The 72,089-nt window shown below is 38.8% G+C and overlaps 1 protein-coding gene and 1 long non-coding RNA gene across 2 annotated transcripts; one reads left to right on the top strand and one right to left on the bottom strand.

Annotated features, from left to right (window-relative positions):
* Positions 1–21,077: 21,077 nt before the first annotated feature.
* Positions 21,078–38,679, bottom strand: LOC143689920 (uncharacterized). Its single transcript, XR_013178971.1, has 5 exons — positions 38,436–38,679; positions 38,262–38,344; positions 33,587–33,690; positions 33,151–33,261; positions 21,078–21,239 (listed from the first exon to the last, which is right to left on the bottom strand). It is a non-coding gene; the product is annotated as an uncharacterized LOC143689920 (long non-coding RNA).
* A 14,681-nt stretch (positions 38,680–53,360) lies between these two features.
* Positions 53,361–67,609, top strand: SLC38A2 (solute carrier family 38 member 2). Its single transcript, XM_077170659.1, has 16 exons — positions 53,361–53,654; positions 54,837–55,033; positions 55,330–55,411; positions 55,563–55,678; positions 58,526–58,599; positions 58,703–58,795; positions 58,921–59,002; positions 60,404–60,486; positions 61,071–61,129; positions 61,219–61,386; positions 61,814–61,893; positions 62,010–62,110; positions 62,652–62,776; positions 63,267–63,411; positions 63,523–63,620; positions 64,633–67,609. The coding sequence occupies exons 2-16, from the start codon at positions 54,918–54,920 to the stop codon at positions 64,729–64,731; spliced, it is 1,521 nt and encodes a 506-aa protein (XP_077026774.1). The 5' UTR covers positions 53,361–53,654; positions 54,837–54,917; the 3' UTR covers positions 64,732–67,609.
* Positions 67,610–72,089: the final 4,480 nt, after the last annotated feature.

The raw sequence follows: 72,089 nt of genomic DNA, 5'->3' as shown, positions 1-72,089 counted from the left end.
TTGACACATAAACCTGACCATGACACCACCCCTTTGAATTCTACCAGGTTAGAGATTTAGGTTTACAGAAAAATCCTGTAGAAAAATACAGCATTCCCATATACCCACCAATTGTTACACTTTGCATTAGTATTACACCTTTGTTACAACTGATGAAAGAATATTAAAATGATACTATTAACTACAGTCCATAGTTTACATTAGGGTTATTTTTTCCCATGTACCACCCTATTATTAACCCATTGCATTTGTGTGGTACTTCTGTTACAATTCGTGATAGAATTTTTTATAATTAACTGTTAACTATAGTCCATTCTTCACACTAGGGTTCACTGAACTGTACAGTCCTTATATTATCCCTTAAATGCTATTCTAGAAACATTTATATGTTCTTAAACTTTTCCTTTTAACTACCTTCACATACATAATTCAGTGCTGTTAATTATGCTCACAATATTGTGCCACACTCACAACCATCCATCTTCAAAAATTTATAATCAACCTAAATAGAAATTCTGTACTAAGTAAGCATTAATTCCACATTCCCTACCCCCAACCCTGTCTCTGGTAACCTATATTCTAGTTTCTAACTCTATGAGTTTGTTTATTCTAATTATTTCTTATCAGTGAGATCATACAATATTTCTCCTTCTCTGTCTGGCTTATTTCATTCAACATAATGTCTGCAAGATCCAGATCCTTTTGTCCCAACCTTAGGAAGACTACGGTATACAACATCTCCTAAAGCTTTCTGTGCAAGACTGCTGATTCCCACTGTTTCAGTACCATTTTCTGTTGTTAGCCTTTTATGCTTGTCTGTGACTTCCCACACCCAGAACAGAGCTGGACTTGTGGTATACAGCATGTGGTAGATACCCCCAACCCCCAGGAATGCATCAGGCAGGATATGGCACAGACTGCAAATGGCAATCTGCTCACTCTGCACTGCACACAGCATCAGTTCACAGGGTTGTGGATGGTCACCATGCAGCAACTCAAATACCTGGCTAGTGGGGACAAGATGGAGATGACCCATAAGTTTTGACTCAGATATTTACTGATTTCCCTTGTAATTTCTTCTTTGACCCACTGATTAAGTGATTAAGACTGTGTTATTTGACTTCCATATATTTGTGAATTTTCCAGTTTTTTACCTGTTCCTGATTTCTACCTTCATTCCATGAGCAGAGGAGATACTCTGTATAATTTCAATCTTTTTTAAATTTGAGACTTGTTTTGTGACCCAACATGTGGTCTATTCTGGAGAATAATCCATGTGCACTTGAGAAGAATGTATACCATACTTTTTAGGGGTGCAATGTTCGGTATGTCTGTTAGGTCTAGTTCATTTATCATATTACTCAAGTTGTCTGTTTCTTTATTGACCTTTTGTCTAGATGTTCTATCTACTAATGGGAATAATGTATTAAAGTCTCTATTATTGTAAAGGTGTCTATTTCTCCTTTCAGTTTTGCCAGTGTTTGCCTCATGTATTTTTCTATTCTTTTCTCTATTTGTTCTGTCTATATGATTTCAATTGTCCTGCCTTCTAGTTCACTGATTCTTTCTTCTACCTATTCAAATATGCTGATGAATGTCTGTAGTATATTTTTAATCTCCATTACTGCTATTTTGCTTTTCCCTCCATAATTTATTATGTTTATTTTTATTATTTCAGATTCTTCTTTATGCTCACACATTATCTTCTTAATATCCTTTAGCTCTATATCCATTTTTCCTTTATCTTCTTGAATTGATTTAGGACATGTTTTTGAACTTCTTTGATTAGTTGTTCCAAATTCTGTATCCCCTCTGAGTTTTAATTTGTTCCCTTGACTGAGCCATATTTCTTGTTTCTTATTATGGCTTGTAATTTTTGCTGATGTCTGGGCATCTGATTATCTTGATAAGTTAACTCTGAAGATCAGTTTCTCCCTTTTGTTCAGGATTTTACAGTTGATTGTCTATGTGTTAAGGCTGTTCTTTGACTCTTGGTCCAACTTATTCTGGAACTTTAGAGTAGCCTTTGTTCAGATTTTCTCAGCTTTTCTTCATTTTATTCTTACCCTGGATATGCAGTATAATTTTTAAGATTGCACTTTTTGTGCAATTGTTTTTACATCCTAGAGAATGCTTCCTTTCTTCTGTTCCTTCTCTTGCAATCTTGATCTGCTCTGTTTATTTTTGTGCAGAATTTTCTCCCTCACTCAGTGTCCCCTTTTCCTTTACTTTTCAGTTCTGGGACCCATCCTGTCTTATAGCCATTCAGTTTCCCTCCATTGTTTTTCTTCTGTGAGACTTTTCTGTCTCCAGTTTCTTCCCCACTAAGGTGTCCCACCTCTTGACTCAGGAAGATGAGTCAATCCAGAAAACTCGTTTTGCATTTAAGTGGTCCAGGCAACAGAAACTTGATTGTGTGTGCACAGCTCTTGCCAACAATTCTGTCATGGTCTTTCTCTCTCTCTTTTCCACTGGGGGCCCTTTTATATACAACACACTTCATAAGCTTGTGTTCAACCGCGGAGCTTTGAAGACTTGGGCCCCTACGTCTGGATATGCACGGGGTTCTGACTAGATGCTGTGAATGGCCCTATAGTTTATATCCATGGAAGGAGGCACCTGGGCTGTGCTGCCTTTGTGCAACTCCCAAACTGTGTAAGACTGAATGAGGGGGAGAGGTCTGGACCAACAGGTCCAGGATGGAAATGTCCTGCCTGATCTTGGAGATTATTTTCTTTTCCTTTGATTCAGTATTTGTAGAGTCCTTTTCCAGTCTCTATCATCCTTCAGAGTTCTAATCAAGTGGGATTTGTCCTTTTACTTGTTGATTCTCAGGGGAGACTTTTCCCGGGGATGTCTTACACTGCCATGTTGATGACATCATCAAAGGGGTGTTTTTTAATTTGTGTATCACAAATCCTATACTTGATTCTTCAACTTTGATCAAAGTATAATGGTCTTATTTCTCATAATATCTTTAGACATAGTGGTTTATTAACCCAGTGAGAGAAATCCTGACAGAATATTCAGAAGAATAGAAGACAGAACATAAAAGAAGTTCCAGTAATAAGCAGGAAGGTACTACTAAGGAGTTTAAAAATTAAAACAACAATCTATCCATTCCATAGTTCTGAGTAAATTACAATAGAACCAAAGCTATAAAAATGAACCTAAAGCAAATGGTTTGAAACTGAGCTTTCTCAAAATTGATTAATTGCAAAATTAACAGCAATCACAAGGATAAGACATATAGTATAGTGTTTAAAATCATTTTTTTAATGAAAATGTTTGTAGTTGTAGTAATGTCAGAGAATAAAGTCTCAAGACAGTGATAAAAAATATGTTCCTGATCTTAGCCTCCTCTCTTTTATTCTCAGGTCCTTTCTTCTGTGGCCTTCTGCTCTCTCCTTTTCCATGTCTTTCACACATTCTACGGTGGCCATCAATGACAGACAGAGATAAGCTAGTTGTCAGAATTATTTCAGTCTCCTGAAGTCAAGACTAAGCACTCCTACTCCTTTTCATCCATTTGTCAGCTAGTGACCAGGAGGAAGATTTGGTCCCAAATAGTACACTGTAGCCCACTGGCTCTGTGTGCTCTGATGGTCACTGAGCAGTACTATTTGCTAGTGCAGTGGAGTAAAGAAGAGGACATCTTCATCTTTGCCTGCAAGAAGCCTATGCACCAGCAGAGAAAAACACACATGGAAACAACTAAATCTAATGCAAGAGATAATCCAGGAGATGGAAACACAGAGGGAAAGCAATTAAATAGCAATGACAATATACTTAGGTTGGATTATATGATGTATGAATAAAACTATTTAAAAATGAAAAGAGAAAAAGAAGATTAAAAAAAGAATGAAGAACGATAACTAAGTACTAGAGAAAATGCAAAGAAAGAGATGTCAGTAGGAAAACTGAGAGGTGCAACCCCTTTTGAGGGCAATTTGATGGTCCCATAGGAGGCTAGAAGTGGGGTGGCCATATGATCCTGAAACCCCATTGCTCAGTATATACCTGGAGGAACTGAGTGTGGGGACACAAATGGACATTTGCACACTGGTGTCTATGGCAGCAGCATTCAAAATCCACCATGGATGGAGGTGGCCCAAGGGTGCAAGGACTAAAGAATGAAAGGGGGCACTATGATATATACATACAATGGACTACTGAGTTGCCTCAAGAAGAAATTAAGTTATGAGGCATGAAACTTAAGGACTATATGTTGAATGAAATGTCAGAAACAAATAGACAAATATTATCATGCCTCACTCATATGGACAAACTATAATATAAAATTTGGTGAACTAAAGTCAAGAGCATGGGTTATCAAGTTGGGGCCTCCTGTAAAGTTTCCTAGATTGTAAGCTCTTAATAGCAGTCACATATATTCATGAGTTGTAACTGTTATTTCTAAATTCTGAGATGCTGAGTTGTTTGTTTTTAACGTGGTCATTCCCAGAAACTTTGGGTATTTATGTGACACCTGAGACTCAGAGCTAGAGCTCTGAAGCTATGAAAGTCAGAAATATCCCATACAGGAACTGTTTAAAACATTTGGAAAGGGATCTGACTTTGAGTAGAGATATGAATGAAGTTGATCTGGATAGGACTAAGGTAAATCAGAATACAGGGTAAAACATGATATCATCCATATTTTAAAACTTCAACTTTTGTGTGAGACCAAAGGGATAATTGTTTATTTGGTGCAAAATTTATATTTTGGGTAGCGTATTTCCTAATTTAACTTGTATGATAAGTTTAGTTGAACACCATAAGTACATGGAATCTTGAATGGGGCATGAGACTTTGTTGGTTTGTCCAGGTTAGTATGATGCCCCAATATATCACAGAGCAATTTGGGCAGTGAATAAAGAAGTATTTGCAAGGTCCCCTTGGGGCACTGGGGAGAAAGGACAACATATACAACTTACCCATTTGGAGAATTTCTGATATTCTCCCAAGCAGTGGAGACAACCAAATCAATAGGCCGAGCCCTCCATCTCTATGAAACTTAGTCCTGCAAAGGATAGGCTAAGCCAACTTAAAATTAGGCCTAAGAGACAGCCCCAAAGAACTTCTTTTGTTGTTCAGATGTGGCCTCTCTGTCTAAGCCAGCACAGCAAGTGAACTTACTGCCCTCCTCCACTACGTGGGACATGACTCTCTGAGGTATAAATCTCCCTGGTAATGTGGGACAAAAATCCTGGAATAAGCCAGGACCTGGTATCAAGGGATTGAGAAAGCCTTTTTGACCAAAAGGGGGACAAGAGAAATGAGACAAAATGAAGTTTCAGTAGCTAAGAGATTTCAAACAGAGCCAAGAGGTTATCCTGGAGGTTAGTCTTTCACATTATATAGATATCCCTTTTTAGTTTATGGTGTTTTGTAATCACTGGAGAGATATACCTGAAACTGTTGAGCTGTGTTCCAGTAGCCTTGAATCTTGAAGAAAATAGTATAATGATATAACTTTTACAATATGACTCTGTGATTGTGAAACCTTGTGTCTGGTGCTCCTTTCATCTACACTATGGACAGATGAGTAAAAAATATGGATAAAAATAAATAAATAATACAGAGGCCAAAGGTTAAAATAAATTGGGTAGATGTAAATATTGGTAGTCAATGAGGTAAGGAGTATAGTATGTACGAGTTTTTTCTCTTTTATTTTTATTTCTTTCTCTGGAGTGATGCAAATGCTCTAAAAAATGATCATGGTAATGAATACACAACTATGTGATGATATTGTGAACCAGTGATTGTATACCATGCGTGGATTGTTTATATGTTAAGACTTATCAATAAAAGTATTTTTAAAAATAGCAATGATGAGATGATCTCACCAATTCCTGCCAGGAGCTTAAACTTCAGAGAAATTTTTTCTAAGAACACTTAAAAAGACAAAAACTGTATTTATATTACTTTAACAAATACTTTTTTTAAATAGGGCTGTATAACACAATGAACCCTATTGTAAATAATATCCTATAGTTAATAGTACAATTATGAAAATCTTCTTTCATGAATTGTAACAAATGTATCACACTAATGCAAGGTGTGAATAATAAGATGGTACATGGGAACTTTGTATTTTATGCATGATTTTTCTGTAAACCCCCAACTTCTCCAAAATCAAGGTTTTTTACTGTCATCTCTTCCCAATGTTAGAGTTAGACTCTTAGCTTGAAGGCTAAACCTCATTTCCTTTCTGACAAAACAACATTCCATAAGACAATCCCAAAAATGGGATGTCAGTGACCAGTAGGTGTTTGGGAATCGGGAGATTTTGAGCCCTGCTTTCTACTTCCTAGCTTTTTGAATTTATGAATCCATGCTTCCTTCATCTAAAAAATGGTGATAAAAATGATGACAATAATAACTAATAATAATAAAACAAGCCTTAGGCTATGTGTTTTACATGCATATTTCATTTAATCCTCAGAAAATCCATTGAGCAAGACATTATTAAAAATTATATTTATAGTCCCTCCTTACAGATGAAGAAATTGAAATTCAGAGAAGGGTCATTTAAGTTAACCAAGATCTAGCCTCAATGCCTGAATTCTTGACCCCTTACACTGCCCCTAATACCTGCCCACAAGGAGTACTGGACAGGTTAACAATAATGTATATGGGGGCAGGCCACGGTGGCTCAGCAGACAAGAACCCTTGCCTGCCATGCCAGAGGACCCGGTTTCGATTCCCGGTGCCTGCCCATGTAAAAAAAACAAAACAAACAAAAAAATAATGTATATGGGCACCAATTAATTGTATTGTTGTTACCACTGATGCTGATGACATTGTTTTCATTGTTTTTCTCTCTCTCTCTAGGTACTGGGAGTTCTGAAGGCTAATAAGCAGAAAATCATCAGCCCAGATCCTACAGGAAAGGCCTTGGGTATGTATTTGAGCACCAAATAACAAAGCTGATATGCTTTTGAGATGTTTCAGCATGAAATACACCTATTGAGGATGAATGAGAGATATAAGAGGCAAGGAAATGAACTTATTTCAACTTACTATCTAAAGTAGCCCCAAATGCTTATATTTTTCAAAAGTACAGAACAACAAAATGTAAGGTATATTGTTCTTGCATGTTTCATTTAGATTTTCTAAATTAAAAGTATGTATCATAATGTTAACTTCTGACTATTCAAACTGCACTTGGGAATGAATATTAACTTTACATCCAATGTTACCCTTTAATTCACTTATTATAATGAAGTAACTATGATAAATAGTTAAATATCTTACATGTTAAGGTGCTAATCAGAGTAAACACATTAACAAGCATTTGGTTTGTTCACCTGGATGCTTTCCTAAATAAAATAAAACTATTATTGCATTTCATCACTTCCTTCCTTATCGCCAACTAACATACCCACATCTGAAAGGGTCGTTTTCAAGTGGCACATCTATTTATAACAGTGTTCACTGTGTTCCTTCCTCTGGCACATTGTCTATGACCTTGACCCATTTGGGACTGAAAAAATAGTGCCATCAACATATGTTTATAAACTTCTAAACGTCTTGTAAGAGATTTCTTAATTAGTCAATGCTATAAAGAGAGATAGTAATATTGTCTGTCAAAAGAAAAATGTCAACCTTACCATCAAGTACCCAGAGGCATAATTAGGAGGTAGAAAATGGAATGATTTCCCGGGCACAGTGAAGAGAGAGCTGGGGTAAAACATGGCAGCATTGGAAGGTGACTTCTCTCCAAAATGGTTGACAAGAACTTCAGTCCACACCAAAGTATCCAAGTAATAGTGATGACCCCATATAAAATGTGGAGTACCAAGGAATATCTGCCCAGGATAACAGCAGTCATGAAAAGGTGCTAGCAAGAATTTCTGTGAGGAAATGACACCCTCTGCATTTTCTGATTTTTTCTTAATAATATAATTATGAAATCTAAAATAATGAATCCTCCTAGGCACTTACTAAGGAATTTAAACTCCACAGTTTCTGAATGCTCCCTACCCCCAAACACAGATCCATAAGTCCCCACAGAGCTATAAATAAATCCATCCTGAAGGTCTCCTTCCTGTTCACATTTCTTGATCAAATCTGGTATTATCTCTTCCTATTTATCCTAACCTTTACCCTTGTGATTCCTGTCTGTCATGGATGGAGGTAAAGAAAGATACAAATAAATGGGGCATGCCTGCTCAGTTAACTGTCTTTCTGAAAAATCTGCTTTCCTGGGACAGAAACAGAAAAACACATGTCCTATAACTCAATGGCTGTGTGGTGCTTCCTGACCCTCTCTATAAAATGGGGGAGTTTATTGTATCCCTAGTCACACTTCCAACTCAGGCATGTTATAATTCTGGGAGGCATTTACTGTGGATGGAGATGATAAGAAACTCAGCAGTGGCTCCAGAGAGCCTCTATCCTGGTCCATGGCCCCCTCTCGTGAAGGTGAGGCAGAACCTGGGCAACTGCAAGGCCACAGAAGTAGGAAGTTTAAACATGATCCCCTCTCCTCAAGATTAGGGGTAGCTTCATAGGTGGAGCAGCTTTATCCTCAAGCGTTTTTTTTTACCTTTCAGAAAACTCATATCCTTCTCACCTTTACTATGATTCACCAATTCCTATCATAGCAACTCCACTTATTACTACATGTGTGATCTCTCTAAGCCTCAGTTTCCTCATCTGTAAAAGGGGGAGAGTAATGATATGTATGTCTGTTGAGAGGATGAAATTGGTTAATGTGTGAAAGGTGCTTAGAACAGTCCCTGGAACATTACATGTGCCAGGTAATTGCTAGCCATCATTTGTGTTCTTATTACTGTTAGTAGTAATAGTAGTAGTAGTAGTATGCTCTGTCACCAAAAGAATAGATACCAACTGTTCTCTTTTCCTCCCTTAGACTAAGCTTGGGGTGAAAAGTGCAGATCCCACTTAAGAATCTATGTCAGCATAAATTGGAACCTTGGGTAGGACATGAGATTTTGTTGGTTTGTCCAGAGTGATGCCCCAATGAATCCCAGAATGATTTGATCAGTGAGTGGAAAAGTATTTGCAAAGTCTCCTTCAGGGAATGGTGAGAACGGGGGAAAATTCAACTTCCCCAAGCTGAATTCTTGATATTCTCACAAGCAGTGTGGACAGCCAAAGCTATAGGCTGAGCCCCCAGTCTTGGGGTTTGTTCATATGAAACTTAACTCCATAAAGGATAGGTCAAGCCTACTCAAAATTTAGGCCTAAGAGTCACCCCAAAGAGAACCTCTTTTGTTGCTTGGATGTGGCCTCTCTCTCCAGCCAACACATCAAGAAAACTCACCACCCTACCCCTCTCTACGTGGGACATGACTCCCAGGGGTGTGGACCTTCCTGGCAACGTGGGACAGAAATCCTAGAATGAGCTGAGACTCAGCATCAAGGGATTGAGAAAACCTTCTCAACCAAAAGGGGGAAGAGTGAAATGAGACAAAGTGTCAATGGCTGAGAGATTCCAAACAGAGTTGAGAGGTTATCCTGGAGGTTATTCTTATGCATTAAATAGATATCACCTCGTTATTCAAGATGTAATGGAGAGGCTGGAGGGAACTGCCTGAAAATGTAGAGCTGTGTTCCAGTAGCCATGTTTCTTGATGATGATTGAATAATAATATAGCTTTCACAATGTGACTGTGTGATTGTGAAAACCTTGTGTCTGATGCTCCTTTTATCTACCTTGTCAACAGATGAGTAGAAAATATGGAATAAAAATAAATAATAGGGGGAACAAATGTTAAAATAAATTTAGTTTGAAATGCTAGTGATCAATGAAAGGGAGGGGTAAGGGATATGGTATGTATAATCTTTTTTTCTGTTTTCATTTATTTCTTTTTCTGTTGTTTTTTTATTTCTTATGAATTGATGCAAATGTTCTAAGAAATGATCATGATGATGAATATGCAACTATGTGATGATATTGTGAATTACTAATTATATATGTAGAACAGAATGATCATATGTTAAGAATGTTTTTGTATGTTTGTTGTTATTTTTTTAATTAATAAATAAATTAAATTTTAAAAAAAAAAAGCATCATGTTAGCATAAATCAGTACAGACTTAGGACAAAGCCTACTGCCAGGGCTCTAGAGACTTTCTTGGAAGGTTTTCGTCTTCTGTTGACAGGAGGCATACATATTGAAAGTGTCCTTGACCCCTCTGTAGTGATAATAACTACCAAATGTGACTAGAGAATCATAAACTTTCTAGTGATTTGATTCCATGGATTTACATCACAATTGAAGTAGTCAAAGTAATCAATAATGGGATAAAGGAAGATAGCCATTCCATGAAACCAAACCTCAATTTTCCCCAAATTTTCTATAATGTGTACATTTTACATAATTACAAAAATAAATGACATTCAAAATAGCATTTTAGAGTCCTATGTGGTGCCTGTGTTTGATGGATTAATTCTTCTGTGATAACATTTTGTGTCTTGAATAACATCCATTTTTGGACCAAATCAAGACAGAACAGTAAATGGCAGACAAAAAAAAAAATAGATGATTTAAACCCCTTTTTGCCCATCCAATATTTTACATTTTTTTAAAGCCAGAAACAAAATGTTCCAGTCATTGGAGGTTTTCTTTTATGGGCTACTATAATTTTAGCACAGGTCATAAACTAACCCATCCTCATTCACTTTCAAACTGGAGGGACATCCTGGCACCAGTCAAAGTAGATATGGTCAAAATCATGGGGGGAAAAGCTGATTTTATTTAATACCGTGTTCAGATATGAGTAAATGAAAAATAAGAATATTTTTCCCATTTTCTTAAAAATTTAATAGGCCTTTAACCTTGCAGATGGAGTAGGATGGTCAGAAAACAGTCTCCCTGGTGGTAGATTTGTCCAAAGGCAATCTATTCTCACCCATCATCCCCATTGGAGCTGGGGAGGGGGGCGGGGTGTGAGGATAGTGTCATACCACTTTCAAATTGACACATCCAAAACCCAAGAAACTGAACACTTAGTTCTTCACTCATGTTCAAGTATCATAATCCACCTCAAACATACAATGATGGAATTCATCCTGCACAGCATCCATAGTGTGGTGAAGAATTGGGAGTGGTATCCCTAGACTAATTAACTGATTTTTATGTACTAACTATGAGAGTGAGGTTCAGTCCTAGATTTTGGGAACCCCACATGGCAGTCCCATTAACAGGCAGTGAGCAACTCTCCCCACCTCCACACTCTCATGCATATATTCTTTGCCCCTCTCTCATACTTTCTCCCTGAAGTTCCCACCTCCTCTAGAGACCTGGCCACCAGAGTGGATTTTCAGTTATATTCAATATCTGCTCCACATGGTTCTACTGCTAGAACAGGAATATTCAGATGTCTGTGGGTGGAGATGGTAAAGGAAGAGTCCCCCACCATGATAAGGTTTCTGGGTGAAACCATCATAGATTGCAAAATTAATCTCTTGCCAGTATAGATTTGGATCTTATTAAGCCAAAACAGTATCAACCTCCTTTCCAGCTTGGAAGTATAATTCAAGAAGTGCCTTAAATTACCATGCCAAAAAGAAAAGTTGCCACATTCCATTAATTCAATTTAATTTATTCTTGGCACTTAATACTAGGTAAAATTTGTATTAAATTTTTAATACACTAATTGTCTCTGTCTTCCACCCACTTACCTCCACCCCCACTAGAATGTGCATTCCATAGAACAGTGGGCATTGCCTCCTTCTCTTATGATATAACTGCCTCATATCCAGTCCCTTTTGGCACATAAAAGGTAAGTTCCAGACCTGTTTACCTCAATTACAACTTGACCAAAACTGAATTCTGTGATGACATCTCTAGAAAACTCTCTTCTTCCTCTATTTTTTACCATAAAATATCCTCCTCAGGTAGAAAACTCTGTCATCTTTGAATTAACTTCTCCCCTCCTCCATTCTCCAATTTCCCCACCTTCCTATCCTTTTTCACCACTTCCTATTCCTTTCCCTATTCCCATCTCACTCCACACATCTAATTCATTTCCAACTCAATCCAATTCCACCTCAAGCATCCTTCCTCCCCATCCTTATAGCTACTTCTTTAGATTGGCCCTCATCGTTTCCAACACAGTTCTAATAACTATCTTGACTCTAGGTTTTCCTTGTTCCCTCCTATCCTCTATCTTGCTGACAATAGAACCCTTCTAAAACACAAGTATCTCATGCCACCATTTCTTGCTTAAATGTATTCAATAGTTTAGCTTTGTTTGCAAGACAAAGAACAAATCCTTGGCATAGTATCTAAGGCTATTTCAAATCTGGCTACTTTTCTTAAAAAAATAGTTTTATATCAAAGGACAGTTTTAGATTTATAGAAAAATTGAGAACATAATACACAGCGTTCCCATATGTACTCCCACACTCACAGTTTCCGCTACTATTAGCATTTTTATTAGTACCGTACATTTGTTACTATTAACATAGCCAGTATTGATACATCATTATTAACTGAAGTCCATACTTTGTTCAGATTCCCTTAGTTTTTTACCTATACCTTTTTCTGTTCCAAGATCTCATCCAGGATACCACATTACATTTAACCATCATGTCTTCCCTAGATCTTCTTATCTAAGACAGTCTCTCAAACTTTCCTTGTTTTTGATGACCTTGACAGTTTTAAGGAGTACTTACTGAGCATTTTGCAGAATACCCCTCTAATGAAATTTCTCTGATGTTTTTAATCATGATTAGACTAGGATTGTATTTGGAGAGGAAGAACACAGAGGTAAAGTGTCATCCAACAGGGGTAAATGCTATCAAAATGATTTATCACTGTTGGTGTTGAACTTGGTCACCTGGCTGAGGTACTGTTTATCAGGTATTTCCATTGCAAAGTTATTCTTTATTTTCTTTCCCATACTTCTTTTGGAAGGAATTGTTATATGCAGCCCACGATTAAGGAGTTGTATTCCCTCTCTTTGAGGGCAGAGCATCTACATAAATTATTTTGAATTCTTTTGTACAGATTTGTCTCTTCTTTTCAATTAATTTATTTACTCAGGCATTTATTTCTATCAGATTGGATTTGTGGACATTTATTTTATACTTTGAGTTGTAATCCAATACTACTTTATTTTGATTCTCAAATTGTTCCACCTTTGGTTGTTGGAAGTTAGTGTGTTCAATTGCTAATGGGACGTTGTTGTTTCTAGGCCCTCTCAGTCAACAGCAAATATATGTATGTATACTAGGCCACATATCTATAAATATTTCTATACACAACCATCAGTATTATATTAGGCTAAATATGAGTTAATATGAGTTTATACTAATGTCACCAACTCTAATCCAGCATTGCATGGATCATTCCAGCCTCCTCCCCTGGCTTATCTGTAAATTCCCAATCTAACAGTGAGGAATCTTTCTCCTGCCATCCATCATCCATTTACTTAATTATTCAATTCCAGTATATATGTATAGCACTTATCAAAATCGTTAACTTATATCCCTAAGGGAAATAACATTAACAACTGGAATACAGTGCTTATTGCAGTTCCATTTGCCTTTAGCCTTACAGACTCCACTTATTTCCAAAGTTTCTTAGTTCAGAACCTTTTCACTCCATTCCCTTGATGAGATTGTTTCTGATATTTGTAATACAGTGAGATTCTTTCATCACAGTTTGCATTCCATCCTGGGATCTCTAACCTCCTAAATGATTTTTTTTTAATTGCATACATTAAGGTTTACTCTTTGTGCTTTCAAGTTCTGTGGACCATAACAAATGCATAATGTAAAATATCCACCATTACAGTATCATACAGAATGGTTTCACCACCTAACAAAATCCTCTGTGCTTTATCTATTCAACTCTCCTGTGCTGGTTTGAAGCTTTAATGTACCCCAGAAAAGGTCATATTCTATTAATCCACTCCCGTGAGGCAGACCTATTATGGGGAGGACCTTTTAATTAGGTTGTTTCAATTGAGATGTGGCCCACCCACTTCAAGGTCTTAATCCTTTAATAAAGTCCTTTATGGGAATAAAAGACAGAAACACCCTAAAAGAATAGAGAGAAAAACATCCAGAAAGAGCTCAGAGAGAGAAATATACAGAGAGAGAGCTCACTGAGGGAGAATAGCCATGGAGTTGCTATGAGAGGACCCACAGATGCTCAGGGAGAAAGCCACTGAACCAGAAGTGGAAAGCATTGGAACCCAGAGCAAAGGACCAGCAGATGCCAGCCATGTGCCTCCCCATGTGACAGAGGTATCCCAGATGCCAGAGGCTTTTCTTCAGAGTCCAGGTATCATCATCCTGTTGATGCCTTAATTGGGATATTTTCATGGCCTAAGAACTGTAAATTGTAAGTTAATAAATCCCCCATTGTTAAAAGCCAACCCATTTCTGGTATATTGTATTCCAGCAGTCAACCAACCAAGAGACATGAGAGTAAGACCATTAGTCGCCAGTTGAACACAACCTCATGAGTGAGCCAGGCAGACACTGTGGAACAGAGACAAACCATCCCAGTTCAGCCTGACACAAACTGTTGATTCAGAATCATGAGTAAATGAACAGTTGTTGTTTAAACCACTAAATTATGGGGTGGTCTGTCACACATGAAAATTTAATTGCGTCAACCCTCAATAAACTTTTGTTAAATAAATGAATGAATTGTCCCATTTTGGTACCACTGTGTTATGTGTTATCATCATTTTCTGTAAAAGTAACTATTCCGATGGGGACTTCTACTCCTCACTACAGTTAGGTAGATTTGATCTCTGTGTTTCACACCACTCTGTCTCTTCATTCATTCATTGCTTCTTAGGTCCTTTTAGCGTCTCACATTTTTTGGAGAAACTGATAAAAGTCATGGGCCCAGGAACATCTATATGCTCTCAAACTTTTAAATAAAATGTCAGGACTCTGCATTTTAAGTCCTTTATTGTTAACATGTATCATGTTTATTGTGTTATACAATTATTTAAATACTTGTCTCCCTCTCTAGAATGTAATCATTTCTAGGAGAGAATTGTATCATGTTTTATCTTTTTTTGTTTAACCTCTTCATATGAAGCATTCTGCTTAGTACATAGAGATGACTAAAAATATATGAACTGATTAATTGGCTGACTACCTAGTGTGATTTTTAGGTGCTGGATTAATACAGCATCTTCCAAGCCTCAGTCCTTTGAGTAAGTGCTTCACAATTTTTGCCATATCTGTTACCACTTGTACTATTATTTATTTACCATTTATGGTACCTTCTATATAGCAAGTGCAAGCGTTAAAAGGAAGGAGTTTGGAAAAAAGATGGAATAAGATACAACCTTATTCAAGTACTTACATATTTGGAGGAAAAAAGGTATGCAAATAGTTATAACATATTAACCATGATAAATGTAACTACAAATTAAGGTTTAAAATATAAAGCCCATGGACTCAGACACCAAAGCCCTGATATATATTTTATTGTATGCTGTATGGTGGAGATCATATTTCATTCTTTTTCCATATGAGTATCCCATTATTGCAGCATAATTTGTTGAAAAATCTTTTGGGGGTGGGAGGAATGCATGGGCCAGGAATCGAACTCAGGTCTCCCATATGGCAGGCAAGAATTCTATCCCTGAACTACCTTTGCACTCCTAAGACACTGATTTTCTGTAAAAGTTTGAAGGTACATGGGTATTTCTGGGCCCACGACCTTCAACAGATTCTCAAAGAAGTCCAATGTTCATATCCCATAATTTGGAAAATATGGATTAGTTTAGCACATAGTTATTGTACTTGATTCGAAATTATTTCCATCTCGAGGCTTTTCCAGATTGCCTGGACATTCTTTTACAGTTTGTAATTTTTTAATTAAAAGTTTGACCTACTCTTTTCTCTTTATGGTTTTATATCTTTTTCACAAAGCTACACTAAAGTTCTGTTAAAGTTCTTGATGAACAAACTAACACAGAGTTTTTTAAGCACTTTGAAGCTAGAGACATGACATATAGCTTCCTGCCTCCTATTATCAATAAACATCTGTTAAATGAAGAATAAACCTCATAGAAGCCTGCAGGAAGTTTTTCCTGCTGTCTAGGACTGATTAAAAATGTGTTTTCTATTGCTCAGTCTACGAATACTGAATGTGCTTCAATCCAAAATATGTACATAACAAAATATTTGGAAAAGACACCAACTTATGGATTCCATGTATATATTCATATTTGTCTCTGGATTGGCATTTTTATGTCTATGCCTTTTAGGTCAATGTCAAATATTTTAAATGGTAGTGGGGGTGGTGTTTATTTATGGACTGCATAAAGCAGACACTGCAATACTGGGACATGTGGGGCCTCTGGGCCTCTCTTAGGCATGAAAATGCTGCTGTTGATATTGATGCTTTTCTCAGTGTTACTTCTCTTATCCTATTCCTCCAATATAGCAATTTTGTTTCTCTCTGGAATTTAAATTCAGTAAAAAAAAATTTATTACTTTCGTCAGAAAATTTTTAAAATTTTTTTAGCCATTTTGTAAACCGAATGAGCTGAGGTCTCCTCTGTTCAAAGTTCTTGAAGGTTTGACATTTAAATTTACTCTAAAATAGTTTTTGCATGAAAAACCAAGAAAGGGAGGATTGTGGTTTGTAACTTGGCATAGAATTTTATATGAGTGGGATAGAAACAGAGTAGTGGTGTTGAAGCTGTCTGGAGGATTTACTGGCACTGGTTGGGTGCAAGAGTGGCCCGGTGTCCAAACAAGCACATAATTCAGATGACTAATGCTAGCTTTTGCCTAATCCTCCACAGTCCCAACTCCCTCATATAGGACCAACATATACGGAAACGTTAATAAAGTCACCATCACATTCTTTCTGAAATGAGTGCTTCTCCTTCTACCCATGCCTGAGCATTTCCACAAAGAAAGGGGTCTTCAGGGTAAGAGGTTGCAAAGGGCAGCAAATCAAAGTGAGAACCCCTAAAAAATTTTCTGTGAGGGAATAGAATTTAGATTTATAATTTATACCCTTCATTCCAAGATGTTTTCTAATGGGTGTGCTTCCCCACCCCATAAGAGCATCAGTTATTTCTATGTACTTTTTAACCTAAGGCAAATTATTATAATTTGTAAGGCATGTTGAAGTGTCACCTAAACACATTCTTTGGTTATGATTAGGAGTTTGAACTGATCAGCCATGAGACGACACAATGGTCTATGGAAACTTGATATATACTTGCGTGTGTGTAATAGAAAACACCTGCCACTTGGAATGTACAGCTCACAGCTTTTGAAAGAAATGCATCATAAATAGGGTAATTAATTGCCAGATGCATTCCAAAACTCTACCTCCAGTGGCCCCATATAAAATTTGCAATGACAACCTCTGGAATAGCAGGTGGAGCTGTTTTAGGCTAAACCTTCACACATTTTCACTGAGAGTTGCTGCCGAAAGAAAAGCAAAGAACATTCTTTCTCTCTCTCTTTCTTCTTTCTCTCTCTCTCTCTCTCTCTCTCTCTCTCTCTCTCTCTGTATGTGCGTGTGTGTGTTTTCTCTGTGTGGAGAGCAGAGAGTTCAACTAGAAGTAGGTGTTAAGTGATGCCTGAGATGGCCAATATAGGCAGCCATAGAAGATGAAGTAGATAAGTAGAGGCTTAAACCAGAGGTCCTGGAATGGTTCCTATCGAGATAAAAAAAAATCCATTGTTTTCTGGCTCAGGGCAATTGAATAATCATATAAACTCTGATTCTTCCCAAGTCCAAAGAACAAAAAGATGAGCATTAACCTAAAGGTCAAAGAAGGATGGCCGGGCAGGAAAGTATAGTACAAGTGCAGTCCTTCAAAGGTTGTGGTGAGAGGAGGACAGAGTACTGGATGCTTTAAGCCTCTACACAGCAGATGGTGTAAAGAGACCACCTGCATATTGCACATATCTGGAGACACCCTCCTTTTGGTAAAAGCACCACTGTGCTCCTGAATGGATTCTACATTCATACAATTCTCCTTGTAGTAGGAGGGATTTTAATGCTAACAAAAGCAGGAAAAAGACATCAAATTCCAAAGTCTTTGGAAGTGAAGTATCCCTCCTAGGTTTCCTCAGTCCAAGCCAATGATAGTAGAAGAGCACAGAGACATTCAAAATGTCTGGGTTCAATTCCTTGCTCTATCGTTTATCAGCACGTAACCTATGTTACTGTTTAAACTCTCTGAGCCCAGGATTTTTTAAACCACAAAATGCAGATAAATGTAATGTTTTTTTTTATATAAAAACAGAGTGGTGAGGACAAGTACAGGCCCTAGGAATAGTGCATGTACATGTGTACTATGAGAAGAGTGGCAGAGGGTTGGCCTTTCGTGGAGTACATTCATGCAGACATTACAAAGAACCACAGATAACTGCTAGTGAGAACTAGGAAGCTCATCTGAATCCAGCTGAGCCACAGTGAGTGGATGCCTGTGCTCCCATCCACATATGAGCCTCTGTGCCCATATACTCAGCCTCTCATCCAGTAACCATGGCTGAACTGTTTATGTGGCTATGGCCAATTCTGTCACTTGTACAATAAAGTCCATTCCTGCCACTACTCAAAAACAGTGCTCCTGCAACTGTTCTCTTGCTCTTGCATCATCAAATTGTTATTCTCTACTGGATCATTCCCAGCATAGAAACTTGCTGTAACAATTTCTCCCATTAAAAACAAACTCTCATGGACCCACATCCTCCTCTACCTATCTCGTTTCTCTTCCTTTTTATAGTAAAATTCCTCTAGAGTAGTCTATATTCTGTATCCGGTCCAGTTCACCCCGTTCTTTCTGGAATCCATCCAAACAGCTTTCACCCTCATTTCTTCATCAAAACAGTTCTTGTCAAAGTCACCAGTGGCTGTATGATGCTACATTTGATGCTCAGTTCTCAGCTCTCCCCTCACTCACTTTATCAGCAATACCTCACACACTTGATTAATTCCTCTTTTTTTTAAATATGTGATTCAATTTGCCTCTGGGTTACCACTCTGCTTAGAACCCTGGAATGAATCCTCTCACTCAGGATAAAAAAGCTGAAAGCCTTAGAATGGCTTAAAAGGCCCTTTTTGATTCCTTTTCTAACCGTGCCCTTTCTCCAGATACCTGAAGAACTCAGTTCAATTCTACCAACTCAAATATTACCTTATCAGCTTGTGAGTCATTCCCTGGTACTCTATATAAAATAACTGCCTCTCTAACTTCCTAACTCCCTTACCTACAGCTTCACATATATAATCTACATTTATCAATTGCGTGTTTACTTGTTTTATGTAAGCTTGTTTTGTTCACTGTCATACCCCCACCATTTACACAGTACATGACACATGGTAAGAATTCAAATATTTATAGAGCGATTGAGTGAAGGAATTCTAATCCTGGCAACTGGACAACTGGACACATAAGCAGCCTTCAATGTCTTGTTCAGAGAGGGAGAAGTTGTCAGAATACAAGCAGAAAGTGCTGAGGATATTATGTGTACCTTATTTACTTTGGGATGGATTGATTTCTCCTTATCCAAGGTCAAGACAAGACAAACCAACGGGATGTCTTTGGAAAGATTCCATAGTACAAAAAAAAAGAGTAACAAAGAAAATATAGAATGAAATTTCTTTGGTATCCTAGACAGAACTGCATCTAAATATGCTCTCTATGAAATAAGTGGAAAGAAATTCATGAACCAACAGATCAAAATGAAAAAAAAAAAATAACATGAAGTCACTGCAATAAGAAAAAAAATAACAGTAACTCAAAATGCCATAACAGAATTAAAGTACTCCTTTGAAACAGTAAACATCATAATTGGTAATGAAGATAATCAGTTGTGATGTGGATAGATAACTTGAGAAATTCTTCACAAATATAGCATAAAGGTTTTAAAAATATATAAACAAGACTGAAAGAAATTTGCCAATATATTAACAATGTTAGTATTTTAAGTGATTTCTTTTCTTGCTTCTCTGTATTTTGTCCCTGTTTCTAAATTTTCCCATAAACACATGTAGTTCCATAATAATTGGGGGAGGGGAGGAAAAACTTGAAATATATATCTCAAACTGTCTGTTCATAGTCCTTTTTTGTTGAGAAGACAGGAAATTATTCCCTAGCCTGCAATCCAGCAACACTATTCTTCCTTTCCATTGCTCAACTGCCTGTTTCAGAAGTTCCCACAAAACTTTCTGTTGAAAGTTATCAAAGGATTTGTTTTTTGTTTTTTGTGTTTTAATATGACTAGGCCTCAGGAAGATGCCAATACTTTGGGGTAAAATTAGGAGCTGTGATGGCTTAAGTTTCTAGTATCAATTTGGCCAAGTGATGATGCCCAGTTGTCCAATCAGACAAGCACTAGCCTGACCATTGCTGCAAGGATATTTCGTGGCTGATTGATAATCTGAAGGCTGGTGTATTAAATCATCAGTCAACTGATTGCATTTGTGGCTGACTATGTCTGCGATCAACTAAAGTGTGTCTCCCACCAACAGATAATCCAATCAGTTGAAGACTTTTAAGGAAGAAAGACTTTTTCACTGCTACTTTAGCCAGTGAGCCTCTCTTGTGAAGTTTGTCCAGATCTTTCATCAGGGCTGCCAGTTTCACAGCCTGCCCTGCGGATTTTGAACTCTTCCATTCCCCACAGTTGCATGAGACATCTTTATAAATCCCATAACTACAGATCTCTCCTGTTGGTTCTGTTTCTCTAGAGAACCCTGGTTAATACAGGAGCATTGAGAAACAGCATGAAGGAGGTCACTGCTTTCTTCCTTCTCCTCTGTCTCTCATAGTGATAGGTACACAACTATTTTGTTTAAATTCCTGTTAAGAAGGAGAGTGCCAATTTACAATCTCCACTTTATACGGTTTGAGTAAGGAAAAATAAAATGTTCTTAAGCTGCTGGGCCCATGTGAACATCAGCTTTCTGATGGAGAATCGCCTAGCAATCCTATATCCCTAATGTGGTGGCCTTAGCTACTTCAGGCATGCTTCCAAGACTGCAGTTAGGGCTTTTAAATCTCAATTGGTTCGGCTGGTGTATAGTGCTATATCTTTCCCCTGTTCCCCAATTTGCAAGCTCGTTTCTTCTTAAATGCTCCATGAGATGATGCATGAACGCATTTTATTTCCTCAATGGAAATGTAGATGCTGCACAGCTGTTAGAATTGAAATTACCAGGTGGTACTTGGAAGCAGGAACTAAGATGCTGTTGCCAGGGTAACCACACATTCTTCCAGCTCTGAAAAGAGTGCCATGCTTCTTATGATCTAAGGGAATAGTTACAAAAAGGATTGGTTTAATGCATATTAAAATTTTCTATTTAAAAAGAATAAACATTTTTTCATAAACAAGTCATATACTTTTTTATTACTAATGTACCAAAAAAGAAATTTTACCTTTCCAGGGCATTGGTCTCATCTTTCTTTTACCAATGGAATTGTAAGGATCCAATAATAATTAATATTTTATACTATCTATAATATACCGGTGTCATGGTCAGGATCATGTGTCAGCTTGGCCAGGTGGTGGTCAAGTTGGGCAAGTGCTGGCCTGTCTTTTGCTATGAGGACATTTCATAGAATTAGATCATGATAACATTGGCTACATCCACAGCTGATTCCATTTGTAATCAGGCAGTTTTCTTTAATGAGTGATGCTTGATCTAATCACTGGAAGCCTTTTAAGAAGGATTCAGAGGAGACAGGCTCTCTTCCTGCTTCGGCCAGTGAGACTTTCCTGTGGAGTTCGTCCAGCCACCCCCATCAGAATCGTCAGCTTCACAGCCTGCCCTGCAGATTTTGGACTCTACATTCCCATGGTTACATGAGACACTTTTATAAATTTTATATTTACGAACATTTCCTGTTGATTCTGTTTCTCTAGAGAACTCTGATGAATACAACTTGGTACCAGGAGTGGTTCTTAAGAAACAGAATTTTAAAAATAGGTTTTTATAAATGGTTTCCTAAACTGACTTGACTCAAAGGCACTAAGGACTCTGATTCCCATAATCAGAATGACATGGCCAATCCATGGAGTGAGTTGGCAAAACAGATAGTCAAAATATTACCATTCAATTCTTCTAATGAGCCGCTTGTACGCAACCATGCTTGGGGATAATGTTTTGACACCTTTATGGAGTTTTGTGGAAATAGGAAGTATAGAGATGTTGGCTGGTTGTTGTTAGATACACTGTATACATTAATGAGTGGAAGGGGTGAGCGTAAGGCTTCAACGAGAAGCTTAAGCACCATCTGACAGATGTAGATGTTTCTGTGAGTGTCCAGAAGGAAAATCTTATTTCCTGTAGCCATAGACTTGAGATCTCTGAAAATCGGACTCAGAATCTTATTGTTAGAGTAGCAACTTTACAACGTAAACTGAAATCTCAATCTTGCATGGTGTCTGCCATTAAAGTGAAGGTATTGATTGGAAAGCAGTGGGGCCCTGAAAAATGGGATGGTGGCATATGGATTGATAATGATGTCAGTGGAGAGGTTGAAACTCTAGGTCATGCTGAATCTTCTCTAGATAACCCTGTAATAATTTGCCCTGAGGTAACAGTCACTCTACCTCCAGTCTGCCTTCAGGAGTTGGCACCCAACCTCCACCTGAAAGGATTAGCCATAGAGTGATTAATCCTGTTTCACCAGATGAAATTGCAAATGAATGCCCTGAAGCAAATGGCTTAGAAGATACTTCTGATTCTTTTTATGACCCACCACCACCACCGTTCATTTCTTCCAGACCTACAACTAGACTAAAGTCCCAACAGGCCCCTAAAGGTGAGGTGCAAAGTATAACACATGAGGAGGTACGTTATACTCCAAAAGAACTGCATGAGTTTTCCAATTTATAGACAGAAATCAGGGAATATGTGTGGCAATGGATTTGAAGGGTGTGGGATAATGGTGGGAGGAATATAAGGCTGGATCAGGCTGAATTTATGGATATGGGCCCACTAAACAGAGATTCTACATTCCATGTTATAGCTTGAGGGGTTAGAAAGGGTATTTACAGTTTGTTCGGATGGTTGGCTGAGACATGGGTTAAAAAGTGGCCAACATTACCTGAGGTTGAAACACCAGAACTGCCCTGGATAATGTAGATGAGGGGATCCAGAGGCTTAGAGAGATTGGAATGTTAGAGTGGATTTATCATGCAAAGCCTGCTCTTACACCCCAGGAATGTCCAGAGGATGCACCTTTTACCAGAACAGTAAGAAATAAATTCATGAGTCTAGAACCATCATCCCTGAAGAGCGCTGTAGTTGCACTACTCTGTAGGTAAGACACTACTGTGGGAACTGCTGTCACTGAGCTGGAATCCTTAAACACAATAGGGATGAGAGGATCCCGACTTGGCAGAAGCCAGGTGGCAGCTATTAAATGCCAAAGACAGGGTGGACGTGGCTATTATAATAGACAGCAAACGCAAAGCAGGAGTCAAAATAATCTGACTTGCAGAGATTTGTGGTGTTGACTAGTAAATCATGGGGTACCTAGAAATACAATAGATGGGCAGTCTACTAAATTCTTGTTTGAGCTGTATAAGCTAAAGAGTTCTAGGTCTGTTGAACAGAAGTCTAACTGGAAAGACAAAAAGACAGAGTCACAGCCCCTTAATCAATTTCCAGACTTGAGACAATTTACAGACCCAGAGCCTCTTGAATGAAAGGGAGGCCGGGTCCCTTTGGGGGAGAACCCTGTTACACTGCCACAAATCTATACTGTTAATCTTCCTCCAAGCCTTCCCCAAGGAGACCGATGGCCTTTTGCCAGGGTAACTGTGTATTGGGGAAAAGGAAATGATCAGATATTTCAGGGATTATTAGATACTGGTTCAGAAGTGACATTAATTCCAGGGGACCCAAAACATCACTCTGGTCCACCAGTCAGAGGGGGCTTATGGAGGTCAGGTGATCGATGGAGTTTTAGCTCAGGTCTGTCTCACAGTGAGTCCAGTGGGTCCTTGGACTCTTTCTATAGTTATTTCCCCAGTTCCAGAATGCATAATTCAAATAGACATACTGAGCAACTGGCAGAATCCCCACATTGGTTCTCATGCAGTGAGGGCTATTATGGTGGGAAAAGCCAAGTGGAAACCACTAGAACTTCCCCTACCTAGCAAAATAGTAAATCAGAAACAATACCAGATTCCTGAAGGGATTGCAGAGATTACTGCCACTCTTAAGGACTTGAAGGATGCAGGGATGGTGATTCCCACCACATCCCCATTCAACTCTCCCATTTGGCTTGTGCAGAAAACAGATGGGTCTTGGAGGATGACAATGGATTATCCTAAGCTCAATCAGGTGGTAACTTCAATTGCAGCTGCTGCTCCAGATGTGGTATCATTGCTTGAGCAAATCAGTATATCCCCTGGTACCTGTTATGCAGCTATTGATCTGGCAAATGCTTTTTTTTCAATAGCTGTTAGTAAGGACCACTGGAAACAGTTTGCTTTCAGCTGGCAAGGTCAGCAATATACTTCCACTGTCCTACCTCAGGGGTCTATCAACTCTCCAGCCCTATGTCATAATCTTGTCCAACAGGAACTTATTCGTTTCTCCTTCCCACAAGACATCACACTGGTCCATTATATTGATGATATCATGTTGGTTGGACCTAGTGAGCAAGAAGTAGCAACTACTCTAGACTTAATGGTAAGGCATTTGCATGTCAGAGGATGGAAGACAAATCCAACAAAAACACAGGGGCCTTCCACCTCAGTGAAATTTCTAGGTGTCCAGTGGTGTGGGGCATGTCAAGATATCCCTTCTAAGGTGAAGGACAAGTTGCTGCATCTGGCCCCTCCTACAACCAAAAAAGAGGCACAACACCTAGTTGGTTTCTTTGGATTTTGACTACAACATATTCCTCATTTGCGGGGTGCTACTCCAGCCCATTTATTGAGTGACCAGAAAAGCTGCTAATTCTGAGTGGGGACCTGAACAAGAGGAGGCTCTGCGACACATTCAGGCTGCTGTACAAGTTGCTCTGCCACTTGGACCATATGATTCAGCAGATAAAATGGTGCTGGAAGTGTCAGTGGCAAATAGAGATGCTATTTGCAGCCTTTGACAGGCCCCTATAGGAGAATCACAACGCAGAACCTTAGGATTTTAGAGCAAAGCCTTCCCATCTGCTGCAGATAACTACTCTCCTTTTGAGAAACAGCTTTTGGCCTGATACTGGGCCTTAGTAGAGACTGAATGCTTAACCATGGGCTACCAAGTTACCATGAGACCTGAGTTGCCTATCATGAGCTGGGTGTTGTCTGACCCACCAAGCCATAAATTGGGTGTATGCAGCAGCACTCCATCATAAAATGGGATGGTATATACAAGACAGGGCCAGAGCAGGTTCTGAAGGCACAAGTAAGTTACATGTGGAAGTGGCCCAAATGCCCATGGTCTCCACTCCTGCCACATTACCTTTTCTTTCCCAGACCACAGCTATGGCCTCTTGGGGAGTTCCTTACAGTGAGTGAATTGACTAAGGAAGAGAAAACTCAGGCCTGGTTTACAGATAGTTCAGCATGATATGCAGTACCACTTGAAACTGGACAGCTGCAGCATTACAACCCCTTTCTGGGGTGTCCTTGAAGGACAGTGGTGAGGAGAAATCCTCCCAGTGGGCAGAACTTCGAGCAGTGCACCTGGTTGTTCATTTTGCTTGGAAGGAGAACTGGCCAGAGGTGCGTTTGTATACTGATTCATGGGCTGTTGCTAATGGTTTGGCTGGATGGTCAGGGACTTGGAAAGACCATAATTGGAAAATTGGTGACAAAGAGGTCTGGGGAAGAGTTATGTGGATAGACCTTTCTGAGTGGGCTAAAAACATGAAGATATTTGTGTCCCATGTGACTGTGCACCGGAGGGTGACTTCAGCAGAGGAAGGTTTTAATAATTAAGTGGACAAGATGACCCGTTCTATGGTTACCAGTCATCCTCTTTCCCCAGCAACTCCTGTCATTGCCCAATGGGCTCATGAACAAAGTGGCCACAGTGGTAGGGATGGAGGTTATGCATGGGCTCAGCAACGTGGACTTCCACTCACCAAGGCGGACCTGGCTACAGCCACTGCTGCATGCTCGATATGCAGCAGCAAAGACCCACACTCAGCCCCTGATATCGCATCATTCCCCGAGGTGACCAGCCAGCTACATAGTGGCAGGTTGATTACATCAGACCACTCCCTTCATGGAAGGGGCAGTGATTTGTTCTAATTGGAATAGACACATACTCTGGATATGGGTTTGCTTTTCCTGAACACAATGCTTCTGCCAAAACTACCATCTGTGGGCTTACAGAATGCCTTATCTATCATGATGGTATTACACACAGCATTGATTCTGATCAGAGAACACACTTCACAGCAAATGAAGTGTGGGAATGGGCTCATGCTCATGGAATTCTCTGGTCTTACCATGTTTCCCATCATTCAGAAGCAGCTGGATTGATTGAACGCTGGAATGGCTTTTGAAAATTCAATTACAGTGCCAACTAGGTGGCAATACCTTGAAGGGCTGGGGTAATGTTCTCCAGGAAGCTGTGTATGCTCTGAATCAGCGTCCACTGTATGGTGCGGTTTCTCCCATAGCCAGGATCCATGGGTCCAGGAACCAAGGGGTGAAAACGGGAGTGGCACCACTCACTATTGATCCCCTAGTGATCCTCTAGGAAAGTTTTTGCTACCTGTCCCTGAGACCCTGATCTTTGCAGGTTTTAGTTCCAAAAGGGGGAGTGCTTCCACCAGGAAAAACAACAATGATTCCATTGAACTGGAATCTACAACTGCCACCTGGTCGCTTTGGGCTACTCACGCCCTTGGATCAACAAGCCAAAAAGGGGATTACATTACTGGCTGGGGTGACTGACCTTGACTATCGGGGGAAATAGGACTGCAACAGCACAATGGAGGTAAAGAATTTACCTGGAATATAGGCGGTCCCCTAGAGCGTCTTTTAGTACTACCATGCCCTGTGATTAAAATCAATGGAAAACTGCAATAACCCAATCCAGGCAGGGCTACCAATGGCTCTGAAACTTCAGGAATGAAGCTTTGGGTCACCCCACCAGGCAAAGAACCACAGCCAGCTGAAGTGCTTGCTGAGGTTAAAGAGAACATGGAATGAGTAGTGGAAGAAGGTAATGATAAATATGAACTACGGCCACGTGATCAGTTACAGAAATGAGGACTGTAATGCCATTTTGTTTGTGTTATACTATTTAAGTTGTAAGATAGCAAGTTTGAGAATGAATATTACCCAAGACTTGTACCCTATTCTGGAGAGATTTAATGTGATTCCAGTTATATGCAGGACAGTTAAGTATTGTTAGGTGAGAGAAAAAAAATGCGTCTTTTATTGTTTTCTATTTAGAAATGAGGTATGGTTAAAGGTGATGAGTATAGCTGCCAAGTTGACAAGGGGTGGACTGTCATGGCCAGGTTCATGTGTCAACTTGGCCAGGTGATGGTACCTGTTTGTCTGGTTGGGCAAGTGCTAGTCTGTCTTTTGCTATGAGGACATTTCATAGAATTAGATCATTATCATGTCGGGGAGTGTCTTCTTTAATGAGTGATGCTTGATCTAATCACTGGAAGCCTTTTAAGGAGGATTCAGAAGAGACAGGCTCTGTTCCTGCTTCGGCTGGTGAGTCTCTCCTGTGGAGTTCATGCAAGACCCTCCATCAGAATCGTCAGCTTCACAGCCTGCACTACAGATTTTAGACTCTACGTTCCCATGGTTTTGTGAGACACTCTTATAAATTTTATATTTATGAATATTTCCTGTTGATACTATTTCTCTAGAGAACCCCAACTAATACAACTGGTGTCATTCATTTTATAAACTAGATATATTTGTTTTAAATATGCAATGAGAGCTTAGCATTTAAAGAAACACCATTGTGAATTCTTCAAGGAAAAACATTTACAGGATGTATCCATTCATCTGATAAGTAAAACCAGTATTTCCATTTACAGTAGAATCTCAGAGACATAGAGGTTAATCTTTAAAACCCTCAGTACCCTAAGTGACACCTCACTGGTGAGATACAAGCAATTTGGGAATATTACCCAGAACACAGTAAAGAGAAGCCAATAATGCAATTGTTGTTTTTCTTTCTTTCCCTCTTTCTTTCTCACTTTTTTTTTCTCTTTTCCATTCACTCTCTTCCCCACACCTTCTCTCTCTTTTTCCATCCATCCCCCCCCCCCCAACTCCACTTTCCTTCCACCAAGAACTATTAACTGACCTCCTCCTTTGCACTAGGAACTGACGTAGGTGCTGAGAGAATTTATCCAGAACTCAAAGCCAACCATGGAGCTATAGGTAGTATGATATGGATCTTCAACTGTACTAGATTTTGTCTAATTGTTTTCCAAAGTGGTAGTACAAGTGAAATACTCCCATGAGAAATGCATGTGCTCTCTCCCTGCTGTTCATTCTCACAAATACTTGGTCTGTGGTGGATGTAAAACCCTACCTTCTCGCGGTTTTAATTTTATATTTCCCTTATCACAATGTCCACCTGATTACTGGCCATCCAGTTTTCTTTTCTGTGAACTGCCTTTTCATATCTTTTATCCATCTTCCCATTGTGTTTTTTTCTTATTGATTTATAGAAATTCTTGATAAATTCTGCATATGAATTTTTATATGTGCTAAATATCTTTTTCCCTCTTTCACTTGTAGTTTCATTTTTTATGGTGCATTTTAATTCAGAAGTTTCCAATTTTAATGTAGTCAAGTTTACAATCTTTTTCTTTATGGTTTGTGTTTCTTGTACATTGTTTAAGAAATACTTTCCTAGTGGTGAAAGCACGTTTATACACTTAGGTTGGATTGTATGATGTGTGAATAAAACTGTTTAAAATTAAAAAAAAAAAAAAGAAATACTTTCTTATATCAAGGTCATAAAGATACTTTCTTCTACAAATTTAAAAACTGTGCTTTTCACATTTGTGCAGTGTGAGTTAGAGATCTAATTTTTCCCTCCCTATAGATGACCAATTATACCAGAACCAGTTACAAATCATCAAACTTTTCCCCAATATGACCTGTCTTATATGTCATTTTTATACCTATTGAGGTTTCTAAATTGTCCATTCTGTTTCTTTAGTGACTATGCCTATCCCTTTGCCATTACAACAATGCCTTGATTACTACAGCTTTATAGTAAGCCTTGATATATTTTAAAGCAAAAGCCTTCACCTTGTTCTTCTTCAAAATTATCTTAACTAATTTTGGCCCTTGGCTTAGGTAAAATTTAGAATTGGTTGTTTAACTGCTATTATCATCGTGTACTTTATGGGTTATAAACTGAATTTTTACATGCAAATGTTAATCAGAAAATATATAATCCGTGAGTTGGGAGTTCCACTGCTAACTAAGTTATAGATTAAATAGAGTCTAAAGAAGGCATATCCCAAATCATATAAAAAATTATTGCTGTATGATTTTGGTTGATTATGAATATTAACAGACTTTGCCTTTCCACAGTAAGAAATTTAGCCAATTGACATTGATCAGGAGAGAAAAGAGAATTATTACGCACTGAGTATTGATGGTAGAAATATACAAAGCAGAATGAGATTGGCTAAGTTTCTTATTGTGGAAACGCAAAGTCTGTTAATTCTGCTTTGTATATTTCTAACATCAATACTCAGTGGGTAATAATTCTCTTTTCTCTCCTGATCAATGTCAGTGGCTGGCAGCAGCTTCCACAATTCCTGAAAACACAGGAGGAAGCAACCACTGACTGATGCCAGTGAAATGAGTAGGATTTTTAAATGTTTCCCTCCATCTACTCTGCTCCCCTAGCACTTCCAAGATTCCTGCTGTTAGCAGTCCTTATTATGAACCACACTTTGGAGGTAAGATTCTAAATAAGTCTTTCCACACCTTCAGAATCTTTAGGTTGAGGCTGCCTATGTATGGTAGCAAATGTATGCTCCTTAGAGAGTTAAGGTAATGTTATATATATCTTTCCATGCCTTTCACATGTTTACTATAGAAATATACTTTTTAAATCACAATAACTTAGTACCACAATAGCTATTTCTGTCTTATCAAATTCTGGGCATGAATACTGAGCACATTTTATGCCTTAAGCAATGTGCTAGGTACTCTACATCCTTATTTCAGATAATCCTTCCAGCAGTCTTATAAGGTAAATGATACAATTCTCAATATGCAGGTGAAGACTGGATATCATATAAGTTATATATATTCTTAATGTAAATGTAGTAAACAGCAATGAGTGGTAGGGTAAAGATCCAAACCCAAATTTTTTGGATTCCAAAGTCCATGTACCTTGTATACCAATTCAGACTGTGTCAAACCTTATAATTTAAAACAATAGACATATTGTAACTGTTTGCATTCAGGGATAGCTATTTACAAAATGCCATTTGCCCATATGATGAATCAATCAATCATTTATTTGAAACATATCAAATGTCTATCATAGGCCCTGGTTATTCTTAAAAGTGTCTCAAAACTAAGCTGATTGACAACATAACCTGTGCTGGTGTGAAAGGATGTATGTACCCTAGAAAAGCCATGTTTTAATCAAAAATCCCATTTCATAAAGGCAGAATAATCCCTATTCAATACTGTATGTTTGAAACTGTAATCAGATCATCTCCCTGGAGATGTGATTTAATCAAGATGTGATTTAAACTGGATTAGGTGACGACATGTCTGCACCCATTTGGGTGGGTCTTGATAAGTTGCTGGAGTCCTATAAAAGAGGAAACATTTTGGAGAATGAAAGAGATTCAGAGAGAGCAGTGCAGAATGACATAGCCATGAGAAGCAGAGTCCACCAGCCAGCGACTTTCGGAGATGAAGAAGGAAAATGTCTTCCGGGGAGCTTCATGAAACAGGAAGCCAGGAGAAGAAGCTAGCAGATGATGCCGTGTTTGCCGTGTGCCCTTCCAGATGAGAGAGGAACCTTGACTGTGTTCACCATGTGCCTTTCCAGATGAGGGAAAAACTGTGACTGTGTTTGCCATGTGCCTTCTCACTTGAGAGAGAAACCCTGAATTTCATTGGCCTTCTTGAACCAAGGTATCTTTCCCTGGATGCCTTTAATTGGACATTACTATAGACTCATTTTAATTGGGACATTTTCTCGGCCTTAGAACTGTCAACTACCAACTTATTAAATTTCCCCTTTTAAAAGCTGCTCTGTTTATGGTATATTGCATTCCAGCAGCTAGCAAACTAGAACATACCCTGAAAAAAAGGTTAGAAAGGGTGAAAATGTGAAATTAGGTGGGGCACATGATAAGCAAAACAAAACAGAAATTCAAAGTTCTCCCATTACTTTGAAAGGCTGCAGATATGCTAAATACTATAAGTTTTACTCAAGAGTTGTTTTTCTCCTTGTCTGATCAGAGCTAAAAATCCCAAGAATTTTAAATCATTCCAAAAGATTCTTCAAATATGTTAGGAAACATATACAGGCTAGCTATCCATGTAGATAGTTTCTAGTTTATGCCACCTCAAACATGTTATGCTACGCATATTTATGCAAGACAGGATGGTTTAATATTTTAGAAAATATGGGGGCAAATCTGTTTATTTAATCAATAAAAGGTAAAAAGTGTCATTCTCTTTCCATGTCCTTGGTGGATCTCTGAGAATCAGTTTTCTACTTTGTAAAAATGGGGAAAATTGTAATATCCAACTCAAAAGATCTTGATAATTAAATGCGATAATGCACTTGAAAAGTGCTTTAGGAACTGTAATGTATTGACTACACGTAACTTATTATTAGATAAAAGTTTGATCATCTTTTTCTAAGGCTGTGCTTATAACATGAGTGAGTCAAAAAAGCAAAAAGTTCTTACCAATTTCAGAATGGTAAAGACTCAGGTAAGGAGATGGGAATAGAAATAGAAAGTTTCTAAATGAAAAGAGAAAAGAACAGAAAGTTGGAAATTATTTCAAGTTTCCTAATAATGGAAGTAAATATATTTGAAACAATAAAACCCCTCAATGCCTTTTTTGAAACTGTAATAGAAGAATATAGGGAGGCAATGTCAAAGAATCAAGATTTTCTGCTATCATTGCTTGAAGTCCAAACTTTAATGTGATTTTAATCTACTGCATGTCCAATGAGGAATTTAACTGTGATGAAACTAAAAAAAAAAATACTCAATGAGAAACATGAGACCAAAACCTTCAAATCTTATGACACCACCCTTGACATGATTTTATGTCAATAGACTGACTGGTTTTAGCTTTTCAGAACACTCAGTCTTTCGGTTATAGATTATGAACCAATGGAAGACAATAAAATGCATCATTTTAAATCTTAACAGCATATAGAAAAAAAGCAGCAATATCATTACAGAAGTATGACTCACTGCTAAAAGAGATGATTATTATGGTGCCTTTCTCCTTATTTCCAGAATCAAATAAGTTCAGCAGGAACTTAACCCTAAATTAAGTGGTTTCATAAAATCTCTAATAGAAAACAGTTTGGACAGTCAATTAGGGGTTTGTGGATCATCTTAAGTAGTAATGAGCAATCATCCATTGGATCCAATGGCAAAAATCATTGATCCACATCTTTTCCAAACTCCACCTATTACGTTGACCAAAACTCAACACAACACAGTGAACAACATATCGCTTAAACTGAAGCACAGGAAGTAAAATACAAAACCTGTTTTAGGGTTATCACATCCAATGTGCAATTTGGTCATGAGTAGGTGAATGGGGCTGAAATCCAGCCTACACTCCACTTGTCAAGCCCTTTACCCTCAGATGGGCCTGCCCCAGCCAGGAGGAAGGGGGATTTCTCCTAGCAAAAGGCCCTGGGAGTCTGAAGGGCACAACAGCAATTCTAACAGCAATTCTTCTAATTCCAAGGGTTGCATAGACTGGCAGGCCCTACTTTTCTTCTAAACACTGGCTCAGTAATGACTCCTTAAAAGATTTAGGGAAAGTCACAACTTCTCCATTTCCTGGAATTAATCTCTTCAATACTGCTAAACTTCAAATGTGTGACAATTTGCAGTCCATCTTCTGCTGATGGGTAACATCAAAAGTCTTTATCCAGTTGAAAATACTACAAACAAATCATTATCTTAATAGATAATAGGCCTTACCCTTAGGTTTTAAACAATAATATTTATACTTAGCTGTTTTCTTCACCTTCCTGTTATCGAGCTTTAACCCCAACTGGATGGAAGCACCTAGATCTTCAGGACAGTTTAGTCACCAAGATCATTTTTCTTTTAACTTTAGTGACATGTTGCTCAAGCTCTGAAATGGCAAAGACAAAATATGAAATTTTTTCTTTAAGCTACTTCTTCCATAGAGTTAATATGTGCCAGGCATGTTCTAAGTGCTTTCTTTACAAATGTAGACTCATTCAATCCTTACAGCCTGGTACTATTTATTGTTACTTCTTTGCATTTAAGAAAACTGAAGCACATTGCTAGTAAAAAGCAGAACCAGGAATCATGCTAGGTAGTGTGGGTCCAGAGCCCATGATCATATCTAGATTGGCTCACTGTAGTTGCACTTGGTATGGAGTGAATTGTGTGTCCCCCACGACAAGATAGACTGAAGCCCTAACTCCTCATACCTGTGATGTATTCTTATCTGGAAAGAAGATCTTTGAAGATTCATTCAAGTTAAGATGAACTTATACTGAATCAAGGCAGGCGCTAATCCAATATGACAGGTATCCTTTTAAGAAAAGAAGAAACACAGGGAGAGAAGGTCATGTAAAGACAGAGACAGATTGGAGTGATCCATCTACAAACCAAGGAATGCCAAGGATTGCCAGCAAACATCAGAGGTTAGAAAAGGTAAGGGTGGATTCTCCCCTGCAGTTTTCTGGGGGCGCATAGCCTTGTGAACACCCCGATTCCATAGCCTTCAGAACTGTAAGGCAAATTTCTTGTTTTAAGCCACCTAATTGTGCCTCTTGTCACAGCAGCACTAGAAACTAAGATACCACTTTAGTTGCAACAAAACAATACTTCTGACAAATATGTTTTACAATATTCTTTTCCAGTGAATAATGACCAAGGTTAAAGTCTTTGACAAACAAATGTTGTGGTTCTCGAAGCCAGATATATAGCTCCTAATTTTTTAAAAGCACATTTAATATCATATCAAAAGAGCCTAAAAGGTAATATTCTCAACTAAAGTAAGCAAGGGCCAACTAAGAAAGTTTCCATGCATTTAACAGAAAATATAAATGTCGTAGATATCTGAAATATTTTAATGCAAAATGAAATGCTTACACTCAGTTTCCCTCTTCCAAGACCAAGTGATGCAAAAATCCTATGCTCTTAATAATAATGTGAATTTTCCCGAGAAATCATTCACCACTTTTTCTTTTCAACGCTTTTGTATAAAATCAGATTACAAAGCTTATGAAATAACTCTATAGAATCACAATGGCAATTGTTGCAGCTTGATCTGTTAGAGAATTAGAATACTACCTCTTAGAAACATTTTCTCCTTATTTTTATTTAATGAAATTTCCAAGACAAAGGAACTTGATGAATATTAACCCATTACTTCAAACAAACTTCTAATCCTTGTCAACAATATGTGCATGTGAATACATGTAGGTATGTATAAATAGATATGTTATATATTGTTATAATCAGTATCTCCTAATTCAAAACATACTGTACATTATAATTAACTTAGAATCAACCCAAGGAAGTAACATAGGAATGACAAGTTGTGCTGGTTTGAAGCTATTATTTACCCCAGAAAAGCCATGTCGTGTAATCTGTATTCAGTATTGCTGGGTGGAATCTTTTTGATTGTTCCCATGGAGATGTGGCCCACCCAATTGCGGGTGGTAACTTTTGATTAGATTGTTTCCATGGAGGTATGTGTTCACCCATTCAAGGTGGGGTTGCTTACTAGAGTACTTTAAGAAGGAACCATTTTGGAAAAATCTTCAGGGCCATGAGAGCCCACATAGCCAGACACCTTTGGAGATAAAGAAGGAAAATGCCCCCGGGGGAGTTTCATGAAACAAGAAGCTGGGAAAGAAAGCTATCCATGTGAGAGAAAAACCCTGGTTCATTGGCCTTTCTTCAGTAAAGGTAACCTCTTGTTGGTGCCTTAATTTGGACATTTTCATGGCCTTAGAACTGTAAAAGTGCAACTTAATAAATTCCTCTTTTTGAAAGCTGTTCTGTTTCTGTTATATCACATTCCAGCAGTCAGCAAATTAGAAAGAATTAATTAACAAACTTCTGTCATACAAAAATTCTGAAAGTGAATTTTAGCATAATGGGTTAAAAACATAAGTACTAGGTACTTGCTGAGAGCACATCTGGAATCACTTTATCCTGAAATCATGGCTTATCCCCCACTGAAATGTGTGTCCTGGACTTAACCCCCTTTCAGTAGCAAGTTCAAATTCCAGAACAGCTTGTCCAGGGATCATGTGGGCAGGAATGTGCTTATCTTGGAAATCTGTGGATCATAATATGCTCATTCCTATGAAAAGAAGATTCTGCAGATAATAGGGGCCATTCTCTGATGTCATGGAACTGCTGGTTTTCATATTCTTATCCTCATTCTAATATCAAGCCCATAATCTTTATAGCACTGCTAAGGCAATAAGAATATGAAGCTGTAATGAGTCCTAACCAAACATCAAACAAAAAAAGACTTCTTGGGAAAGGCATTTGGGAAGAAGACAGGCAATTTTTCACAATGGCATTGATGAAGCATGTGAATTTACCTTAAATTTTAAGATTGTCAATTCACAAGTTTTCAGATAGTAAAAGATTTATCTATCAACTAATTAACTAGATTTCCCAGTTCCCATGGCATAACATTATGAAGTGGAATGAGGAAACAGGAGACTTAGGTTCTACTTCCTGTCTTGTCACTAACCAACTGTCCAACCAGTAATGTCATTTTCCTGCCTGATCGCAGCTGCTTCCATCCATAAAATAAGGAGAATAGTAAAATAATCTCTAAAATCCCTGTAATTTAGTATCTGTCTTACAACTCAAAGTTTTCTCCTGAATCTCAAATAAATATATATGAGATATAAATATATATTAATATACATTATGTCTATATAAATACATATAGATGTGTGCCAGTTTGAAATTGTCATGTACTTCAGAAAAGCCCCATGTTCTTTAATTCTGATTCATTATTGCTTTGTGGGATCTTTTTGATTAAGCTGCTTCCATGGAGATGTGACCCACCCAACTGTGGGTGGGATCTTTTGATTAGGTGGTTTCCATGGAAATGTGCCTCCACCCTCTTAAGGTGGGTCACTTACTAAAGTCCTTTGAGAGGGAAACATTTTGGAAAAAACTTCAGAGTCAATACAGAGATATTTGAAGATGCAGGAAAAAAATGCCCCTGTGGAAGATGTTTAAAAGCAGAAGCAAAGGACCAGCAGACACCAGCCATGTGCCGTCCCAGATCAGCCTTTTTTGAGTCAAGGTATCTGTGTCAATTTGAAAGTATTATGTACCCCAGAAAAGCCATGTTTTAATTCTGATTCAGTCTTGTGGGGAAGCCGTTTCTTTTAATCCTAATTCAATACTGTAGGACAGAAACTTCTGATTAGATTGTCTCCACAGAGATGTTACACGCCCAATTGTGGGTGTGACCTTTTGATTAGATGGAGATGTGACTCTGCCCACTCAGGGTGGGTCTTGATTAGTTTACTGGAGTCCTTTAAAAGTGGAACACATTTTGGAGAAACAGTAGAGCTGACAGAAACTTCAGAGCAGAGCTGGTACAGATACTGACACTGGAGAACAGAGACATGGATGTTTGGAGATGCTTGGAGCCCAGCAGACATCACCATGAGATGTTAAGAAACCAGAACCTAGAGAAAGCCAAGGGAAGCCAAGAGATGAAAGCCAGCCCTGGAGAAGCAAAGTGTCGAACCCCCACAGGAACAGAGGCTGAAAGCAATGAAGCCCAAGAGCAAGGGACCAATAGATGCCAGCCACACAACTCTCCAGCTGATGAAAGCTGTTCCAGACCTATTGGCCTTCCTTAAAGTAAGGTATCTTTCCCTGGATAGCTTAGGTGGACATTTTTATAGGCTTGGAGCTGTAAACTTGTAATTTATTAAATTCCCTTTTTATAAGTCATTCCATTTCTGGTATATTGCATTCTGGCAGTTGCAAACTAAAACAGTGTCTTTCTTTGGATGCTTTAGTTTGGGCATTTTTATGGCCTTTAGAACTATAAACTTATAATGTAAATAAATTTCCTTTACAAAAGCCAGCCCATTTCTGGTATATTGTATTTCTAGCAATTTCATTAACAAATTGAAACAAATTTTGGTATCAGAGAAGTGCTGTGGTTTACAAATACCAAATGCATTTGGAATGGTTTTTTAAATAAATAAAGCAGGTTCATGTGTCAACTTGGCCAAGTGGTGGTACCTGTTTGTCTGCTTGGGCAAGTGCTGGCCTGTCTGTTGCGATGAGGACATTTCATAGAATGAAATCATGATCACGTCAGCTGCAGCCACAGCTGATTCCATTTGTAATCAGCCAAGGGGAGTGTTTTCTTTAATGAGTGATGCTTAATCTAATCACTGGAAGCCTTTTAAGGAAGATTCAGAAGAGACAGGGTCTCTTCCTGCTTTGGCCGGCGAGCCTCTCCTGTGAAGTTCATCCAGACCCTCCATTGGAATTGTTGGCTTCACAGCCTGCCCTGCGGATTTTGAACTCTGTGTTTCCACAGTTAAATGAGACACTTTTATAAATTTTATATTTGCCAGTGTTTCCTGTTGATTCTGTTTCACTAGAGAACCCTAACAGTTTCTTTGAAGAGACTGTTGATAGAAATGTGGACTCTAAAGAGACTTCTGGAGAGGCTTTAAACAGATATGATAAAAGTGTTATTGCAAACCAGAAGGAACGTGTTTCCTTGTTTTATAGTGGCAGAGAATTTGGCAAAATTAAGTGTTGTTATTTGTATGGAAGGCAGAATTTAAGAGTGATGAACTTGAATAGTTAGCAGAAGAGATTTTCAAACTAACTGTGGAAAATACAGCCTGGTTGCTCCTTGCAGCTTATAGTAAAATGTGACAGGAAATGGATAAGCTGAGAACTGAACTCTTGGGTACAAAGAAACCAAAAATTGATGGTCTGGAAAATTCTAGGCTTACAGAAAGTGAGACCCCAGAGAATAGTGCCCCATGTGAGGATTTAACCAAACATGGAATCAGCCATTTCAGAAAAAGCCAGAATTGGAGATGGAGTTATCAAGAAAATATTTATGGAAAGTCCTATTACCTGATGCATATAATCCATGTATAACCATCATGGAAAACCAATAAGTTTCTTGTGAGACCTGTATAAACAGAACTACTGCCAATCTGAAATAAAAGGGACAAAAAAATGGACAAATTGAAAGAAAAGTAGCTTCAAAAGCAGAACTATAGAAGTTAAGGACCGAAGCCAAGAAACCTCAGGCCAGGAAAGCGGATCCATCCATACACTTGGAGAGGGTGAGTCTGCCCCAAGGGCAGAGAGTGGGCATTCCTCCTAGATGTTCAAGAAGAGTTTTGGTGTTGCACACCTCAGAGAGGGTGGAATACATTCCTTGAAGACTGGGGAGAGCCTTGCTGCCACCCCATTGTTCTGTCATCTCCAGGGTGTTGTTCTGAAGATGACATTGTTCTGTAATCTCAAATGCCCTGGAGATGACAGAGTGCCTGGGTGCTGCCCTAATGCTTGGAGGGGTTGGAGCCAAGGGAAAGATGGTCTTCCCAAAGTTCCCTAAGATTGCAACCCTCACCCCAGCATTTGGAGAGTAAAGGGTCACTGCATAGGCCCTTAGAAAGAGTGGGACTGCCTCATTCTAAAACCCTGTGGATGAATGACTGACTGAAATCTAATGGAGTTCGCCTTTCAGGTTTTTGAACTGTTTAGATCTGGTGACCGCTGTTTTCCTATGGCAATGGGATCATTTATCTTGACTGTTTTTCCTTTGTATATTGGCAGCAGAGAACTTGTTCTGAGTTTTACATGACCAGAGCCAGAGGAGAATTTTGCCTTGGGACAAACCATGCCTGTAACTGACCTTGATGAGATTCTGTACTGGTTTGGACTTTGTATAATATCTGAATTATTACTGAAATGGTTTAAGGCTTTGTGATACCACATATGGAAAGAACATGTCTTTTTGGGGTTCAGAAGGTAGAATGTGCCAGTTTGAAACTGTTGTGTAGCTCAAAAAGTCCATGTTCTTTAATCCTGATTCAGTATTGTTGGGTGGGATCTTTTTAAGTTGCTCCCATGGAGATGTGACCCGCTCAATTGTGAGTGGGACCTTTTTATTAGGTGGTTTCCATGGAGATGTGTCTCTATCCATTCAAGGTGGGTCACTTACTTGAGTCCTTTAAGAGGGAACCATTTTGGAAAAAGCTTCAGAGTCAACACAGACAGAGAGCCCCTGATGGTGCCAGTTTGAATCTATTGTGGAACCCAGAAAAGCCATGTCCTTTAATCCTCACTCAATATTGCTTGGTGGGAGCTTTTTTATTGTTCCCATGGAGATGTGACCCACCCAATTGTGGTCATTTTTCTTAGATGGGTTCCATGGAGATGTCTCTCCACCCATTCAAGGTGGGGTTTGTTTACTGGAGCCCTTTAAGAGAGAACTATTTGGAAAAGCTTTAAAGCCCATGCAGCCATAGACCTTTGGAGATGAAAGAAAATGCCCCTGAGAGAGCTTCATGAAACAAGAAACCTGGAAAGAAAACTAGCAGATGTTGCCATGTTCACCATGTGCTTTTCCAGTTCAGAGAGAAACCCTGAACATCATTGGCCTTCTTGAACCAAGGTATCTTTCCCTAGATGCCTTAGATTGCACATTTCAGCCTTGCTTTAATTTGGACATTTTCATGGCCTTAGAACTATAGATTTGCAACTTAATAAATTCCCCTTTATAAAAGGCATTCTGTTTCTGGTATATCACATTCCAGCAGCTTGCAAACTAGAACAGATTTTGGCACCAGAGATGTAGGGTGCTACTGTAATTTGTAAATACAAAACAAGTTGGAATGGCTTCTTAAATGGATAAAGGGAAGATTCTGAAAGAGTTGTAAGGAGCTTAATAGAGGAGTCCTAGAAAACTTTGAAGAGACTGTTGGTGGTATGAAAAACTCTAGACTTCCAGAAAGAGAGACCTGAGAGAATAATGCCCCACATGAAGATTGTGTGGAGCCAGTCAGCCATTTCAGGAAAAGCCAGGATTGGAGATGAAGAGGAAAATGCCCCCGGGGGACCTTCCTGAAAAAAGAAGCCAGAAGAGAAAGCTAGCAGACTTTGCTATGTGCCCTTCCAGCTGGGAGAAAAACCCCAAACTTCATCAGCCTTTATTAAGTGAAGGTAACCTCTTGTTGGTGCCTTAATTTGGACATTTTCATAGCCTTGACTTATTTTTTTTATTTTTGCATGGGCAGGCACCAGGAATCGATCTCAGGTCTCCAGCATGGCTGGTGAGAATTCTGCCACCAAGCCACCATCGCATCACCAGCCATAGCCTGACTTAATCTGGACATTTTCACAGCCTTAGAACTGTAAACTTGCAACTTAATAAATTACCCTTTTTAAAAGCCATTCTATTACTGGTATATCACAGTCTGGCATCCTGCAAACTAGAACAAAGGGGAAGTTGTTTGAAACCAGAAATTAAAACTCCAGCAAATACCAGCCACATGCCTTCCCAGATCAGCCTTTCTTGAGTCTAGGTATCTTTCCTTGGATGCCTTAGTTTGCATATTTTTATGGCTTAGAACTGTAAACTTGTAACTTAGTAAATTCCCATTATAAAAGCTAACCCATTTCTGGTATGCTGCATTTCCAGCAGTATAAATAAACTAAAACAAGATGATATAGAGATAGAGCTAAAGTGCAACCCACTGAGGATTAAACAAGGCATGAAAATCTAGATGCATTCTGCACTATTCAGAAACAGTTCTTTAGTTATCACTTCTTTCACACACAGGCCATAGAGACAGGCCTAGAGTTGCAATCTCTTAATATCCTTTAGTCTCTCTCATAGCCTTCCCTCTTCCTAACCACCATTATACCAAAAGAGGTATGGTATAGTGCAGAGATTTGCAAAACTATAAAACAATCTCATTCTTCTAATTTTTTTTTTACTTTAAGGAATAGAGCTATTTTTTCATTTTTAAAATGGGTTTTTAATGGGTTAATAACATTTTTAATGTCAGTTTTAATTTCTAATATGGTAAATAGTAGTAGATATAATCCACATAAGCAAAACTCTAGTGCAAGGCTGTCATGAGGCCAAAAAGTTTGACAAATTCTAGTGCAGTGGTTAGAGACACAACTCCAAAGCCCGCTGCCTGAGTTCAAGCCTCAGTTCTACCACTAATGAATTTTGTGAAATTTCAGTGCAGTTGCTCAACTGCCATTTCTTTGTGGCTCAGTTTTCTCATCTATGAAATGGGGATAATAATAATAATACCCATTTCATGACATGAGGCTTAAATGAGTTAATACATGTACTCGGCTTATAACTATGAATGTTAACCATCATTCTCTTTGGTGTCCTTACCTTGCTGTTTACCCACTTCCACTCCCCTGCTCATTCTCTCTCAATCTCTCTCTCTCTCTCTCTCTCTCTCTCTCTTTTGGTGCTTATTTTGCTTTGCTTTAGTCTGCTGCCTCTGCCTTAGACCAGCAAGTGGCTGTCATTACACTGCTATTCCCAAAGCCAAAGGTGTACCCTCTTCCATAACTTCAATCGCCACATTCCAACTCCTGTACAGTGACACAGCCAGTTGTACTTTGAAATTCGTCCTTCACAGAAGCTCCATCAGCAAAAGACAAGTGGAAAATCAAAGTAAGCAACATCAAGTTTTTAAAAACACGCTATGTCAGATGAATTTGAATGTAAAGTAGAAACTTTAGCCTTTGGAATAATCAATGAAACAAAAGAAGGAAGTAGAGAGAAAATGCAAGCAATTATATTCACTCCTTAAAGGAAAAGGTGATATTTACCCAAGTTCCTTCCAAATTTGAACTGTTTCCTTTCACACCCTCCCATCTCCATTTTTAATTTCTCTACAGCCTCCCAGAGTACCTACCCCAACCACATCCTACCAAGAAACTTCAAGCCCCAACCTGCTTAAATAATCTGATGGACTAGATTCTTGTCATGTACACATGACTGATGGCCATTTAGCCTTCCAGGGGGGTTGTGTTTTATTAATATTTATAATCATAATCTCTTGCATTTATGTTAGTTTTTAACCTATAAAGTATTTTCACATAAATTTTCCTGTAGTCTTTTACACTCAATGTATTATTCCTGTTTTACCACGTAGGAAACTGGCTCTCAAAGAAAATAAACTTTCCCAAGGTCACAAAACTTTGAATTGTCAGAACTGAAACTGAAGTACAAATGAAACTGGAGGGGAAGGCACATTGGAGAGGGGCAGGACGGGGGAGAGGGGAGGTGGGGTGTAAAGAGACTATTTTTGTCAGGGGGTTACCACTTAAGCAAATCTGCTCTGCCATGGAAATAAGCTCTACTAATTCCACTGGAGTTTCTCACAGCTTCTTTATTGCTTCTATGACTTAAGCTATAGATTCTCTAAGAATTCCAAGACTTTTCTTATTTTTATTTATTTTATTTGTTTGTTTGTACAATGGCTACCCTGGCAGTACTGTCCTGAGGAGTTTAAAAAAGGTACACCCAGTATATTTTATATTTTGGCTGTTTCTAAATAGAGTGTTTTTAAATTGAAAACTGTCTGTATTGCATGTATGATGTCACTAAATATATATTTGGTGCATACAAAATTATCTGGCGTTTGTCCTTTACCAATATTACTGTGTATTTTAGTTTCTCAATCATGCGAGCTTAAAAAACACAACCAAATCTACTAAATGTCAAACTTGTGCAGTGACTGAAGTTGATTACTACACTTTTTAACAGAGAAAAATTAAGATTCACAAAGGATTGGTTGAGGTGAAAATTTGCTTTTAAGGAATACAAAGAGGAATCCTTTTAAATCATCAGTTCTGAATAGGTTTTAATGTGCATTAATTTAAACATAGCTGTTTAGGAGGAAAATTTTATCCACATGAAATAACAGACTTTTGAAATATGAATGTGCTGTTCTTTATATGTAGGATGCTGCTGCTAAGCAATCCGAAATGTTTTGTAGTAATAGTGATATATTTAAGCTAATATGACTATACTTTTTCACAAGAGCTCTCCACTATAGTAGCCACTAGTCACATGTGGCTATTGAGCATTTGAAATGTAGCTAATGCTACTGAGGAAATGCACGTTAGTGGCTCCGTATTGGACAGCACAGTTCTAGGGGCTCTTTGAGCAGTTAAAAAAAAATCCTATGATTCTATAATTCTAAAGACCCAAATTGTGAGGTCAGGATTAAGGAAGGCTGTAGTTATTAAACCTACAATCATTAATTGAGTGCTGAAATAAAGTGAGCTAACTAGACAAGGATTTTTTGTTGTCATTGCTCTTATTTAAGAAGTATCAAAAAAAAATTACGTGCAAAATAACACATAAAGATTGTGGAGTAAGACATATGCAAATTCAAATGAAATCTCTGGCCTCATCCAGTTTATAGCAAGTGGTAAAAAGGCATACCCAAGAATACAAGAAAATGTGAAAAGAGGGAAGTTCAGTATAGACCAAGTCTAGATAGAAACTATGTTGCTGAATGGAACACTGGTCTCACAGATTTCTGTTAAATCCCAGTTCAGTATGTCCTAACAAGACAAGGCTAATATACTATGAATTCATTCTTCTAAAAAGTACTGCAGCAAAGCCCCCTTGGGGGAATGGTGATGGGGGTGGGGGGGGATTCAACTTCTCCAAGTGGAGAATTCCTGATATTCTCACAAGCAATGGGGACAACCAAAGCAATAGGCTGAGCCCCCCATCCTGGGGTTTGTTCCTATGAAACTTAACCCTGCAAAGGACAGGCTAAGCCTACTTAAAATTAGGCCTAAGAGTCATCCCCAAGAGAACCTCTTTTATTGCTCAGATATGGCCTCTCTCTCTCTCTCTCTCTCTCTCAGACAACATGAAAAGCAAACTCACTGCTCTTCACCTCTCTACATGGGACATGACTTCCAGGGGTGTGGACCTTCCTGGCAACATGGGACAGAAATCCTAGAATGAGCCGAGACTCAGGATCAAGGAATTGAGAAAACCTTCTCAACCAAAAGGGGGAAGAACGAAATGAGACAAAATAAAGTGTCAATGGCTGAGAGATTTCAGAGTCAAGAGGTTATCCTGGAGGTTATTCTTATGCATTAAATAGATATCACCTTTTTAGTTAAAGTGTAACAGAGAGGCTGGAGGGAACTGCCTGAAAACGTAGAGCTGCGTTCCAGCAGCCATGTTTCTTGAAGATGATTGTATAATGATAAAGCTTTCACAACATGACTGTGTGATTGTGACAAAAAAAAGCACTGCAGCAAATGTCGGGTGGTTCAGTGGTAGAATGCTCGCCTTCCATGCAGGAGACCTGAGTTTGATTCCCAGACCATGCAAACAAACAAAAAATGCATTGCAGAGTTCCTACCCTAGGATAAACAACTGTGCTAAGCTCTGGGGACACTGTTGTGTCAGGTGGAATGCCTGCCCCTCAGGAAGTTAAAAATCTCTTGGGAGGTATGCCCAAATGAGCAGGCAATGAGAATACAATGTAGTAAGTGCCACCAAAGATGCAGACACTGGGTGCCACAAGATATCACACAAGAGGCTCCTAACCTTGTTTTGCAAGCCAGGAAGGCTTCAAGAGCAGAAGAGGAGGCTGCAGACAGACAAAGACCAGTATCTCTTTATTGAATCTATCCAATATTTATGTTTCTTTTGAAAATTTCCTTCTCATTTGGCATTATGTCATCGTCTCTTTAAGGGTGTTCACTTTCTGGGTACATTTCAATCAATAAGTATTTACTGAAAATTGAAGAGCATCATCCTGATTTTTGAGGACAACTCACCAGGTGTTAGAAGCTAAAAGCATGTGAAGGGAACCATGTCTCCTGAGAAAAATAATTTATGGGTCAAATATTTCAATAATATTCCATGTAAGAACAGTGTAAACCGCCTTGGAATTCTTTCTTGGAATAATTTCTTCTTAAGAGTTTCTTTATAAAATTGGGTGTTTTTTTCTATCCAAACTAAGTTTAGCTATATCACCCAAATAAACTTCAAGAAAGCTAAATAAATAAATAAATGGGAGGAAGGAAAAAAAACTCATTAAAATATAAATTTAATAGTCAAAGCAATTATGTGTATTAATAGGGAATTCCTATGCCACAGTGACCATAACATGGGATGTGCCTGGGGCAGTTCTAGAGTCAAATTCCAGTTCCTCCACCAACAGGCTGGACAGCCTTGGGCAAGTTAACTTCTTCATACCTCAATTCCCTCATCTGTAAAAAATGGGTAATAGGATAAATAATTGTCCTTACCTCACAGAGTCGATGGGAGAAATTAATTACATATATATTTTTAAAAGTGCCTGCTCAAGCACTATATTAATATTAGCTCTTCTTATTAATAACTACAATAAAACTAATTGCAGAAATGCAGCAGAACACAATACACATAATTCCAGAGACCTTAAAGCTGGAAATTAAGGGACATTGGGCAAATTCAGCCGCTTTCTCTAGTCTGTTTTATCTCAAGGTGGGGATGAGAGAAGGACCCCAGAGGAGACTGTGAGAAAACCTCAACAGCACTCAATGCTCCTTTCCGTCCAGATAGTTGGTAAACAAACTCTTACCTTTCTACATTAAAGCTAGTATTTTTTTTTAACTTTGCTTGCAAGATTTTGCAGGAATTACTTGAAAGGAACAGATCAAAATTTCTAGAAAGAACTTAACAGGACAGATGCAGCGGTTTGAGTATTTCTGTAGCAAATATTTCCTTAGAAGAGCGGGAGATAGGGCGTGGTGCTTGTGTAATATCTACTCAACACAGAAAGATAAGAGTAAATCTTTGGTATGCTGATTTCCAAATCAAACCGGGAACCGAGTGGAATCAGCAGCACTCCAAATCCCACGTTCATCGGAGCCCCGCAGGTTTTCTTCTCTCGGGTCTGGAGGTTTAATCTGACAAAACTGTAGGGCTTTTGTAATTTCCAGGAAACAAATAAACCAAGGCCGCGCCCCCTCGCCTCTCCCTCCAGTGCACACGCTTTTCCACAGCCACAGTTCTCCACGTCAGGAGCCACGTACACAAGGACGGGCACATGCCAACAGGGCGTGATCGTTTCCCAGGCTGCAACCTCCGAAAGCAGGGAATCCCTACACCGCCCGGCGCGTTAGCGAAACGCTCTGCGGGGCCTCGAGGCCCCACGCGGCTTTCCTCAAAACACACTGGGATTAGCCCTGACGTTTTAGGGCTCTCTAGGTTTTCCCCGTCGCAGGCGCGCGCAACTGGCGCGCACTTGGCAGCCTCCAAGCCTCAGAGGACAGACGCGAGGGGCGTGGGTGGAAGCGGGGGCCGCTGGCCCGCCCCTCTCCCCAACCCCCAAACATCTGCCGCCGAACCAAGACCTCAATATCTCCCAAACTCCACCCTCCCCCGCCCTGTTCTCCTCTTCTTTCCCTCCTCCAGGCTTCTTCTCCCCCCCCCCCCACAGCGCCGTCAGTTCTCACTTCCCTCCTCCTCCCCGTCTTTCCCTCAACCCCTCTTTCCCGCTCCCTCCTCCCTTCTCTTCCCCTCCGCGTGCCCGCAGGGTCTCGGGAGGCGGCGCCTGGTGAATCACGGTCACGTGGGAGCCGGGTGCGCAGGGGCGGGCCGCGCCGCGGCGGCCCTGGCGCTCCGAGCTTTAGTGGAAAATTTCCGGAGACCTAGTGGGGCTGCGCGCTGGAGGCCCCACCCGCCGCCCTCCCTCCTTCCCTCCCTCCCTTCCTCGTTGCCTCTCGCTGCCCTCCCCCCTCCCTTCCGGCGGCGTCTCGGCCCAGCCACTGCGGAGGTTCTTTTCTCTCAAGGGATTCTGCGTTGCACACGCCCCGCCCGCTGCAGACCCCAGGCTGGCGCCGCCCGCGTCGTTCGCCTTCGCCACTCGCCCTCGCTTCCTTCGCGCCCTTTCTTGGGGCTCCATGCAGCGTTGCGGCCTTGTCCCCGACCTTGCGTGCAGCTGGCCAGCATCCTGGAAGGCTAGGAGCGGCGTCCTGGCGCCTCCGCCTTCCTTTCTGGAGCTCCGCAGACCCCCACCGCCCCCTCCTCCCAGATCCGCACTACTCAGGTCCTCACTGCTCCGAGTGTTAAGACAAAGGAAGAAGGCGGTTTAGTCGGGCGTCCTGCCTTCTACTCATTTAGCGCCTGTGTCATTTGAACAAAGCACATTCAGGGCCCAGTTGGTTTGTACCCACCACTGTTTGCCAACCACCAGGAAAACAAACTTTTTTTTCCCTGTTTCATAGCATTCCTCAGTTAATTTTCCCAACCAGGAACAAAATTGACTCCTCAGACAGCAACTTTAGGGAGTTTGACCTCATCCACCCAGGCAGGGGTGACAAATGGGAAGACTGCACAATGACATTATTTAATTCAAAAGGGGTGTGGAGTGCGCGTGGTTTGCCTCAAGAAAACACATTTATCAATTTTAGCAACTAATGGTTGTGGAAGTGTCCTCTCTAGTGGATGTCACTGAAATGAGGAACGGAGTTGAGATTGCCAAGACGTGGTTACTTGAATCCATATGCAGACATCTTAGACACAAAGTGCCAAAGATTTCGACCTAAACAGTAAGAGTTTTACCTGAGAAAAATTCTCAGAACCAAGCCCATATATTAAATGCTTTCCATCTAAGAACCAGAATTGCAGGTATGTTAATTTTAATAAATCCCTATTTCAGTATCTTAGCCCTGGGCAAAGAAAGATCCGGAAACTGAAGGCCAGGAACGTAGGTCCATTATGATATGTGAGTGTTTCAGGTAGAACGCATCATTCAATGACTGTCATTTGTCTTTGCAGAAGACAGAACAGCTAACAAGTATAAAAATAAAGATATTTTTAAATTACACTATTTTCAAATAATGTAAAGGTCTGAAAAAGTTAAATTTCCAAAGAATGGAGCATAGTATACTATAAATAAAAGGTGTGTATCTTTTCTTTACTAAGTATCTACACACCCTTGTTCTCTAGCTTATTCCTTGATGCTTAGTTTTACTGTTACAAGTTCTGAATAATCTGTAAGTAGGTACCTGAGAACTCACATCTGTGAATTTTCACGTCACTTTCCAAGCTACTTATTTTAATTTGCAGCTGTCGTTTTACCCAGTGAAAGAACTATGGCCAATAAATTCTTCATCTTTCTTCATCTTTCTGCCAGTTTTCTTTCACATTCATTAGTATATACTACACACTACCAAATGGATCATTCCAGGGTCACAAAAAATGACCAATGGGTACATATCACCATAAAGTGATGGCACATTTCTCAGCCATTCCTTGCCCATCTCTTTCATTTGGGGAGGAGATATAAGAAGCAGAGTACTGATCCTAGGTCCCTGGAAAGTTCTACAATCTTAACAGATTGGATATGTTTATACTAAAATATCTGTAAAACTAAATATTTTTAATATTTTTTAAGGTTGAGTTTCTATACGCACCACCTTTTTCTTTTTTTTTTTTTGCTGAGGAATGAGGCGTAGATTTCCAAAACACTGATGCTTGCAAATATATAGATTCATAATATAGTATATTTTATATGCATGACTATGTGATCCAATCCTAGCCAATGGGAGCTGAGACAGTAGCACTTCCAGGAAATGTTATCTCTCATAATAAAAAGTGACTCACAAAATTGATACTCCTTTCTTTTTCATTGGATGTGCTCCTGTCTGCATATGACTTCTGAAATCACCACAAGTAATGTGTGACCATGGTAGGAGACATCTCCAGCAGGTTGAAGCTGTCAGAGCTAAAAGATGGAGAATTTAGTCTTTGAGGGGATTATCAACGCTGAGAAACAATTCCTGAACAACCCTGTCTACAGACTTCCTATTACGTGAGGTAATAAATGTCCTTGTTATTTAAGTTATCTTTTTATTGCATGTTCTGTTTCTTGCAATAAAAAGCCTCCTGTTGCTGACAGCTTCTCAGAGGTACCCAAGATTGCCCCAAACCCTTGCCTTCTAGCATTAATGCTGGTATAAAGTCCCATCCTACAATGAAATGGATCTTACCGTTGGGACTGATGATATATAGCGAAAGTGATAATGTGTGACTTCCAAGGCTAAGTCAAGACATTGCAGCTTCCGCCTTGGTCTTTCTTGGATCATTTGCTGTGGGTAAACCAGCTATTGTCTCATAAGGACATCAGTCAGATTTGTGGAGAAGCTTTCATGGAAAAGAACAAACTTGCTGGCACCAACTTGGTTAGCATATGAGTGAGCCACCTTGGAAGGTCTATTAGATAATACATTTTCTCCTGGTCTTGGAGATACTCAAGCTATTTACTCCTGCATTTATTCATTCAGCGAAAATGTGTTGCCATGCACTATTCTCGGGATTGGAGCTATATCCCTGCCTTCATGGAGCTTATATTCTCATGAGGGAGACATAAAACAAACAAGAAAGCATGATTTCAGATGGTGATATATGCTATAATGGAAAAACTTATTCAATTCATTCATACACTCAGAAAGTACCTTCTTTTTACAAGTGACTCAGCTGTGTATGATCAGCAGGATTCTATCCTGTAAAGACACTAATATACGATTTAGTATACCAACAACACGAAAGTGTCACCAAATGATAAAGCACCAAGTTCAAAGCAGAATGAGATTGGTTTTAAATGAGAACATCAAATAAAGAAGGATTCATGAAAGGCATGTTGATATAGAGTAATGACTGGAAAAGGAGGCATGGAGAGCATTCCAAGCAATGGGAACAATTTGGGAAATGATTTTCATAGAGAACACTAAGCAATACATTTTGGCCAAAGCATTGAATATGACAAGGGAAATGTATTGGTTATCTATTGTTGAGTAACAAACTACATCAAAATTTAGCTGCTTAAAGCAGCAAATATTTACTATGACATTATTCCTGTGGGTCAGAAATACACGCTTGGCTTAACTGGGTTCACTGGCTAAGGTACAAGGTGGCAATATAGTCATTCAAGATTCGACTGAGCAAAGAATCTGCTTCCAAGTTCACTCCTGGGACTGTTGGCAGGTTTCAGGTTCTTGCTGGCTATTGCCAGAGACATCAATTCCTTGCCTTGTGGGCCTCTGCATAAGACAGTTCACACAATGCAGTTGGTTTCCCTCAAAGGAACTGCGGCAGTGGGGTGGAGTGGGAGAGACCAAATCTTGTAAACTGAGCTCAGAAGTGCCATGCCATACTTTTGCTGAATTCTAATCATTAGTAGCAAGTCACTAGACCCCAGCCCACACTTGAGGGGCAGGAATTACAAGGGGGCATGAATATCAGGAGGTAGGATTTATTGGGGACCATTTTAGAAGCTACCTACCACAGGAATAATGGAAGATAAGGTTTGGAAAGCTACGGTATGCTAAGCCAAATCAAAGGAAGTAGTAAATGCCAACCTGAGAACTTTTAGCTATTCAGCTGGAAATTTGGAAGCAAATTTAAAGTTTAAGCCCAGTCTAATGCAAACTGAAGTTTTAATTAGATAAAATTTTATTTTATGTTTTGGATAGATAGAATTTTGAGGATCATCTAAAAGAGCAGTTGTTGAACAAATTGGGAAAGTCAATTACACCCCCAGGAAACAAAATCACTCTATTTTTTTCAGGTGATAATGGTCAAATAATTCTACAGAAGATGGCTATCTACCCTCACAAAACTTCTAACAAACTATGCTGAGAATGCATTCCTGAAAATCTAGTGTTGACAACTGAGATTTGTGATTGTTTTTGTTTTAAGATAGGCTATAAGATTCACTATCAGAGACTTTCAAAATTCTTTGACCCCAACCCACAGTATGAAACACATTTTACATCACAACTCAAAATATATTCATATTTATATACTTACTAAAATAGATTTTTAAAGAATAATATTAGCATTACTTTATATGACATACTGACATTTTAAATTATATTCTGTTCTGTTTCATTAAAGGAAAAAAAAGGTTGTAGCAACCCATTGAATTGATCATTACGTACCACTGAGTCCCATACTGCAGTTTGAAAAACACTGCTCTTTTAAAACATTAGTTTAGAAATCAAACAAAATAGTAGCACTTCTGACCAGCAGGTTATTTGGAGGTACGGTTTCCCAGAAATTGGATGAGGACACTGTGTCCCATGCATCCTAGCCCAAAGCACAACAGGCCTCAGTTGGAAGTCACTTGAGTTAGCAGAAATGCCCCAGATTGGCCAAGGAAAACCTGAATCGAACTGGCAATAAGTTCTGATTATAGAGAGGTTTAGGTTTGTACAAAGGTTGGATCACGAATACAGCTCCCCTCTTTCCTTGCCCTCAATTTACAGGTCTTATGCTTCTCTTAAGTATGTGTTGCAACACAAACCACTAAAAAGTCCAAAAGACAAGAGGTCTCGTTATGAGACTGCAACTTGCCAGCCATAATCAATAGCCCTGAGGGCTTTCTCACACCTCTGACTATGTCTGAAGACAAACCAGCGTCTCACTTGGCTGAAAAAAAAGTGGTTTTCAAGCCCTTTTATCAGTTGAAATATAAAGGCTCTTCATGAGACTCCTCTGTAACCAGATGGCTACCCATTTCAGATTGTTCTCCTGACAAGAAGAGTTGATTGGTGTTATTAGGGAATGTATGTGGAAGGAAGGTATTCAAGTTTTTTTCAGCCTGGGCTATGCATCAAATTCCAAACCTGCCCTTGGGAGTTCACAGTCCTGAGGAAACAAGACTATAACTTGAACAATTTCGAGTACAAGACAGCACAAGTTTTAAAAAGACCTATACCACATGGGTTAGAAAACAGTACCTGCAGAAAAAGGTCTGAGAAAGGAGGAATTTAGGCGGAGAGAGGCTTTGCTGAGGATCAATGACTAAGTCTTGAGTGATGGTGGCATTTGAGGGGAGGGGAGTTTGGGCACTAAAACAGGAAAGAGTGTTGTTCAAGTGAGACTGGTCTGACCAGAGTAGGTTTGGGGTGGGGATCACAGGAGCTTAAAGGGGAAATCGGGTTCTCCCCTGTCAATCACGAACACTAGTGGCAGGCTGAAGGCACTCGCAGCCTCACGTGCCGCGGAAATAGACAGTTGTACAGATTTCCTCAGGAAAACATTGAAAGCAAAAATTGTGATCACACCCAACCCTTTCCTCTCTGCCCTGCCCAACCTCTCTCCCACGTCCCCAAAAGGAAGAGAGCAGTAGGTCAAACTCGTTTGTTTATTCATTCATTCAACCAAACATTTCTCTCTCCTAAGCAGTCTTTGTTTTCACACCTACTCCTGCCTTTCCGGCTGCACCAAGTATTCCATTCTTAAGAGGCCCCCTACTTGCTTTGCTCAGCAAGACCACATCACTGGAAGAGAAAGGACCAAGCTCGGGAGAAAGCACCTTAGACCAGCGTTCAACCGAGGCAGTGCCTTTGTAAATACAAGAAAATAAAGGCGAGGGGGGAGATAAGATCGCTCATGTAGTGGGAGGCAGGGAGATGACTGAAATATGTCTGCGAAAGAAAAATTGAGGATTCTTAAACCGTCTCAGAAGGGCGGGTCCCCAAATGGGGCCTCCTTTCAAGGTCTGACTTGCTGGTCAGTATGTAGCTTTCTCCCCCAGTAGAGTTGGGGAAAAAAAGATCTCGAAACAGAGCTGCCAACCGACCTAATCATGCTAGTTGTAAAGAGTGAAAGCAAGTCTAAAGTGGAAAATGAGCGAGAATAGAAACCGACCATCAGTTGCTGCTTTGGCCCAAGTATGCGAGAGAAAACCCCAATGTAAATCACAAAAACAAAAAGCACAAAAGGGTTAGATGGACGGGATGTGTCCCCAAAAGCCTCAAGGAGAAAGCAAAGTCTGCTGGTGACTCGGATAGAAGGGAATTAAGAGATTTTTCCTGAAAGAAAACTACATGTGTTAGGCAACAGCCGGGCCTGAAATTACTAGGCAGAGGGGAAGCACCCGAGGGGTCTTCTCCTATTGACTGGGAGGCAGGAGAAAGTAGGTTTTGTCCGCTCTGGGGGTGTTCGGGGACGCCTGCAGGCGGGGCGGGGCTGCGGGAGGCAGCCGCGGTGGGGGGTGAGAAGTTGGGTAAGGGGCCAGGCGGGGGAGGCGGGGCCTGCGGGGCAGGGGGCGGAGCCCAGGTGGTGTTTTTACACAAAGAGACGCCACCCGGGCGGCCGCGGCCCCGCCCCCTGACGCCTCCTCCTGAGCTGCCTCTATAACCCCCCGCTCGCCCCGCTGCTTCCGAGTCGTACACCGTCGCCGCCCGGGAGCCCATTTCCCGCACGACAACCTGCAGCTTGACCACGCGTTCCCGCACGCTCATTCCCGCACATTCGCGCCTTTCCCGTGAGGAGGCGAACGTCGGAGGATTGGACCGGCAACTTGCCACTTTTCTTTCTTAATTAAAATAATTTTTCCTGCCATTTAAAAAAAAAATTTGTTTACGAATTTTGGTTTGATTGAGAAACTCCCCCCGAAGCTGTTTGCGTGAGGTTTCCGAGACACAGAAGCGAAGACCACCGAGGTAAGGAACGCGTGCGGGGGCATCCGTGCCCGGGGCGCGGGGCCCGGGCGGCGTGGGGGAGGGGCGCCCGGGAGGGGCCGCGGCGGGAAGATTGCCCGGGGCCGTTTCCTCCAGATGTGGGCGTTTTCTGTCGGCCGGATCCTCTCGGCTCGCCACCCGCCGGAGTTGGGAGTCCGCGCGGGTCGGGGGCTCGTGTCGGGGGCCTCACGGAGCCAAATCCTTCGTTTAGGGGGAGGGGAGCCCTCCCGGCCCGCGGCTCCGCTGCGGCATGTCCTGTGACTGCTTTGCATTCATAAAAAGAAAAAAAAAAAAAAAAAACCCTGGGAGCCAGGAGTCTGGGGGCGGCGGAGGTGGGTTTGGGCATTTATAACGGAGGCCAAAATTGAGGAAGACGGGCCGGGAGCGTTTGACAATCGACGGTCGATATTGCATCAGTTTACTTTCCGGGCATGGGAGGGGCCGGCCGGGCGAAGTGTGCGCGAGCCCAAAGTGTGTGTGTGTGTGCCTAAGATGTGTGTTCCCGAGAATACGGGTGTACGCGTGTAAACAAACCCACGGCGTCTGGTGTGCGCGCCCAGGGACGGGCATTCTACCCCTTTCTCGAAAGAAAAGAAATAATGTGATAATTCCGTCTCCTTCTGGGAGTGTGTTACCTACTGCAGAGGCATTTCCTCATCTCGTAGGCTCCGAGCATTGAAGAGTGTATTAACGCTGCATTGTTATAAATGCCAGAAACGGGGAGACATGCCTGGGTTGCACGCATACCTAGGAAATGCCTGGTTAGGATATGTGTCCTGCGTGCCTGTGCACGGCCAGAGAAACTGGAGGGGAAAACAAAACAGCCCCTCCCCACTTCCTTTGCACCCCGAATCCTTCGCCTTAGACTTGAGAGCGTGGGCAGGGCAAAATAACTAAAAATCTGCCAGAGAGGGAGACTCGGAGTGCGGAGGGCGCGGGGCCTCCACGGGCGCAGCGCAGCGGTGGGATCATCTTTGTTCTCCGCGGCTGGGCTGTCTGTACTTTTCCGCCCCTCGGCGCGCCCCCGCCCCTCGCGCTCGCCTGGTACTTTTCCACTCGCCTGGCCGGGGATGAATCAGCCGCGCTGCGCTGCTCGGCGCGCGTCACGTGATCATGGCGGGCGGGCGCCGCTGCAGTCCTGACGCGCCGCCTCTACCTTCGCAGCCATCCGCGCGGTCGCTTCACCGCCAAGGACAAAAGGAGCCGATCGCTGTTGGTTGCACCCGATTCCTACTAGTGCCCAGCATGAAGAAAGCCGAAATGGGAAGGTTTAACATTTCCCCAGATGAGGACAGTAGCAGCTACAGCTCCAACAGCGATTTCAACTACTCCTACCCAACCAAGCAAGCTGCTCTGAAGAGGTGGGAGAAGTTATGTGCTTTAAAAAAAAAAATGGTTATTGTGGGTGGAGTGGTGCTTAGCTAGAACTGTGCTTGTGTAGATTTAATTTACTGCATTTGGGTCAAGTACCCAGTGTTGTACTCGCTTGAAAGAGTATCTGTAAGGTTGTCTTATTGCGGTGACAATATGTTGTATGAAAGTCCACTTCTACTTAATATTTGTGCATTTAGTTAGAAGTTTTGCTAGAACTAACGGTATAATTATGTATATTTCAATCAATTTAAAATTATGCTGTTTGGTTTGTTTTTATTTACAGTCATTATGCAGATGTAGATCCTGAAAACCAGAACTTTTTACTTGAGTCGAATTTGGGAAAGAAGAAATATGAAACAGACTTTGTAAGTTAAAAATAGTTGTGTGTGTGTGTGTGTGTGTGGCATTATGGAGTAAAAGACTAGTTTTACTTATAGATTTCAAATCTAACTTGCCCAAAGCTGGTTTTCTCCATTTAATTATTATATGTTTGGTTATCGTTTTCCCTCTATGTAGCATCCAGGTACTACTTCCTTTGGAATGTCAGTATTTAATCTGAGCAATGCGATTGTGGGCAGTGGAATCCTTGGGCTTTCTTATGCCATGGCTAATACTGGAATTGCTCTTTTTATGTAAGTATGTGTAAGTAGTGAGTCTGCCATGCAGGGCTGTTAATACGATAATGCAACATATTGGCTCCAGAAACTGGATTTACAGTTGAAGTAGTTGATTACAAATCAGTTACTTGAGAATCCCCCAAAAAAGTATTCTGTTACCTAACTGCACAATATCAAGAAAGTCAATTAGTCAGAATAGGGTAAAATTTAAACTAACAAGAGTCTTTTAAGACAAAGTTGTAAACAGTGGTGATTATTAAAAAGGAACCGTTGATAAATCTAGGGTAATTAGAAATTCTGTTCTAGCAAAATTAGTTTGTGTATTGACAGTTACCCCAAGGACTTGTATCATCCTCTGTGCATCAGAAAATGAATAATTCCTCCAGATATATAGGGTGTGGTGGTATTTACCTAACCTGGAACATGTTTTTTGAGTATTTTTTTAATGTTTAATGTATTTTTTTAATGTTTAATGTCTTCCACATTTATATGATTGTCTCATGCTATATGAAAAAAGGAATATTTTAATGAATATCTGCTTTTAAATATTCTTTCCTCAGTTGCCTAGTTAGAAACTAATTACTTCTGTACTTAATAGCACGAATACCTAAAACAGAATTTCGGAGTGTAACTTTAGAGCCATGTTTTTAAACTATTTTGGGGTCACTGGGCTTTGAGAAATACATGGACCACATTTCCAGAAAAGCACAAAACAAAGATATAGATTTGAGCAGCATTTTCAACGATGTTTGTATCTGCCATTAAATTTAAATATCTCTGGATTCCTGGCTAAAGTAATTTCTGTGGAAATCATGTTAACACCTTCATTGTACAGATAAAGAAATGACACATGCATACAGCATGGAATTGACTCATTGTGACAGATGTGTTTTAGTTGCCTTATATTCAAGTTATTTTCTCCAGCAGAATAGAACATTGACAAAAAGAGCAGCAGACCTTTTTTTTTCTATGAAATTCCACAGTTTAAGCCTGGCTTTAAGTACTGGAGCCTGGGGTTTGCTTTGGCTTACTTAAGTAGCATGAGGCTTTTTGAGACTTACTAAGACATAAGACTAGGAATTTACAAGAAAGCGTCCTAGAGTTTCAAAGTATTTAGTTGGTAACTTGAATGACATCATTGGTAAAATATTGGAAACCCTTCCTGGGTTTTGGCGTAAAACTGGAGACAGTTTAAAAATGCTGCCAGTGTGGTTATAGTGCAGAATTTACATTAAATAAAATGGCACCTCTGTTTCAAAAGTGAAAGCAAAATTCTTATGTTCTTGCACTTTTGAAATTAGTTACACTGTAACGGGTGCTCATGCAAAGTTATATACATCAACATGTGTATAACCATTTAAATAAATGGTTAAATAATAATCAAGGGTATTAAAGTGAGTTTTTATTTATCAGTATTTTAAAAGGTAAAGTTATAATGTAAATGGACCCTAGGGACTTAGACCGAATGGTCTAGTTAAACCTCTTTTATAGCTAACGTTACTGTGAATGGAATCGATTTTGAAAAGTAATTTCAGATGTTTGTTTGTTCATCCCTCATTGTCATTTTAGTGTAAGAAATGGACAGAGTCATACCGTCAGCACACCCTTGAAATTGTTTTTGATAAAGCCAACAGCTTTCTCCAGTTAGAAGCGAGGCTGTTAGTTTCCCACCTCTAAGTAGAGCCCCAAACGTTTCTGATACTAGAATGACAGCTTAAGGCCACCTTCTAACTTTAATAGTACTTTTTTTAATGCAGTTTTATTGAGATTACATTCATATACTACATAATAAAATCTTGCAAAGTGTACCATCAGCGGTTCACAATATCATCAGATAGCTGAATAGAATTTTTTACTAGCACTTCACAAGATGCTGCATACAAATCAAGATACACGACTGTTAGACTTGTTTGCAAGATAAGACTTGTGTCCCTGTGATTTTGTTTCTTCTTTTTTTGTTTACCTTTCTTTTATTTTTGGCCTGGGGGTGGGGGGGCTTCATTCTTTTTGTCTTGTTGGAGGAGGGAAAAAAAGTGAAGCTAGAGTGTGAGATACTCCATGCCTTAAAGGAAAATTAAACATAGTAGGCTCCTTTAGTCCCTCTGTATTATCCTCACTTTTATCCCCCACTTTCAAGTAAAAGGGTTAGGGAGAGGGCCCAAACAGGAAGGCCGGTAGCCTACTTCTTATTCTTATTCTTATTCATTGTTTAACTTTGTGAAAATGATTGGCCTATGTTCAGTACCACAAGGTGGTTACTTTTCTGATGTGTTCCCAATTCTTTATGAAGCTGTAGTTCCCACTTAGTGTTAATGTCTTTTCCCCTTCCCTTATAGACCCATTCCTCTCCTTATCTAAACAGTCCATGTGGTCTGAAGACTTCCTGTACCTATCCCAGTGGAATTTCACAGCTACCTTCTAGGCTGCATTTAGTGGCAGGTGTTAACACTAATTTTACAGATAAAGGGAACCATTAATGCAGAGAAGTGGTAAACATACAGCTAATAATTAAGGTGCCAGAATCAGAATAAAAGTCTTATACTCCATCACTGGAAAGTTGGGCTTTCCAGTTTCTTCTACTTTTGGCTCAGTGGGTAAACTCTTGCTCTCAAGGAGTGCTATAGAACTCTTCATCTGAAATATGATGCAGGTTATCAGCACCAAATGAGAGAAGCTGTTGATACTCCAGCTAGCCTGAGAGGAAATGCACCAATTCTTGAGACAGTGTAGGTGTAACACAAGAAATTTTATAACTAATTCCATATTGTTTAAATGAAGACCAAAATAATTGCCTTTGAATAAAGCCATAAACAGGCTTTGAAAAAGGCTTGTTTATAACTCGTCTTTTCCTTCTTTCATCAGAATTCTCTTGACGTTTGTGTCAATATTTTCCTTATATTCTGTTCATCTCCTTTTGAAGACTGCCAACGAAGGAGGTATAGTAGCATTTTTATCTTTTCCAAAATAGTTGTTTATACCTATCATGATTTTCTTCCTCTGGTAAAACAATTGCTTCATGCTTATGGTTTTCAATTATAGGGTCTTTATTATATGAACAATTAGGACAGAAAGCATTTGGATTGGTTGGAAAACTTGCTGCTTCTGGATCAATTACAATGCAGAACATTGGCGGTAAGAAACGTTTAAAACAATTTTGGGTAGACTTTTTCTGTGTAGCACAGAGGGGTGACACATTAGTTTTAGTGTCACATGCCACATTTTTGCACTTGTAATGGTATAATTTTGTTTTCCTCCAGCTATGTCAAGCTACCTCTTCATAGTGAAATATGAGTTACCTTTGGTGATCCAGGCATTAATGAACATTGAAGATACAACTGGGTAGGTGCTAAGTAAGGTTTCTCATAAGAAACAGCTACAGTCCAAAATTGTTAGATAACATTATATGAAAGTTGGATGCAAAATGATCAGTAAATTATCCGTAAAGTGATTTGAACATTTAAGAATGCAGCGTCAAAGATAGTAGCTAGTCATATAGCTCTAAATAACTAAACGCTATCCTTATGTGTGAGAGGAAATTTTCTAGAACTTAACCTCCTCTCAGTATTCGCATTCTTTAAGAAGTTACCGCTATTGAACACTAACCTAAGTTAGGACTGAAACTTTGAATTACATTGAAAATCAATTCCCATCCAACTTTTTAAACAATCTATTTAAAATGCAGACTATCAGAAAATGGTGAGTATGTATAGAAACCTTATCCTTCTAGTAAAGTTACTCATTTTGGTGAACTAACAGGTTTTTATCTAAAGTAAACCTGGGGGAAGGGGTGTTATACATCCCAGCTCTGCTCAGAATAAAGAGGTGTGGTGATTTCTGGTGTGGCTTTAGAAATTTAATTTGATAAGTTGTCTTTAAATACTAGTTTTCTGTGGGGCCCCATGATAAAAGTGAGTGGAGTGAAATTCACAGAGCAGTTAGAATTCGAAAATAATGATTTTTTTTAAGATGAAGTTTATGATTACCCAAAAAGGAAAAGATACTGCAGAATTCCTAGGGCTATTATAGGTCATATTTTCTCCAAGTTTAGAAGGAATTCTTTCTAACAGCTTTTGGAATCAAGGTGGATCAAGGTGTCACAACATACTCTGGTGACCTGGAATAAGTCCCGATGTGAGGAATTGAATTTCGTTTTTGCAGATGCATTTTATCCATGCATGAAAATATTTTCTTGATGAAATGTTTAATAAGTATATTTGCTAACAAATGTCAGAAAACCTTGTTTTAAAATTCGCTTAGTTCCAGCTTTAAAAAATGAAAGCTAAAGGTATGACAGTGTTGTTGTACATTTTTTCTTAAAATACTTGAAGATAAGATTATTGGTTTAACAATGCCATTTTGTTCCTTATGTTAGTATCAAGCCTTTAAGGAGCATTTATGTTATGAATCAGTTGGCGTCCTTCCCAGAGCAAACTGGGACAAAGTTGTACTGTTCTATACCCCATTTCTATCTAACCTGAGTGGATATTAATCTAATGCACAAAGAAATTTATTCCCAGCCAGACTTTTTAAGTAAGCAATATTTTTTCCAAACCCGTCTTTTGTGTGTGTGTTTTAATACCAGCTCTGTGAAGTTAGTCCTTTTGGAAGTATGCATACCCCTTCTGTATAGCCCTTCTGGAATATTGTTTCTCTTCTGACTTCTCAGGCAAAGTCAGTTTTGTGTGTCTCTTGAAGCTATTGGTGACTGATTTTGACCTTCTTTTTCTTTTTTTAATTCAGAATGTGGTATCTGAATGGTGACTATTTGGTTCTGCTGGTGTCACTGGTGCTCATTCTTCCTTTGTCGCTGCTAAGAAATTTAGGTGAGCAAACCCATCTCTAAAGAGACTTGAAATGAGCTTCTCAACAGCTAGTTGATTGTTCTCTTAATACAAATTAATGAGAGGGGGTGCTACCCACATAACTCAGTGAAGAATTCTCACCTGCCAAGCAGGAGACGCTGGATTGATTCCTGGGCCATTGTCCCCCCCACCCCCCAAAACAAGCAAACTTTGTGAATAAAATTCCTTATGATGCACATTACATGTCTGTGTATGTATAGATATAGAAACACATATGTAGGGAGATACATTTCTTTAAAAACTGAGAGCTATAAAAACTTCAGCAGACTTACCTTTGGGAGTTGCTGCATGCAAAACCTGTTTCTTCAAAATCCTAGCAGGATAGCTACCAAGCAGCCAGAGCATTGTGAAATGTTGGCTTTTCATTGATAATTACAGTATTTTGTGCTTTGTAAATAATATACAAGTATTAAGTTTTTCTATATCTTAATATTTAAGAATGAGAAATTTAATATTGTACCCACACTTTTAAGCTATTCAGTGGAGAAAATATATTTGCCCTAAATTCATTTCATTAAACTAATAATGATTTTTGCCTTTTACAGGATATTTAGGATATACCAGTGGCCTTTCCTTGTTGTGTATGATGTTCTTTCTGATAGTGGTAGGTGTATCTTCTTTAAAGATAGAAATGATTTTATAAAGCCCTGTCACATGTTCAGTTTAACAAAATGCAAAATTATATATTTTCAGGTGATTTGTAAGAAATTTGAAATTTCTTGTCCTGTGGAAGTTGCTTTAATAATAAGTGAAACAGTAAATGACACCTTAACACATCCAACAACTTTTGCACCTGATAGTGCACTTAATTTGACTGAAGTTGATTCTTGCAGACCACATTATTTTATCTTCAACTCCCAGGTAACTGAATAAAATTTTTACTTTCTCAAAGGAAGATGTTAGTAAAGAAAAGAAGAAAGCTAACAATTGGAAACCTAAAAATACTCCCAAGGGAAAGGGAGGAAGAGAGGAAAGGGGCTGTTTTAGACGATTTGTGATTACCTAGTTAATTATTTAGGACTGAAGAAAGTTTTGCTATGTATCTTAAAATAGATTTGAGATGTGAAATAATCATATGATAATAATTGACACATTCAGAAAGAAGTTGGGATATTGATCAGATTTGCTAAACAGTAGATGAATGGAAGCTAATTATGCAAGGAAAATTTTTAGGCTATGGGTTGCGTTTGAATTATGTTGATTATGTTAATACAAAATTTAAGCTATTAAACTGACAACACATGAGTTTCTCACATCAAGATATTAAGTAAATTTTTACCTTTTTCAGACCGTCTATGCTGTGCCAATTCTGACCTTTTCATTTGTCTGCCATCCTGCCATTCTTCCCATTTACGAAGAGTTGAAAGGGTGAGTACTTTACTTATGTATGTATAAATTTATTGGAAATATTGGAAAAATACTAGAATGCTGTTGCTACAAGTTGCTGAGAAATAATAAGTGCGTTTTCCTTTGAATTTACATAGCCGCAGCCGTAGAAGAATGATGAATGTATCTAAGATTTCATTTTTTGCCATGTTTCTCATGTACCTGCTTGCTGCCCTCTTTGGATACCTGACATTCTATGGTAAATAATGTTTACTTTACAAAAAAAACAAAAACCTTATTGAAATGAAATGGATCTTTCTGTATATGTGGTTTTATCACATTCTCTTGGTGTGTTTCATAATTGTAATTGAGTTTAGAGCTTACGACGTTTATAAATTAGTAATTTCTAGAATCGAGATTCAAAGATAAGCCATTAATCATTTGATGGCATTTTTGTATGATGCATTTTCTTTTAAATTCATCCGGCTTATTGCCTCTTTCACTCATCTTCGAATTTTATAGCATCCACAAACCTGTAAGCCAGACCAAGGGATTTAGGTATTTGGCTCCTGTTATTTTTAATGGGGGTCATGTAGCTAAATCTCCACTTGGTATTTAGAAAAATTTTCCTTTAATGTCTGTTTAATTATATTAACTATAATTCCAAAGTAATCTTATTAGCTTCTTAGTTTATAGTGGTTTTGTGAGTGGCTAATAGCTTTGGGGAAATATTGCTGTTAGATTTGCTACATAATCTCCAGAGAAGACGGCACGCTTGAAGCTTTTTGTCTTTCCTGCAGAACATGTTGAGTCAGAATTGCTTCACACCTATTCTTCTGTTGTGGGAACTGATATTCTTCTTCTCATTGTTCGCTTGGCTGTACTGGTGGCTGTCACCCTAACAGTACCAGTAGTTATTTTCCCGGTGAGTAACCGTCTGTTCTGCTTTCAGTAGGATTTGTTGTTGTTGTTGTTTTGTTTTTGTTTTTGTTGCTGGGTGCATGGTCTGAGAATCAAACCCAGGTCTCCTGATGAAAGGCGAGCATTCTACCACTGAACCACCCATGCACCTGGAATGTTTTTTAAATACGTGAATATTTGTGAAATTTTTATTTTCTTGGAGAACAGAAACAGTACTAGAGCTATACTAAGTTGATGGTTGTTTTAAAAGGACTTTTTTTTTCATGCATTGCAGATTTTCAAAACATTCAGGAGCATTTTGCCCATGATTGAAAATACAAAAATAATCTCTCTATGTCCACATATTTAGGAAACAGTTGCGTAGGAGGAGGCATAATTTTACTTAAGAAATAGCTGCTGTTTCAGATATCTTTCCTAGTGCATATTGGTTTGTTTTTTGTTTGTTTGTTTTTTACCTTCATTCATTAAAGCCAAATATCCTCTTTCTTTTGCAGATCCGGAGTTCTGTAACTCAGTTATTGTGTGCAGCAAAAGAATTCAGTTGGTGGCGCCATAGTCTTATTACAGTGTCTCTCTTGGCATTTACCAATTTGCTTGTCATCTTTGTTCCAACTATTAGGGATATTTTTGGTTTCATTGGTAAGTTTTAAAACATATCTGAGTTTATTCAAATGCTGGGGTTGTAAGGTTTTGCAAATGAATGACAAGTAATTCACTGAAATATAAAGAAAAGACAATGTTCTTTTACAGGTGCATCTGCAGCTGCTATGTTGATTTTCATCCTTCCATCTGCCTTTTATATCAAGTTAGTGAAGAAAGAACCTATGAAATCGGTACAAAAGATTGGGGTAAGTGAAAGATTAGGACTGTTGAAACAGTAATAGTCTTTTTAATAGTAGAAATTCCTCAACTTGATTTTAATTTTAGTCTCTTACTCCTCATCCCTTGCTGTAGTTTAACTACATCAAAGATGGAAGATTGGGGAGGGGAGGTGAAAGATAAATTTGCCCCCAACTAAAAATAAATTTGAAAGAAAGTTAGTTACTAGATATTTTAAGAGATGGGAATAGAGTTAAAAGTACAGAGTTAAGATACTAACCCACCTTTCAAATTTTGTTTAACCAGTATTTGTTGACTACCTGTTAGATGACAGGCACTTTTAACTAAACATTGAATATATAAAAGAGAAGATGGGGTGTTTACTGGAGTGGAATTGACCCGCTTCATAAAAACAAAGTTTGGGAGGGACTTTTTTACTCTTAATAGTGTTCACTATTATTTACTTAAATCTCAGGGTGATAACTGATGACAGATATACATTAACCATAAAAGATATAGTTCTGTACCAGAATTGTAGTAGGATTCTTAAAAAAAAAAAAGTACTGTGCTTTTCAGCCCTCATTTTCCACTACCATCTGGCTTGATTAAATTACTAGAAATGTTTATCAACCAAACACTCTTGTTTTACTCAGAATTATATAACTGCAGAAATTGCAAGATAGAATTAAAAATAAATGTGTTTTAGAAAAATCTCTGGCTTTGACTCAGGCTACATTTTAGGATGGCTTGGGTTTGATTTTTGTGACTTAATTTTTGTTTTAAAAATTCAAAAATCCAATCCAGTTCTGTATAAAGTAGTTTATTCAGCAAAGCAACTTACCTTTTCATTTGAGTGTGAGAAGTTTAGAAGACTTCAAATATGTGGTTATTTTTTATAGATAACTCTTTGATCACTTAAAACTGTAATTTACCTTGTTAAAGATTTTTATATAAATTATAAGGCACATTTAAAAAGCATAAGGAAAGGAATGTTTGGTTTGTTTTGCCTGCTGATCAGTTTTATTTGTGTGCACATTTCAGGCTCTCTTCTTCCTGTTGAGTGGCATAGTGGTGATGATTGGAAGCATGACCTTGATTATTTTGGATTGGGTACACGAAGCCCCTGGAGGTGGCCATTAACTGACACCACTCAAACTCCAATAATCCATTTGATGCCAGTGTTGAGTCGACTCTCAACTACTATGAAATTTCACCTAATTTTTCAATTTCACTTCCTTTTGAAGTACAGATTCCTCGCTGGTTCTTCTGAGTGCAGAATAAGTGAACTTTTTTTTTTCTTTTTTTAAGAAACTATTCTATATCATAAAAACAGATAATAACAACAAAACCACGAGTCTCGGGTTAAGGGAAGTGACAATTTTATTCCATTCCAGAGAATGGACAAACTCTTAACTTTATCAAGCCACATGTTTGGCTGTGTCATTGTTTAACTTGGATATTTTATTATTTTACTTGAATGTGCCTAATGGAACCATTCGATGTGAGAAACAATTCTTAATTTACAGCAAAGTATGAAATAACCATTGAGAAAAACACTATTATTTTTTGTACCAAAAATACTTAGAGACCTCAGAGCACTATTTTACTTTTAAGAGAATTGCTTTTTTTGAACTTTATCCAGAAGCGGTTGTCAATAAATTCCTTTAAAATATTTCATTGGTATTTAAAACTGAGTACTAGTATTATGAAATGATTTGCCTTTTTATAGGCATAATAAGCCAAATAACTTTTTTACCCAAAATAATTTTTAGAGAAAGTTATGTAATGAAAAAAACCATTGAATAGGAGCATAGTTTTTCCATTTGAAACTTCATTACTGAAAGGATAATTAAGGATTATTGCTATACCAAATCAGATGAACTCTGTTCATCACTTTTCTTCTCTCTCCCCAAATAATAATCTGGTTCCTTCAGACTCTGAAATGTTTATGGCTTCAGCCTATTAGAGTGGAAGATAATACACATATTTCTATAGGAAATAAATGAAAATAACTAATTGAGGTACCAAATAGTGCAATTGGGTAAAACAGGGTTTATTCAGTTGCATCTGTCTCCAGAGTTGGATTGACAGCTCTGGGTCTCTTTGGGCCAGCCCTTTTTTGACATTGCTTCCAGCAGTGGAAAATGGGTATTTGATGGCTATCAGCCAAAACTCTTCTATCCAGAGAGTACAACTTTTTTAAATGCTCATTTACTACTGGAAGTATGAATTACTTGATAATGTATGGCTTAGTTATGTTCATATTTTGTCTACGGTAGAGGTCTAATCCACAGGTTTACACCGATATTTGGTATAATATAAGTTCTCTGTATAGGCCACTGGGTTCATGCAGTAGGCTTAAAAAAAACATGCACTGGATTGTCATCTCATTCTTGTACAACTTAGAATTATTTGTTTACATCCCATGAATGGTTAGCTAGAAAAAACAGTGCAACCTAAGTGAGTTTTGGTCCAACTGCATGTTCACCCTTCCATTTCAATCCCACTTAGAAGTGAAAATGTTACTTTTAAACTTGGCTTTAAGAGCACATTTATTGTACGTTGCGGTGTATGGTGAATATATCATTAAATAATGTGGTACTTTGCTCAGCAAACGTAATGTCTAAAACTCAATATATATAATTCCATTAGTGGTTGAGGGAAGCAAATAATGGAATCATTTGGTCTTTTGGCTCTTAAGGTTTTCTTTTGAACTAACTTTTTTAGTTTTAGCCAGAGCCAATAATGTGGCAGACATGGTTTATGTTATGCATTCTTGTATCATATGTGACTGAATTACAGACAGGGTATGTCTGTAATTAAAGACCCTTATGGAACTGGAAGACTTCTTGTAGTGCTACATTGGGTGAAACCAATGGTCCGTTTGTGTTTATTTCTATGAAAAACGTGATCGGGGACCATCTAGGAAAGGGCAGTGAGAAGATGGATTCTGCAGCACTGCTTTCATTTAATTGGGCTTTTGGCACTCCATTTGAATCCAGAACCTCAACTCTACTTCAAACCAAGAATTGGCATTTCTGCTTGAGTTCCTGAAAAGAATTGCTGATTTTTATGCCTTGCCAGGAAATACCAAGTATACTTCACATCCTTTCATATGGGAGAGAATACCATTTAATGACGACCTGGAAGAAATGGGGGAAAAAATCCTTTTCTCCGAGGCTCCTCTGATGCTCTCTGGCTGTTTGAAGTTCAAATTCAACTGTCTAGGATAGATTCTAATGCATGATTTTCTTGGAGCTGTCTTTATCTGCCGTGAGGTTCCTAAAATAGTGAATTCCCATTAATGAGCAGTCTTCAGTATTAAAACCACTGTCTTGTCACCTCATTTCGCATTACTGTCTTCCGTGGATGTTTCATTTATAACTGTAATGTTATTTATAGAACAGCATTAATCCATTAAAGCTAACCTATTTTTCAATATTTATGATAATCTGTGTACATACATTGTCTGTCCATATGTATTTGTAAATAAGTTGTATATAATGTCAGGTTTGGGTCTTGGGTTTAAGTGTATATATTCCTGTAAGCTGAACTGCATTTTGATTAATTTACATTATGTATCTATAAAAATTGTCCCAAATGTACCTGTGCAGAGACTTCAACATAAACAAATTGGCAAAGCGTGCACAAACCCACAATGTCAGATACTTAGCGTGTACAAACCCACAATGTCAGATACTTGTGTAGATTGTGTTTACAATAAACTGGTCGAACATTAATTTTTTTCATGTAAACGTGGTGCAAATTCAGATCTCATTTAAGTTTTAAATAAGGTCTAAGTTTTCAAAATGCAGTGGTTATCAAAATGTGATGTAGTGTGATGAAAGACCTTTGAGAAACACGGATATGTTACCTTTCTGTATATAGTGTAAATATCCCTACCATACTGTTAGAGGCCAACAATTTCAGTATGGCTTGTTGGCAGAGTGCTACACCATTTCAGTGAAACAACATGTTTGTTTTTACTGATCTAAAATAAATACATGCTTAACCCTGAGTAGCAGTGTTTTCTTTGAGTATTGGGATAAGCAAAAGTGATGTATTTTGTGTAAGTGATTTAAGTGTGAGACCTAGCACTGAATAGGCACCCAATAATGTTAATGATTACCATGATGAAGAAAAAGTAAAAAAAAATTTTGAAAGTTCAAAAAAATGTTATGTAGTGAAGGGAAATAAGTTGAAGAAATCCTAGATATTAAAAGGCAGGTGAAGGACTGTAACTGGCCTCTTGGCAGATAAGAGGAGCACTATCTCAAGTCACATTTTTCTTATTTCCCCCATAAGAGTAGTGAGCTTCATAAGAGCAGATGTGTCTGTCTTCATTAATTCATTGTCAAGCACATAGAAGGTGCTCAATAAATTGTTGAATGAATATGTATGCTCTTTATTTCCTATAGCAAAAGTGAGAAGGCTCCAACTCTGAAGCAATAATGTGTTAAAGGTTTGGAATACAGCAGATACTATCAAGTTAGAAGCTCCGACTTTTTGTATAGTTCACTCATTTCAAGGGAAGGCCTACTACAGGAAAGCTCTGTTGCCTAACCCATCATCTTACCTCTACTGCCGTGTAATGGTGAAATCATTTTTTTCAAATCTTACCCAGATTTGGTCATCTCCACACATACTACAAGGAAAGAGTTAACACAGCAAGTTTAGTTGATTATTCCTTGCATGTCTTGGCCAACCTGTGGGGATATGGCTTTAGCAGTATTCTTTGTCTTAGTCTTGACTGTTATTTACACCTGGAGTAATGCACCATGCTGCACTGGTTTGTCAAGTTGTTCTGCACAAACACCAAAATCAGGGATGTACACCTGGTTTAATTGTTTAATTTTTGGGGTCCTGAGTTTGACTTACCATGGCTGGTTGCATCGCAGGGTATGCATATGTGACCAGTCTGCCATAGAAGTCTTGCACCCTGAGACCATTTGGGCTTCTCTGGGCAGAGATATTCCACACGTCTCTGTAGTTCACTGCTAGAAAATGAACACTTCTGTGTAGCCTCAGATAAGGTAGGACTTAGAAGTCTGTTGTGGACCTCACCACTGTTGCATATCTTTTTGCTGTGTGTCTTTTTTAATAGATAAGAGAAGAAACCTTTAAAAAAATGCATTGACCTTCCAGTTACATGTAGTTCTGAAGGTCTTTAAAAAGCGGCAAGGGGTAACAAATTCTCTGAATCATCTGTTTCTCAGGGATATAGGGAATTATTCCTAAGTCCTAAATGTAGAACTTTAAAATTCCTAGCAGGGCATACAACTTCTGTGGAGTCTTGTGAGCCCTTCTGGCTAGTCACCAAATGAAACATACATGGACTTTGTTTTTACTCTGCACCATCAGTTTGAAACTTTGGTATCGCTTGCCATCTCTGGGGAGAATCGATTCACATCAAATGCTGGAAAGCATTATTAAGCAAGTTTCAAAAAACATTGTTTCGGGGGTGGAGAAGTTCAGATAGCAAAGGAGAGTTTTATATTGTGCATCCCACTGCATACAATTTCATAAAATCTATTTGGAATGTCTCTCCTCCCAAGTCCCTCAGGCTGTTTTGTGAACTGAAGATTCTCTCTTTCTACCCTCCCCCCCTTCGTAAACATCATGTACCCTATTCTCATGAATGCCCTGTTCTCATCTCTGCTCTCACAGCTGTCTATCCTCCTCAGAAAAGCAAAAACTTGTTAGTTTTCAGGACTCACCTTCCTGAGATGGCAATTACTAAACCAATATTTTCATTTTGATTCTGCTCTTGAAGATCTTACTCTTCCTCCCACTCTTCCCAAATGACTTATCTAACTATTCTTTCCAACCACTTTCAGAACTTACCCTCAAAGGAGTTCTGGTAAATTCAACTTTTTCATCTTATTATATTGGAAAGATCTGATGTCAAGCCCCCAATAAATAAAGGTAAAAACAGCTGCACCGGTTGAAGCAGGGCCGTGGATGAGATCTAGAGCCTAACGGCTTAGCCTCACTGCCTTCTTCTACCTTCTTTAGCGTTCCATAGTGATCCATAATGTACCGGCTTAACTCTGCAAAATGTGGTTCGAAAAGCATGGTTTTAATTCTTTCAGAAGAAAACTCCAAGAAAACAACCCTGGCAGCCTGAAGCTCAACTACTGAGTCCTCATTTTCTATGAATGCCTTCATTCTCTCTTTATTGACATCCCAATTAGCTTTATCTCAGTAAAACCTAATATCAAGATTGAACCAGAGGTTCACACTGGAAGTATTTAAACCAGGTCTCCTTGACCATGACTGTGCAGCTGAGTAGACACTCAGGTCCTTCCAGATAATTCTAAGGTGGTGCAAGTGGAAAATAAACATGGATTTCACATAACCCATCTCCTGTTCCATAGTTAAGAATTATGCCATTGATGAGAATTACCTTTGATTTGCTTAAATAAATCATATTCTTTTTAAATAGCTAAGAGGAGAAACCTTAAAAAAATGCATTGACCTTCCAGTTACATATAGTTCTGAAGGTCCTTAATTAAAAAAACAGAAAGGAATAAACAAATCCTCTGAATCATCTGTTTCTCAGGGATATAGGGAATTATTCCTAAGTCCTAAATGTAGAACTTTAAAATTCCAACTTATCATACACTCTTACTGAAAATGAAGCAAAATCACCTGCCAATGTACAAACGCATATATTTTAAAATGAGGTGCCTGGTCAAAAGGCAATAAAAGGAACTAAATATATTGAGGATGCCTGTTTTAAAGATGCAATCCATCAAGCAATTGTTTATTTTTAAGGGGAAATATTTCCCATAAGTTTTGGTAAATGAGACATTTTCTTCCAGAATCTCCAATCCACCATATCATTTTCTGGAATCATGTTACATTCCAAGCCAAAAATAAATTTTATTTCCTTTAGTTTTTCTTTGTATTTCCCCTTTAAACTGATTGAAAGTCTCAAGGGATGTGGAACTCATGGTTCACAAACCTTCTGTTCCAGATAGAGGGATTATATTTTTAACAGATCCCTAAATAGAAAGTTCCAAAGAAGGGAATATGTAGAGTATGAAAATTTCTTCTCAAAATGCATGAGGGCCTCATAACATTGAATGCATTTTCTTTCATAAACTGTTCCAAAAAGAAATGTATTGGAGACGGTGAAACTAGCAGAACATTCCTTTGCTTGTAGGAGAGAGACCAGGGAATTATATTTTAAAACACAAGCAAACAATAATACACTTTAAAAGCTATAGTTCCAAGCAGAAAATCCCGAAAGTAGCAAGAGAAAAACAATTACTACGTACAAGGGAAACCACATAAGACTGAGTTCAAACTACTCAACTGGAGTAATGGAGAAAAGAAGGCAGTGGTATGATATATTTAAGATCCTGAAAGAGGAAGACTTCTAGCCAAGAAATTACCCTTCAAAACTGAGGGAGAGATTAAAATTTTCACAGACAAACAAATGCTGAAAGAATTTGTCAACAAGAGATTGGCCCTACAAGAAATACTAAAGGGATTTCTGTCAGCTGAAAAAAAAAAAGACAGGAGAGGGAGGTCTAGAGGAGGAAACAGAATTGAAGAGTACCAGGAAGGGTAACTTAAAGGATAAAAAGAGAAAGAAGGAAAAAAACATATAGAGCTGACAAATATAATACAAAGGATAAGATTGTAAGCTTTTACAGCAATAACTTTGAATGTTAATGCACTAAACTTACCACTTGAAAGATACAGATTGGCAGAATGGATTAAAAAATGTAATCCAGCTATATGCTGCTTACAAGAGACTCATCTTAGAACCAAGGATACAAATAGATTGAAAGTAAAAGAAAGGAGAAAGATGTTCCGTGCAGGCAGTAACCAAAAGAAAGCAGGAGTAGCTATCCTAACATCAGACAAAGTAGACTCTCAATGTAAAGACATCATAAGAGACAAAAAAGGATACTATATCTTAATAAAAGGGACAATTCACCAAGAAGAACATCATAAATGTTTATGCTCCTAATGAAGGAGCTCCAAAGTACATGCGACAAACATTGGCAAAACTGGAGAGAGCGGTAGATGTTTCAACAGTAATAGTAAGAGATTTCAATACACCACTCTCTTCTATAGATAGTACAACCAGACAAAATCAGCAAGGAAATTGAAAACTTAAACATTTGATAAATGAATTAGACCTAACAAACATATATAGGTTGTTACTCCCCAAAACACCAGGATATACATTCATCTCTAATGCTCATGGAACATTCTCCAGGATAAATCATACACTGAGACACAAAACAGATCTTTATAAATTTAAAACATTGAAATTATTCAAAGCCACTTTCTCTATCACAATGGAATGAAGCTGGATATCAATAATCACTAAAGAATGAGAGCTTTCACAAATATATGGAAATTAAATAACACACTCTTACACAACAAGTGGGTCAAAGGAGAAATTGCTAGAGAAATCAGTAACTATCTGGAGAGGAATGAAAATGAGAATACAACATATCAGAATTTATGGGATGCAG

The sequence above is a fragment of the Tamandua tetradactyla genome, chromosome 7, assembly GCF_023851605.1.
Source record: "Tamandua tetradactyla isolate mTamTet1 chromosome 7, mTamTet1.pri, whole genome shotgun sequence".
NCBI lineage: Eukaryota > Metazoa > Chordata > Mammalia > Pilosa > Myrmecophagidae > Tamandua > Tamandua tetradactyla.
Note: the sequence above shows the minus strand (reverse complement) of the source record. Positions and strands in the feature narration are given on the sequence as shown.

What these genes read in the sequence shown, in the direction of transcription:
- SLC38A2 (XM_077170659.1), top strand. Translation starts at nt 54,918, where the DNA reads ATGAAGAAAGCCGAAATGGGAAGGTTTAACATTTCCCCAGATGAGGAC. An exon ending in AGAAATATGAAACAGACTTT is followed by an intron (nt 55,412 to 55,562) that starts GTAAGTTAAAAA and finishes CCCTCTATGTAG; the next exon opens with CATCCAGGTACTACTTCCTT. An exon ending in GGATATTTTTGGTTTCATTG is followed by an intron (nt 63,412 to 63,522) that starts GTAAGTTTTAAA and finishes GTTCTTTTACAG; the next exon opens with GTGCATCTGCAGCTGCTATG.